The sequence below is a fragment of the Homalodisca vitripennis genome, chromosome 2 (assembly GCF_021130785.1).
Source record: "Homalodisca vitripennis isolate AUS2020 chromosome 2, UT_GWSS_2.1, whole genome shotgun sequence".
Taxonomy (NCBI): Eukaryota; Metazoa; Arthropoda; class Insecta; order Hemiptera; family Cicadellidae; genus Homalodisca; species Homalodisca vitripennis.
The window spans coordinates 18,239,595-18,311,683 of NC_060208.1; the positions used below are offsets into that span (position 1 = coordinate 18,239,595).

Genomic DNA, 72,089 nt, shown 5'->3' on the forward strand with positions numbered 1-72,089 from the left:
TTTCTATCTAGAAATATATTAGGTAATTACTATTTTAGGTCTACATAAATTTTCTTTTTATTTGTCATGAAACAACACCAATGGTCTCGTTTAAGATCAAAGGACCCAAATTGTAAGGTTGCGATAATTAAACAAATCTCTCCGGCCCAAAAACAAAGGTCCGCCCACGCAGCTAGGAACAACCGACTGTGGAGCAGAGAATCGTCTATGTTATGTCTAGGTTATGTGAACATCGGGTGTTTCCGACAACACTCGTATATTCTCGGATATTTACGGCCGTGTTTACGAGCCGCGCCGCCGTTACGCCAACACCCACCGTGTCTGTGGAATGTAGGTAAATGTTTTGGAAGTCAGACAACATATTGAGGCCTGCAGGCTGAGCCTTTGTCATCTGATTTAACTCGACCCCGGAACCAGACTGGGCAGTTAGAGTATAGGCCTACTTTTCACTTCGTGATACGTTGTCATAATCATTAAACTAAATCATCGGAATATCATCGCAGGACGGAATAGTCTAGGTGCTGAAAACCAATACGCACAGTAAAAGCGCAGAAAGTGATCGTTTTTGAAATCCAAAGAGAAATGTCTCAGAATAAAGAAATCGGTCGTAAATCACGCTCGGTTCGGTGGAGGTCGGAATGTAATGGTAAGAAAAGGGTTAAAAATATGACATGATATATTTTGTACATATATTAGTTCCTACGTTTGACACACTTAATACCAACCGTCACACATGCAAAGAAATAATAAATCACTGATAGCTAACCATAAAAAACCTTTAAAAGTAGTGATTTTCAGTGCTTTTATCTAGTTGTCCAACGATGAAATGACTATTATTTCTGTGTCTGTAGGTCGGATTTAAGTATAATATAAAATATCATTTAATATTTTACACCCTTTTAATACCTTGCTATTTTGAATTCAACGGAAAATAGTGTGGCTGACAACCGATTTCTTTTGTAAGAAAAAATACAATGCAAAGTGTAGACTACTAGACTGTATTCATGAGGTGCTCACCAGTGGGTCCCTCCTTGGCTATGTCTCGGTCATGAGGTGATCAGACCAGTTGGCCCTCTCCTTGCCTAAGTCCCTGTCATGAGGTGCTCAGACCTCAGACCACTTGGCCTTGGCTACGTCCCTGCCATGAGGTGCTCACCAGTTGGTCCCTCCTTGGCTATGTCTGGATCATGAGGTGCTCAGACCAGTTGGCCCTCTCCTTGGCTACGTCCCTGTCATGAGATGCTCAGACCACTTGGCCCCCTCCTTGGCTACGTCCTTGCCATGAGGTGCTCACCAGCTGGTCCCTCCTTGGCTACGTCCCCTGCCATGAGGTGCTCACCAGTTGGTCCCTCCTTGGCTATGTCTGGGTCATGAGGTGCTCAGACCAGTTGGCCCTCTCCTTGGCTACGTCCCTGTCATGAGGTGCTCACCAGTTGGCCCTCTCCTTGGCTATGTCTGGGTCATGAGGTGCTCAGACCAGTTGGCCCTCTCCTTGGCTACGTCCCTGTCATGAGGTGCTCACCAGTTGGTCCCTCCTTGGCTATGTCTCGGTCATGAGGTGCTCAGACCAGTTGGCCCTTTCCTTGGCTACGTCCCTGCCATGAGGTGCTCACCAGCTGGTCCCTCCTTGGCTATGGCTACGTCCCTGCCATGAGGTGCTCACCAGTTGGTCCCTCCTTGGCTATGTCTGGGGTCATGAGGTGCTCAGACCAGTTGGCCCTCTCCTTGGCTACGTCCCTGCCATGAGGTGCTCACCAGCTGGTCCCTCCTTGGCTACGTCCCTGCCATGAGGTGCTCACCAGTTGGTCCCTCCTTGGCTATGCCTGGGTCATGAGGTGCTCAGACCAGTTGGCCCTCTCCTTGGCTATGTCTGGGTCACGAGGTGCTCCGAACTCTTGGCCCCCCTCCTTGCTACGTCCCTGTCATGAGGTGGTTAGGCCACTTGGTCCCCTTCTTAGCTACGTCTCTGCCCCTGCGTTGCTTCTGTGCGTACTTTCAGTTGCTTTAAAACTTGTGGGTGTCTAAGGGCCTTTTATTTTGGGTTTCACCTAATTCTCAGGGGGGAGAGGTAGGTACCCTTCTCGTAAATTCTCTTAAATTGGTAGTTTTCGAAAAAATTCTTATAGGAACTTATTTTTCGCCAAGCTTCTGCCTTCACTGCCTCTCCACAGAACATTAGTCAAAAAGGGTGTTTTAGAATGTAAAGAATTATATATTACTCGATCGTTTTATATAGGTATACTTGGGTTAGAGAGAGAAATAATTCACTGTTTAATATTTATTTCCTTTCACAGAAAATCAAATAATATACTAATGATACTCTAAACTGGACGGTAGTATTTCTTTGTAATATATCTCTATCGCAGGGCGATTTACCTGTCAACATAGGTACTCTTATGATGCTGAAAAATACTTTCGATTATTTGCAGGAAATATATTTTAACCAACTAAAACAAAGTTTGTATTTATTTCTTTCTCCAGGATTTATATTTGACAAAACTTGATAATCGGATGACTGATATTAATCACTGTAGTTTGGGAACCAAATTTGTGAACTATTCATTTCCAATTATTAAGATTTAAACGCTGAAGTGTTTATTATATAATGCATTGTAAAAATAAACCATTTGAAAATATACAATGAATTAAATCGTAAAGAAGACAAAAGATCGCCACATTTGAAACTGGGGCAGAAATTAGAACGCTGAAGAAAAAGTTGCTCTGCGCTGTAATATATTAATAACTGCTGTACGACATCAACTGTTAAATGTGCTCTAGCCACGCTATACATTAAAAGCTAAGCGAACTAGGTTTTATTAATATATGATAGCTGGAGTAAGCACTGGTTTGTTTATCCTGGTTCAGCGTAAAGTTATTATGTTACAACTTGTTCATGACCTCGTAAACAAGAATATGTATAAACATGGATACTAGGAGCTGTCTGTAATCTGAAGTAGTTCCATCAGTTGTGTCCACTATAAATAAACCTTGTTCCCACAACTCATCGAATAGATTCTCGTACACAAAAGTTATTATGTTACAACTTGTTCATGACCTCGTAAACAAGAATATGTATAAACATGGAAACTAGGAGCAGTCTGTAATCTGGAGTAGTTCCATCAGTTGTGTCCACTATAAACCTTCTTCCCATAACTCATCGAGTAGATTCTCATACACAAAGTTATTATGTTACAACTTGTTCATGACCTCGTAAACAAGAATATGTATAAACATGGAAACTAGGAACGGTCTGTAATCTGGAGTAGTTCCATCAGTTGTGTCCACTATAAACCTGTTCCCATAACTCATCGAGTAGATTCTCATAAACAAAGTTATTATGTTACAATTTGTTCTTGACCTCGTAAACAAGAATATGTATAAACATGGATACTAGGAGCAGTCTGTAATCTGGAGTAGTTTCACAGTTGTGTCCACTATAAAACTTGTTCCCATAACTCATCGAGTAGATTTTTCATACACAAAGTTATTATGTCACAACTTGTTCATGACCTCGTAAACAAGAATATGTATAAACATGGATACTAGGAGCAGTCTGTAATCTGGAGTAGTTTCACAGTTGTGTCCACTATAAAACTTGTTCCCATAACTCATCGAGTAGATTTTTATACACAAAGTTATTATGTCACAACTTGTTCATGACCTCGTAGACAAGAATATGTATAAACATGGAAACTAGGAACGGTCTGTAAACTGGAGTAGTTCCATCAGTTGTGTCCACTATAAACCTTGTTCCCATAACTCATTGAGTAGATTCTCATACACAAAGTTATTATGATACAACTTGTTCATGACCTCGTAAACAAGAATATGTATAAACATGGAAACTAGGAGCGGTCTGTAATCTGGAGTAGTTCCATCAGTTGTGTCCACTATAAACCTTGTTCCCATAACTCATTGAGTAGATTCTCATACACAAAGTTATTATGTTACAACTTGTTCATGACCTCGTAAACAAGAATATGTATAAACATGGAAACTAGGAGCGGTCTGTTATCTGGAGTAGTTCCATCAGTTGTGTCCACTATAAACCTTCTTCCCATAACTCATCGAGTAGATTCTCATACACAAAGTTATTATGTTACAACTTGTTCATGACCTCGTAGACAAGAATATGTATAAACATGGAAACTAGGAGCGGTCTGTAATCTGGAGTAGTTCCATCAGTTGTGTCCACTATAAATAAACCTTGTTCCCACAACTCATCGAGTAGATTCTCGTACACAAAGTTATTATGTTACAACTTGTTCATGACCTCGTAGACAAGAATATGTATAAACATGGAAACTAGGAGCGGTCTGTTATCTGGAGTAGTTCCATCAGTTGTGTCCACTATAAACCTTGTTCCCACAACTCATCGAGTAGATTCTCGTACACAAAGTTATTATGTTACAACTTGTTCATGACCTCGTAAACAAGAATATGTATAAACATGGAAACTAGGAGCAGTCTGTAATCTGGAGTAGTTCCATCAGTTGTGTCCACTATAAACCTTGTTCCCATAACTCATCGAGTAGATTCTCATACACAAAGTTATTATGTTACAACTTGTTCATGACCTCGTAAACAAGAATATGTATAAACATGGAAACTAGGAACGGTCTGTAATCTGGAGTAGTTCCATCAGTTGTGTCCACTATAAACCTTGTTCCCATAACTCATCGAGTAGATTCTCATACACAAAGTTATTATGTTACAACTTGTTCATGACCTCGTAAACAAGAATATGTATAAACATGGAAACTAGGAACGGTCTGTAATCTGGAGTAGTTCCATCAGTTGTGTCCACTATAAAACGTTGTTCCCATAACTCATTGAGTAGATTCTCATACACAAAGTTATTATGTTAACAACTTATTCTAGACCTCGTAAACAAGAATATGTATAAACATGGAAACTAGGAGCGAGCGGTCTGTTATCTGGAGTAGTAACATCAGTTGTGTCCACTATAAACCTTCTTCCCATAACTCATCGAGTAGATTCTCATACACAAAGTTATTATGTTACAACTTGTTCATGACCTCGTAGACAAGAATATGTATAAACATGGAAACTAGGAACGGTCTGTAATCTGGAGTAGTTCCATCAGTTGTGTCCACTATAAACCTTGTTCCCATAACTCATCGAGTAGATTCTCGTTCACAAAGTTATTATGTTACAACTTGTTCTTGACCTCGTACACAAGAATGTGTTTTCTACCTCATGGAGTAGATTCTCATAGTTATTTACAATAATACTACCAATGTAAACTGATCTTACAAACGTGTTAATTTGGTTACGTTTACGTTTATTACACGTTAAAGGTTCAATTGCCATTCTGGGGTTTGTATTTTAATTACAGTAATAATGTCATATTTAGTTTTCATGTTTAATACTAAATCTTCCATAAAGTGGTTAATTCTTATCCGATTTTGACAAATGAAGCATTTTTGGAGTGGAAACGTTATTTAAAGACTTTTTTGTGTTTTATATAATATTTATCAAAATGGTGGTTAATTAGATATTTCATAAAACAAAAATGTAATAGCCACCATTTTTAAATATTAAAACTGATTTTAAAATATTTTTTCTGATATAATACCTTTTGACAAGGGCCCGTTTACTAGGTTTTATTACAATCGTACAGATAGCAATAAAGATAACATTGTTTTAAATAAAAAACACAAAATGGCATATAGCTGCTAAACACAGTGAAAATTGGAAAATATTTATTCTTCATTTTTAGGTTAGAATCACACGTAGACTCTGAAAATGCATAGGCAGCTCAACCTTTTTTTTGCACCCTGTATAAAAGTTGTTACTTTTAATACTCCCTAAATAAAAAGGAGCAGAGTACAGTAAAGTGTAGAGAATGTAGATAAAAGACATAAACGAGAGATGGAAAGGGAGAGAGCAAGATACTGGACTCTGCACTTGCGAATTCTATTGATTGGCCCTTGTTACTGACCTCAGTGAAAAGTGTTGTCTTAGCTCTCACCCTTTCCACTCTCACTGTCAGGTGTGATAACGACCGAGACGCCATTACACTACTGGTCTACTGCCAGCCAGAGCTGCAGACTTCAATAGAATATAATATTCTTTATATAGTGTAACAATGTGACTACATTTATCAGATCGTATTGTCGTCACAATTATAATAACTAGAATCAAACCAAGCAATTCTTCAAATTTTGTGAATTCTCAGAAATCGTAGTGGAATATTATTTAGCCATAATTTTGCTTCAAATGTATTTAACTTATATTAAGACCATGTCCTCTTTGTACTGTTGTTCTTTATATCATTAAAACAGACAAAAAACAAAATATATCCTTTTTGTATTTACTATTTTATTATTCCCTCTTGTTTGTGACTAACCCAAAATATAAGAATTGTAATATAAGCATAAATAGAACAACTTACTCTTTGGCCAACAGTGAATGTTATAAAATATGAAAGATTATATTATTAATAATAAAGCTAATTTATTGTCAATGTTTCTTGTGCGTGACAATAAATCACACCATTTCTTTCAAACAATAAAATATCTACTATTTTAAGTCATATTGTTGTACTTCTTTATATTTACAAGAATGGTAGATGCTGACTATTTGTACATGTGGGTAAATAATTGTATTTAAGTCACAAGTTTATTTTTAACATACAGTACGTTTTGTTTTTTTAAGACTAAAATATTTACTTATTTTACTATTTAAATAAATATTTCGTTTATTTACTATTTACACACAGAATGCACCTTTAACTGTTGAACAGAATATGTTTTAAGTAGTTAACAAAATATTTCAGATAAGAGGTTTGAAGAACGTTTAAAGGCTCAAGCTACAAATGAAAATATTCAGTTAGTAAGAAAACACTTTTAAGATTGTTGGCCTATTGTTTCCACCACAGATAGTTTATACAGCGTTTTAAGCACAATGTTTGGTTCAATGGAGTTGTAATTTTAAAGTGTTAAGCAGGATATATTTGATGGCATTCATGAAGGACAGAATAAATCGTTGTTGAGAGTCAAGACACGGTTAGGTGACCAGAAATCAGCAAAGATATTATCGAGAGAGTAGTCCAATGCCCAAAATGCAAGGTCTTAAAAACCTATCCACATGAATTATAATTAGAATAAAACAGGTAATTAACACATTCTTGAAGCTCTATTCTTATTGGAAATGAGATATTAAACAAAAACAAACACTAGAATAATATAGATTTTTTTATTTTTTTTGAGGCCTTTCGTACTCAATGAGAACATGACGTGGGTCTGAAGATGTTCTCATTGAGTACGAAAGGCCTCACAAAAATTAAAAACATATATTATTGGGGTGTTTGTTTTAAATTAATAGGTAATTAAAATTTAAATTATATGAGATGATTAAATTGTAATGGAAATTAAAACTCAGTTAATAAAGTAACTAAATAAAGAGTTTTAATAACATGTGTGTGATTCGTCAGACGATCTCACACATCATCATCTTGTACTTTCCATAATATATTATCAAATCATATCTCTTATGGATCTGGTTGCATCGTGTGGTACAGTGATCAGCTGTTGGTGTAAATATAGACAGAGGGAAATTTCAAAATCAGACGAAACAATTTTTTGTGTTAACCATAATACGTAAAATGACCGTTCAAATGTAAAACGAGGCGTTTAACGATATGTTCAAGCACTTTTGCGGAACTTTTTCCTACTTATTTTGCTCTTGCGCACCAAAAGTGCGTAAGAGGTTCAGTGAATTTCCTGAAGAAAATATATATCTTGTGCACAATGAAGCCGTGGATCTCATCTTTGTTCAATCGGAACCCATTCGACTATCCTTCGATTTTGACCTCCAGCAAGAAACGAGACCAAAGGTGAGGAACGATACTAGAAATAAAGTGGAGTTGTCTCAACAATCCGTGGATTTGAAGGGAAATGCGCCCCTAACTTCACGATTGCAAACTTACAATGAGCTGTCGTTGGTGCACGAGGGTAACGTGACTATGTCCTTCGTATGTCGAGGAGCTAGACATTCTGTGAGACAGTTGTAGGACATTAGTTGCAAAATCAGAATGAAGAATTTAATGTAAAAATGTTCAATTCGATGGACCAAACATATGTGACAAATACGTTTGAATTAAAATAGAATGATATAAACGCAAGAAAAATTATACCTGGCTTGTTTAAAAACTTTGTTTTGCAAAGCATATAGATAATTCCAATTTATTTTTGATTGCTTTAATTTGATTCATGTGATTGCTGTTTTTGCTTTGATTGATTGTTTATTGCTTTATTTTGGGTATTGTTGTACATTAAAGTTTTAACACACAATTTACTAAAATTACATATTTTGTTCTGCCTAAACATTACTCATTTGAGCTAGTTGTAACATTCTTCATAATGTGATTATTTACAAGAGCGAGACATTTAGAGAAATTTATCATCAGAGATCCGTATATAAATTCTACGTATTAAATTATACAAATTAACAGATTTTACAGTTGTTAATTAAGGAGACTCAAATGTAGAAACGTAAATAGGTCTTAACTAGAATGGAATTAATAGCAAGGTTTCCAATGTCCTCAAAACGACCTGTTCTATTAAAAGAAAATTGAAGCAAGCAAAAAGTTCCATGCTTCGAGTCTGTTTGGCTCACTAAAATTAAAATAAATAATAGCTGCTGTAAACATTAGCGTTAGAATTTTTCATCCTAAGACCTACAATACTTGTTAGCTTATATGTTTAACAATTTACTCTTATCACGTCATCAATTTTGAGAATACTTCTACTTTTTATTATATGATTACCTTTTCGTTACCAATTCCAAAATGCCAGCGAAGATTAAAGAACATTGACTTTCAACATAGGTATAAAGAAAAAATAAAAACACAACACCACATAAATGTCAATAGACGTGAGGGTAAGTTACCCATCCTTATACGTGTATAATATTGTTATCAGCTGGTTTACAAAACTATCGAAGTTTACGATGCTGAACGGGAGCTACTAAATCGAGCCACACCGCGACTGCAGTTACAGCACCCATAACCCGCGCTGATAGCACTGCACCACGTGCTGATGCATCTTAAGTGAGGCATTCCGTCGCTTGTGTGCTGCTGCCCGTACCCCACGTCTGCAGTTACAGCGCCAATAACCCGCGCTGATAGCACTGCACCACGTGCTGATGCATCTTAAGTGAGGCATTCCGTCGCTTGTGTGCTGCTGCCCGTACCCCACGTCTGCAGTTACAGCGCCAATAACCCGCGCTGATAGCACTGTACCACGTGCTGATGCATCTTAAGTGAGGCATTCCGTCGCTTGTGTGCTGCTGCCCGTACCCCACGTCTGCAGTTACAGCGCCAATAACCCGCGCTGATAGAACTGTACCACGTGCTGATGCATGCATCTTAAGTGAGGCATTCCGTCGCTTGTGTGCTGCTGCCCGTACCCCACGTCTGCAGTTACAGCGCCAATAACCCGCGCTGATGATAGCACTGCACCACGTGCTGATGCATCTTAAGTGTGGCATTCCGTCGCTTGTGTGCTGCTGCCTGGGTGGAACTGGAAAATATGTAATTAATCGAAAAAACCGTGAAAAGTAATTTATGGTGTTGTTAACAGCTATAAAACTTTCCCAGAGGCATGGACACACACACACACACACACACACACACACACACACACACACACACACACACACACACACACACACACATACACACACCAATTATTATTCTGCTCAAAAGCATCTTAAAGTGGTAGATAAATGTAAATTTCAACTTTCACAAAGTTTTCCTATTACATTGAGATCTTATTATTAATAAATACGGAACAGCGCCTTTTTCTGTAAGATTAGGTAACAATTGATTATTTTGCCAATTTAAAAGAGCATAAAGATTTATTCTGTTTTTGAACAGAGCTTATCAAAATTATTAAATCAGACACTTTATACAAACTTGCTAATAAGAGCCTTCTTTATAATAAAACGGCTGGATCATATTTTTTACAAAAATTAAATTAAATAGCACATTTTATAGACACAAATTACCTAAACTCAGGTTTTATTGATAAGAAACAGTATAAGAAAAACCCGATAGTAATGCTGCTCTTAATATGTTATTTGATTACGAGCCATTTTAAATATAAAAGAATTTCTTGCAGTTGAGATTAAGCAATATTTTTAATCTGGAAGGAATAAACTTGTAAAAGTATAAATAGGATTATAACTCTGTTTATTATTAAAATTGTGTGTAAATTGCAGAAACTTGCACCTTACAAGCCTTTCCTTGATTGTGTTCATTTACATAATATGTACTAATCTGTGATCGAGGATTATTTAAGGGTAACCTGGGCAAACTCTTCAAATCTCAAAAGAACAGACCTTGTTGGCCTAAAGTGATCATGTATAACTATGTTTAAATCATAATTTGATACTCTAAAACGTTTGCTGGATATTTTTGCTGAAATAAAATACTAACGCTTGTTTTTTAAATATAATATTCCATTAACATTTGAAGGAACAGAGCTTTCAAAGATAAGGAATTACCTTAAAGTTATTTTCTTCTTTCTACTTTCTGTTTTACTTTGTATCAGACAATGAGGAATCCATAGAATCACATGGTCTGTTTTTCCTTTCATATCTCTATGTATTCAGGGTTCTACAATTTAGTACGATAAATGAAACGCCCCCAACGAATGCGTGTATGAAAGAAACACATATTATGTGTAATCTGAAGGAGGTGTTTGGAAGAACTACTAAATTGTTAAACCAATTTATTTTGTTGCTTGACCTACATTATGTAAATTATAATTGAGTTTTCCCACGGGCTTGTGCCAAGTTGAGAATTGTCTTAAAATTTCTGAAATTATTCAGGCTATTTCATTCCTTTGTAGTATCACCTGATCAAATAAAGTATATAGAATAAGATGATGGTGGAAAATATGCTAGTAAGTATACTGGAAAGATTTTCAGTACTTGCACCAAAATGTAATGCCTAACATCCGTCTTTCTTATATCTATATGGTGATTCCTGTAGTTTTATAAACACACGTCGGTTGTTATAGATCCTTTTGTTGTCTTAGTAATTAATAACTAAATGACAGAAAATTATCCGACATCACCTTATTTCATATCATTTTTTTGTTGTGCACGTTTTAATTCTTTCTACTCAGTGAAAATATCCAAACAAAGGGCTACGTCTAGTTGAATACTAACTTTACAATCACATTAATTAATGATTACAGATTACTCGTTTATTAGATACTCACTCGATTTAATAAATTAGTTATCCAACTAGCAGTAAGGAATGTGCTGTAGAGGTCCTCAAAATGTAGCCCACCCCCACCCCCCCCTCGGTTGACTTGATTCCAGATCAGTCAAATTTGGTAATTTAAGTCTGCAAAAGCCTATGGAGATAATGTTTACCCTGAAAGTTTGCTTTTTTACAAATTCTCGTAGAAGAAAAAATATAATTCACACTCAAAAGCTCGCGAACAATATAAGACTACAAGAACTTTTAAACGCGTGGTTTACAGTTTAATAATTGCTCTACTATGTGCATATTTTAAATTATGGAAACATTAATTCATTGTGCTTGATATTACAGTTACAAAACAGTTTTAATATTTATATTCATATTATTCTCTATTTGTTTGGGTTTTTACAGTTCGGAGCAGAATTTCTCAAAACGATTTACACGCATGCATCTGTTTTTAAAAACATGGATTTGCATTGTAAACTTTTGTGTTTCAGAAAAAAAGTGTGGTACATTTCCATTTTTGTTTTATATTATTTGACATACAAAATCAAATGATTTTAACAGTATCTGTTTTAATTTTCAAAATTTAAAGTTCTGTCCCTATTTAGTCCATAAAAATGGTAATAGACAGGTTCTTCCGTTTCTATTAATGTAGAATAGCTATTCTTGGAAAAGCGCTGGGTTTCGTAAAGTAATTTTCAAGTAGTTTCAATTTTTAAAAGACATTTTGAATATAATACAACTCAAACATGTTAAACAATTCGATGTTATATTATAATCCTCCATAAAATCGGTGGTTCTGAGTTGACAACATTGTAGCTAATTTTTAAAGTAGAAATTTAACATGTATTGATAACGCTTGATATATTTTTTCAACTTATAGACCCAAAAGCCTTATAAGTTAGTACCAAAAATCTAGTTAGTACTAAAAAATGGTTCGTGATTATTTAAAATAAAACACACAAGTTATTAAAACCTCATTTATTAATGATGTAATTCATCTCATGCGTCGAACAAACTCATATCTTAAAAGCAAGGTAAAATTCGCACATAACAACGCGTATTTAAAACAGATGAAGGTTAAAACTAAGTTAAAACAATGTTGGGCCATGCACATAATGCCTAATCATCCAGCGGGTAAGGGTTTTCAGGATGTTTTTCGTATCCCTTGAAGAATCCGACCAAACTGAACTTTCTTCCATGTTCGCCCTGATCCAGGGCGTTCAGTTCGGCCATCTCTTGGCTGCTGAGCTCGAAGTCGAACACCTGGAATCATCCCAAATTTCATTAGACGTAACGTTAGAGATGGACTTCAAAGAAACTCATCAAAATCAAATTTCCTAAGCTTTTCATTGCGCTCTACAGACATTGAAAGAGGTCCTGCTGTTATGGTTGCAGGTACTATATTGGAGGAAGTCTATTATTCAAAGTTCCATGGAATACACCTTGATCGAGGGTTGACATGAAAAATGTTTGTGCTAAATTATCATCAGGAGTATATCATTGGCAACTTATTGCCCGAGTCAGGTACTGATTACGGCGTACTACGGCTTAATTTATCCACACCTTTCGTATGGAATCGTTTTGTGGGGAGCCTTTGCAAACAACCGTTTTATGAGGGTTTTCAAATTACAAAAAAAAAGCAATTCACACTATCGCTAATTTGAACTTCAGGGTGTCTTGCAGGATAGCGTTTAAAAATTTGCAACTATTTACTTTGCCATGTCTCTATATCTTAGAAACAACCTTATATTGTTTGTCTAAATATGCCTTAACCAGAGGACGAGACATACATGAATATGAGACAAGAGGCAGAGATAACTACCGTTAGGGAATGCGCAGGACGGTGGTTTATGCTTTAACAGGCAGGTGTTCATTTTATAAACAGATTGCCAAACCCGGTTAAAAATGCTTCAACACCCAAGGTGTTAAAAACTCGTATCAAACTCTGCCTGGCGTCAAACGCTTTTAGAGTGTTGATGAGTTTCTGGCATTCTGGCTAACTGGGAGACCACGCGATGAGGAAACTGACTCCAGCGCCGAAAGTGGTCGTAATTGGCATGGAATGAATGTGGTATGAATTTTGTAAGATTGAATGTGACCTTGATGTGGGATGAATAAAAAATGTTAGATATGAAAATTGACGTTTGCTATGCAATGTTTGTTGTTAACTGCAATTAAAAGATTTAATTTGATTTGGACGTCATGTATTGAATATTGTGCGCGTGCAATCATCGACTTACAAGTTAGCTCCTACATTAGAGCTATTCCAACTTTCTTTACAAGCCTTGCTGATATAAAGCAATGAACACAAAACTCAAGGATAGAAGACCTTCACGCTGATAGTCTTGAGTTTACTGATAGAAGACCTTCACGCTGATTGTCCTGAGTTTACTGATAGAAGACCTTCACACTGATAGTCCTGAGTTTACTGATAGAAGACCTTCACACTGATTGTCCTGAGTTTACTGATAGAAGACCTTCACACTGATAGTCTTGAGTTTACTGATAGAAGACCTTCACACTGATAGTCTGAGTTTACTGATAGAAGACCTTCACGCTGATAGTCCTGAGTTTACTGATAGAAGACCCACGCTGATAGTCCTGAGTTTACTGATAGAAGACTCACGCTAATAGTCCTGAGTTTACTGATAGAAGACCTTCACACTGATAGTCTTGAGTTTACTGATAGAAGGCCACGCTGATAGTCCTGAGTTTACTGATAAAAGACCTTCACGCTGATAGTCCTGAGTTTACTGATATAAGGACCTTCACGCTGATATTCCTGAGTTGACTGATGACCTTCACGCTGATAGTCTGAGTACTGGTAGAAGACCTTCACGCTGATAGTCCTGAGTTTACTGATAGAAGTCACACTGATAGTCTTGAGTTTACTGATACGCTGATAGTCTGAGTTTACTGATAGAAGACCCTCACGCTAATAGTCCTGAGTTTACTGACTAAGTTTACTGGTAGAAGACACTGATTGTCCTGAGTTTACTGGTAGAAGCTGATAGTCTTGAGTTTACTGATCACGCTGATAGTCCTGAGTTTACTGATAGAACGCTGATAGTCCTGAGTTTACTGATAGAAGACCTTCACACTGATAGTCCTGATAGAAGATCACGCTGATAGTCCTGAGTTTACTGATAGACCTTCACACTGATACTGAGTTTACTGATAGAAGGCCACGCTGATACTGAGTTTACTGATAGACCTTCACGCTGATAGTCCTGAGTTTACTGATAGAAGGCCACGCTGATAGTCCTGAGTTTACTGATAAAAGACCTTCACACTGATAGTCCTGAGTTTACTGATAGAAGACCTTCACACTGATAGTCTTGAGTTTACTGATAGAAGACCACGCTGATAGTCCTGAGTTTACTGATAGAAGACCTTCACGCTGATAGTCCTGAGTTTACTCCATAGTTGAAAGTGGCAAATGGGATTCTTGTTAACAACAGTGGGACAAGTGTACAGTTGCTACTAATTGAATCAAATATCAAAGAATTTTAAACGGAAAAGCTTTTATGCTGATTATTACAAAATACATCATACCGTTAACCATGTGTAGATTATATTTGAATAGTTGAGTTGCAAAAGGAAAACATTCCAAAAAAACGTGTAAATAAACTAAAATGTTACCAAAGTCCCATGTTTGAGTTCAAGAATGAAAATATTATATCACTTCTAGTTGGTTAAACACGCTCCTGAAAAAAATAAAACGTTCCAGGAATGTTAACCTTCGAAATCAGCACTAGTTTTAGCATTACTTTAACGAAACATTTATTGTCTTTGAAATATGTAGAGATGCAACTATATTAATGTTATAATCATGTTAGATACACACTGTGATGCTGTAAACGAACATATAAGGATGATAGGCGAACCTGCGGTCTATTAAAAATTTAGGTTAGGCAAACATTTAGGAATAAACTCATTTTAAAGGACACATTGATATACTAAAAGTGGCGATACATCGGCTGATCGTTAAAGCTAAAAATTAGTGATATGTCGTAAACTGATCTCTTTTCTAGTTAAAAAGCTTAATCACAACAAGACATCAGTTAGCTGTATCAAATTTGGTTACATTTCGTAGAAAGATAAATTAATGTAATTAAAATTCTTTTTATTTTTTCAGGCAACGTTAGGATTATATAGCACTTTCTTACGCTTAACCTAAGTCAATAAATACAAGTGTAAAACCATTTATAAGCCTTAAAAAATCGAATTTAATAAAGTCAACAGCATTTCAGGAATAATTAAAAGGTTGTTCAGATATACATTAAAAAACTAACAAAAAAATACGTAGTAAATCAAAAATTCTCTTTTCCGTTTTTATTTCGTATAAAATTAATATAATACTAAAATAATATTGATAAACTGATAGTCAATAGTTTAAATACTTCTTCAACTTAAATTTATTTCTGTTTTCCAATAATAATATTCACTTTAGAATAATAATATTGAAAATATAAATATATTTTGCCATTACATAGGTGTTTCTATTTTCGCCATTGGCATTGTAATTGATTATCTTAAACATTTTAAACAGAAAACGGTCCTAACGAACTTTTAAATTTATATAGAGATAACACGTAAAATTATAGAGCCGCAGCTTATGACACCGGTACCATGTGGTGAAAGTCAGACAATAATGACATGTTCTGAAGGATACGTTATCAATTATTGACGTGTTACATTATAGTAACTACTAACGTTTAAAAGACTGTACCACTAATTTGCTTACTCTTCGCTAAATTTTTAAAATCTCTTCTTTAACTCTTTAAAAATACATAAGGAAATACATAAGGTGTTCATTCATATAAATAAAAAAATAATAAATAAAAACTCGATTGAGGTTTTTTAATAATTTTTCGTTAGTTATACCTCAATAATTATTGAGTTTTAACTAACGAAGTCTTGCACGCAATGAGCTTTAAACTACTTTCTAGAAACTAAACCAATAGGCTAACTTTAGATGAGTTTGTTTTGTACGTTCACAATTAGGTAAGTGACAAATATACTTTTATTTATTTGGCCTGATATTTTTCTGAAGGTTTTTTATAGCCTACAGTGGGGCTTTAATGTTTCAATATTTGAATTGTTTAGTAATATTTCTCCGAAGTTTGAACCGGAACAAAATCATGATAATAATTTTATTTTTTGTTGATTATAATTCAAGTTTTATGCCCCTAAATTATATTAGAGAATATCTTATTTAGAATTATATATGACTAATGCATAAACGGCAAACGTAAGCGATAAAGAATATATGTTTTTCTATTAATTTTTTGCTGTTTTTTTCGAGAGTATTTTAATTGTACAGACTTATGATTTAATGAAACAAATAATAACTGTTTACTAAACCCAAAATTGTTTTTCAGTAATAAAATCTCGGAAAAATATTTAAATAATATGTAATAGCATTTTTAGAAGTTAAACATTAAATTTAATTACATGATAATATACATATATATATATATATATTTTTTTTTTTTTTCTTGTGTGCGTGTGTATGTCACTGAACTCCTAAACGACTGGGCCGATTTTGACGAAACGTTTGTGTTAAAGGGGATTTGAGAATGGTTTAGATTCACAATTCGGTCCAATTGTCTATTTAATTTATTTTGTATTTATAAATTTTTGTTGATTTTGGGTTGTTTCACATTGGATCCGACAGACGGCGCTACGACACTTGATACAAAGTGAACTGTAATTTATCAGCTGTTAACACTTCCAGCTGATGTCCATCAAAGAAGCAGAAAATCTTTTTATAAAATAATATATATTATTGTAAAGCGCTTGATCAGTAGTGTAATACAGATTGCAAAGACAAAGTTATTATTTAATTTTTAATTTAGATTGCGCCAATGATCAATAAATCAACCATCTATTGCAATGGAAATGCTTTTATTTTTGGGAAAAAGCTGTTAATAGAAATTATCTTATTGTACAAAGCTGTGAATGTTTGCACATAAGATAATAGATCTGGTTAACTCCTTTCACCATTCTGTATGGCATTGTTATTGTAGCTAAAGAAAAGCAAATGTGGATAACACACTCTTGCCCTTATACTAGAAGCATATACATACCCCTTATACATATTTCTTGATAGGTTAAAATAACAAAATCACTTCAGCACCAAAAATTAATCTAAGTTGGATTCCGAAACCAACATATGAGACCATTTTCTTGGTCAGTGCAACAGCATAATTCAATTAATTGTGGAACCGTAAATAAATTAGACCGGGAGTCAATTTAAACGAAAGACTCATATTGCCCGCATCAACTTTTTAGTTGTAAGAAATACTTTCGTCATTAGGACAAAAAGGCAAACTTTTATTGTTACTGAACTCGTCGGAGCAATTCAATAAATTATCATGGAATGTTGGAGGGAAATTCGAATCTTATAAAAACTGTTTCAATTTACGATTTTGATCCCAAAACACTGTTCTTTAAACTTAAATCTAAAATGATGGGGAGACTGGAATTAGCTTTGAATGATTATCGGTTATCTCAAGAGTGTTTAGTATGTCCCAGAAAAAGAATGTCCTGTTTTTCCAGTGTCCTGTTTTTCAACAGCAAATTGCATGCAAAGTCAATTTTATTTATTGGAAGGCAAGAAGCGTTGGCTGGATATTGGAGCTTACGTTGATGTTCTCCACCATGTGTTCAGTGGTGCTGCTTTTGGGGATGACCACAACCCCGAGCTGCAGAAGATGTCTGAGCAATATCTGGGCCCTGGTCTTCTTGTGGACCCGCGACAAGCGGTCTACCAAGGGGTCATCCAGAGGAGACTTCATCCTGATTCTGGAACAGAGGATAATAACTAGGTTGTAATTTAAACCTATAACACAGGGGTATAAAATGTCTTGAAATACATGATTTAAACCCTTAGCAGATAAAATTTACAAACTTTGCAGTGTTATCATAACTACATCTTAATGGAATAACCACCACATACCTACTTTGAGGGGGGGGGGGCCCATTAGGACTGGGGCATAGAGTTTTAAATTTGTTTATTATTAGACTATAGTGTCATAATATATAATAAAGCCGCCATTTTGTATAGGATATACATTTTAGGAATAATTCTATCAGAAAACAGAGCACTTTGAATAGGTACTGATAATGCTCTGTACTTTAGTAATGACTTATAAAACTTATATCATATTCAAAATGGCGGCCGTTTATAGATTCAATATTAATCACATTTCAACAGTCGCCATTTAGTAAGGAATAAAACTTAGAGAGTGACGTTTGCGGAAGTTAGATTCTAATAATAAATACTTTTAAATATAAATTCTCCCTTTTATTTATTTTATCATGAACATACATAGATTTTGATGAACATATTTTCAGTGGATTCCCCATGGGCGATTTATGGTGAAAACGCTTTGCTTTATATCAATACATCAAACCATTCTCCCACTATACATACTGCACGGGTGGTAAGTATATGCCTAAGCCGGAATAAGAATTTTTGAAAAATACAACATCCTCCTGACACAATTTTCAACTTTTCTCTTACAGTTTGTGCTATCATGAAACAAATTACGAACTTATATGTTTGGCAAAATTGGAGTAACCCGGAGTTTTCGGTTAAAATAATTTCGACACAGCCCTTTTATATACAGTTTTTTAAGAAAAGAAAAATGAAAATTACCTTTTTTCATTTTGAAATTATTACAGTATATGCATGAGAGAAACCTAAAGATTACAAGTTATATTTATAAAATATTTCATTTCCTTGGGAAAAATATATTAAAATATACGTAATTTTCTTGAATTATATATATCTCTTTAAAAATATTAGTTCTTTAATAACGAACAAGTCTATCCCTCAAGATTTATCTAATTTACATACTATTTTGTATTTTTATCTTCAGTTATTTTTATTTGGTTCTGATTAAAAAATGCCTAAATGTCCTACTTTAAATATTTGTATTTCTTAGTCAAATGCAAAAAAAAACTTTTTGTTTCTTTGGGGAAGTCAAACGTGTATGAGTTTCAAATTCAAAACAAATATGTTCAAACCAAACCCATCTTTTCGATAAAATAAAAACTTTGATTTTATTTCAAATTGACAAAAATTCACCCTTAACCCATTAATGGTGCTAGTTGTTGTTTATATATTATTTATAAAAGAATAAAAAACATACAATTAACCATATATTTTACTAATCCAATATTTTGTGCAAAATCAACAATACTTTATAAAAACCATTACCTAATCTAATCGACGCCGTCAAAACCCACTGATTCAATTTTATTCTTAAGAGGGAAGGAGTTATTTATTTTCACACTTTATATTATAATATAAAAGAGCTGTTTCCACTCAATGATCAAGAGACCTACTGAACTGAATAGCGTGAAATTTAGCACAAGCATTTACATATCAGATTTGCACCCAGAACGTTTTTCTACCAAGCTCAGCAGTATATCCGATTTGTCCCAAAATATATAAGTAATTACTTTTTGTTACTTCACTTGGATCAAAATATGTTATATTGATCTTAAATTTTGAACTGAAACTCTCTTTCCTGAACTTAATTTTAAAAATTCAAAAAATGATTTGTCATACTAATCAATTTAAACTAGCTTGAGGTCATAGAAAAATCTTACATCCCCCTATTCCAAAACTTTGGTTCTGATATGTCCAAGTATTTTTCACGAAATACAGTCGAATGCATGTTGTATTTAACTTTCACCAACAAGCACAGCAAAACAAAATACTGTGAAGGATCAATAAATTGGACTTGATTATCGGTAAAAATATGAATTTTCTAAACCACAGTCAAAAATATGGGTTTCATGTACATTTTAAGTCATTAAATGAAACCGGCAAACGAATTTATTCGTTTAAAAACTGTCATAATTCATCCACAAACCAAAATATTAGTACAAATACTTAATAAATAAAATATTTTTACTAAATATCCTGTCTTTATAGCAATATGCAAAAACATTTTAGAAACTTATTTTTCTAAAATATTGGAGATCAATTTTATAAAAGACTATATTTTACTGTCTGGTGGAATGGGATGGAATTTAAACTTTGATTACAATAATTGTAAGAATATTTTAGTTTTTATGAAATGATGAATACATATATTCAGAACACGTATTAAATTCTTAAAAGATGATTACTAAATGTGTGATTATCTCATTACAATTGTACTTCTATCTCGTAAATTTCGTTTTTGGTCTACAAAGTAAAACCATTTTCATATAATGAGAACTATTTATTTGATTAAATCTTTATTTTGTTCCGCGTTTATAGCATTATGGCCTAAATGATATCCGTATATACATTGTCTAATAAAACATGTAGTACAACTTGAACTAAAACAATTAGTACACAAACAACGTCCCTGTGTAGACTTCCATTACCCACTGGTGTGTGTAAACGGCAAAATACAATGGGTAGCCTATATGTACACCGGAAGAAAGTTTCTACTATTGAAGGAAACAGGATTTTTCCGGACATTTGCCATCGTTCAGTGATACAAAAAATCAGTAACACTACGTTTCGAGATCTGCAATCTGACCTCTTCTTCAGGTAAATAACTAACCAAACACATAATTACAAAGTAGGTTAAAAATAAACAAATCATACAATAGCGTTGTTACACGCGTCAGAATCACAAACACCATGTTGTGTGTCAACTAACTGCAAACTGTTGCAGTTAGTTATGTGTATAACTCTAAAACATGCACTTAATAATATAAAAAATCAATAAAATAAAAAATATAAAAAATAAAAATATAAAAAATCAATAAAATAAAAATATAAAAAAACTAAACACAACGCTCATTATTACAACTGAACTACATAATACAGGTCACAATAGGTCTGCATTCGTCGACCAACCGCCTACGACTGTGTGTGGTCGGTCGAAGGTGGTTGGTCGACGAATGCAGTGGTTGATGAGAAGATAGTTGTAGTCTATCAGTGCGTCATAGCCAGGGAAGTTTATTAGCAGAGATTAGTCTCCTACACTGGCTGGGATGGTACTCGAAGAGAGAGCTAAGCTCTCAATATTAGCAACAGATTGCGATGTAAACCAGTTACAGCTGAAATCTCTTGTCTATCTATGTCAGAAGAGACGAAACAGTTTCAGGTTGCTTAGGAATAGTGGGTACCATATTTGCACTTTGACTCCCTTGGGAAACCTTGCGTCGAGCAAAGGAACATATACTCCGCCTAGTGAAGCTGTTTCAAAATTGCTTCGTCTCCTCAGACACAGAAAGACACAAGATTTCATCTGTCACTGTGCTACAGCGTACTCAGTTTGTACACTGAGAGTTATGCTCTCTTCGAGTATCAACCCAGCCAGTGTAAGAGCCTAAACTCTGCTACTCCAAAGGTTACTTGAGGATTATGTATAGTGTCCATTAAAGAGAGAGAGAATCCTCAGTAAACGTTTGAACACTACTCACTCGCTATTCTTCCTGGCCTCTCTGAAGAAATTCATCATGGCTGGAGACCCCAGGGCGGCGTAGGCCGTGAAGACGACACTATTATCCTTTGCCCACTGGCGCAACTCCTGCTGTTGGAAGTAAAGGTGACATTCCGCCTGGATGTTGGCAGGCGGGATTGATGCTTTCTCCATCAAACGGTCTACTTGACGGAGAGAGAAGTTGGACAAGCCAATGTGCTTTGCACAGCCTTTGTCCACTTGCTTCTCCATTGCCTGGAAGACAAGGGAATATTAAATGTATTCGAGTATTTGAAGTTTTAAAATGGCAACGTCTGTTATAAATTCTAAAAAGTTATTTACCTGGATAATTTATAAAAATCCCAATCTATCCTTAGTTTACTGGTGCAAGAATATCGTTATTTCGATATGTTCTGTGATAACTAGGCCAGAGTATCGTTTTTTTACTTGTTCAAAATGCATAAGAAAGAACTAATTAAGAGGGAAAAGAATAAAGACAGGATTCAAGAATTCGTCTTGAATCCTTTAATATTACAGAAGGAATTATGGAAAAAGAGTGAATACGTGGGCATTGACCTTGATGCAGAAGAACCAGTTAATGATCGAATTTGATTCAGGTTTAACAAGTGTGTAGCAGTGTGCTGCACCTTAGATTGTATCCTAAGTCTTCAGGGGATTTTTATAAAATAATACCTTTCAAAACGATTCTAAATATCCTTATTAATTTAAATTTCTATCCTTACAATTTTTGCCTTGATTCGAGCTGTAACTGTTGTACAATTAAACTGTCCGAAATTTTGATAAATACAACTTTTAAAATACATTTTGAAAAATATTTCGAACGTTTTGAAATTTGTATCTTGGGCGAGATTCTAGCGTGATCGGTCTGGAAGTCCAGCTAGATGTCGAACTATTCATACTTAACTCTATTCCTGTACCTGCCAGATTTTAACATGATCAGTCTGGAAGTCTAGTTCGATGCTACCGTCCTTGTCGCGGGGATAGAGCACGTCTCCAGGTTTGTACCCAACAGGATTCTGGATTAGGTAAAGGTCTACGTAGTCTAGCTGCAGATTTTTCAAAGATCTTTGCAAGTATTCATCTACCAGTTCCTGGCGCATGGCGATGTTGGGCAGCTGAAACACATAAATAAACACATTTAAGAAGCTCGTTTGAATTATCAATAGTTAATGAATAGCAATTAAATTATTGCCAAGTTATGAGGGACCCCCCCCCCCCGGCTGCGCTGTAGAGGAAGCGCTGCGGGTTCGTAGGCACATCGAGAAAACGCCCTGGGCAGTTGGCAACTTGTGCATTTAAACGAACGGCCGCGGTGTATCAATAAATCCTGCTCAATTAAAATGACGCTAAAAATAAATATTTTAAATAATAGTTAACGTAATTACATGACTTTAAAAATTTCACAACGAAGCAAATTTATAATTTTTAACTTCCCGGTAAGAAGAATAAAAGTTAAGGTGGTAACTTAATAATAAATTTTGTTATATAACACTAAAATTCTAAAATTTTAAACTAGAATGGTATAAAAGTCACATTGTCTCATCAATTGTGTACCCGATGAGACAATGAGACTACCACTTCACCTATTTATAGGTGTCTCTGATGTCGAAACGATGTGATGTTTAAGGCGATTACTTAAAATTCACGTGTATTTTTGCACATTTTGAAGTGTGAATTGAAAGACATTAATAAAAACGAATATTGAGAAGTGTTAAAGCATAAACTGTGCTGTTTATAAAACTCTCGAATACACAAAATTCCTTTTTGAGTGATCTCTCTCAGTGATTGCCATTCATAGAAGGGGAAGGGGTCAGTCACTATCATTTAACTCGATTTTGTCTACACGAGTGTAGGAATTTCACGTATCAAGTATCAAGTCATTCTCGAGATAGAGTATGAACAAACAGAAAAACATACAGAACAGAAATGTTACATTGAGCCCCCTGACTACTCAGACCGCTAACCCTAAGCCAAATGATATGTTCTGCTCTCTGATCCGAATATTAGAACGCTAATGTTAGAACAGAAATGTTACATTGAGCCCCCTGACTACTCAGACCGCTAACCCTAAGACAAAATGATATGTTCTGCTCTCTGATCCGAATATTAGAACGCTAATGTTAGAACAGAAATGTTACATTGAGCCCCCTGACTACTCAGACCGCTAACCCTAAGACAAATGATATGTTCTGATCTCTGATCCGAATATTAGAACGCTAATGTTAGAACAGAAATGTTACATTGAGCCCCCTGACTACTCAGACCGCTAACCCTAAGACAAATGATATGTTCTGATCTCTGATCCGAATATTAGAACGCTAATGTTAGAACAGAAATGTTACATTGAGCCCCCTGACTACTCAGACCGCTAACCCTAAGCCAAATGATATGTTCTGTTCTCTGATCCGAATATTAGAACGCTAATGTTAGAACAGAAATGTTACATTGAGCCCCCTGACTACTCAGACCGCTAACCCTAAGCCAAATGATATGTTCTGTTCTCTGATCCGAATATTAGAACGCTAATGTTAGAACAGAAATGTTACATTGAGCCCCCTGACTACTCAGACCGCTAACCCTAAGCCAAATGATATGTTCTGCTCTCTGATCCGAATATTAGAACGCTAATGTTAGAACAGAAATGTTACATTGAGCCCCCTGACTACTCAGACCGCTAACCCTAAGCCAAATGATATGTTCTGCTCTCTGATCCGAATATTAGAACGCTAATGTTAGAACAGAAATGTTACATTGAGCCCCCTGACTACTCAGACCGCTAACCCTAAGCCAAATGATATGTTCTGCTCTCTGATCCGAATATTAGAACGCTAATGTTAGAACAGAAATGTTACATTGAGCCCCCTGACTACTCAGACCGCTAACCCTAAGCCAAATGATATGTTCTGTTCTCTGATCCGAATATTAGAACGCTAATGTTAGAACAGAAATGTTACATTGAGCCCCCTGACTACTCAGACCGCTAACCCTAAGCCAAATGATATGTTCTGATCTCTGATCCGAATATTAGAACGCTAATGTTAGAACAGAAATGTTACATTGAGCCCCCTGACTACTCAGACCGCTAACCCTAAGCCAAATGATATGTTCTGCTCTCTGATCCGAATATTAGAACGCTAATGTTAGAACAGAAATGTTACATTGAGCCCCCTGACTACTCAGACCGCTAACCCTAAGCCAAATGATATGTTCTGCTCTCTGATCCGAATATTAGAACGCTAATGTTAGAACAGAAATGTTACATTGAGCCCCCTGACTACTCAGACCGCTAACCCTAAGCCAAATGATATGTTCTGCTCTCTGATCCGAATATTAGAACGCTAATGTTAGAACAGAAATGTTACATTGAGCCCCCTGACTACTCAGACCGCTAACCCTAAGCCAAATGATATGTTCTGCTCTCTGATCCGAATATTAGAACGCTAATGTTAGAACAGAAATGTTACATTGAGCCCCCTGACTACTCAGACCGCTAACCCTAAGCCAAATGATATGTTCTGCTCTCTGATCCGAATATTAGAACGCTAATGTTAGAACAGAAATGTTACATTGAGCCCCCTGACTACTCAGACCGCTAACCCTAAGCCAAATGATATGTTCTGCTCTCTGATCCGAATATTAGAACGCTAATGTTAGAACAGAAATGTTACATTGAGCCCCCTGACTACTCAGACCGCTAACCCTAAGCCAAATGATATGTTCTGCTCTCTGATCCGAATATTAGAACGCTAATGTTAGAACAGAAATGTTACATTGAGCCCCCTGACTACTCAGACCGCTAACCCTAAGCCAAATGATATGTTCTGCTCTCTGATCCGAATATTAGAACGCTAATGTTAGAACAGAAATGTTACATTGAGCCCCCTGACTACTCAGACCGCTAACCCTAAGCCAAATGATATGTTCTGCTCTCTGATCCGAATATTAGAACGCTAATGTTAGAACAGAAATGTTACATTGAGCCCCCTGACTACTCAGACCGCTAACCCTAAGCCAAATGATATGTTCTGCTCTCTGATCCGAATATTAGAACGCTAATGTTAGAACAGAAATGTTACATTGAGTCCCCTGACTACTCAGACCGCTAACCCTAAGCCAAATGATATGTTCTGTTCTCTGATCCGAATATTAGAACGCTAATGTTAGAACAGAAATGTTACATTGAGCCCCCTGACTACTCAGACCGCTAACCCTAAGCCAAATGATATGTTCTGCTCTCTGATCCGAACATTAGAACGCTAATGTTTTCCAATAAGCTTTATTGATCATAAGTTACTCTACTTCTCTTACGTTAAGAAAGCGATATATTTTAATGGAACCCTATTTTTGGCTGAGCATCAGCGAAACATCACTCGAGGGGCTGGAAAAGTTGCATTTTAGCCCGTCTGTCTGTCCGCACGCTATGTAAAGATAAACTTACCTATAGGCTTATTCATTTATTAAACCTACGGCAATGCCTTTTGTACAACGTAAAGATGCAATGATATAGTAAACTAACTGAATAAACTAAAATTAAATTAAGTAAGTAGTTTAAAAAAAGACTGAAGCAATGTGCAATTACAAGAAGTAATATAAGAAAGGGATACAAAAATCTCAGGAATTAAATATGTAATAAGCAATTTAAATAAAAATAACTATTTATTGACTTATAACTATTACCTATTACTAACGTACTGTAGGTTATTACTATTACGTGTTTTTATAAACTAATAGTAGTTACCCACGGCTTCGTATGCAGTTTAATTTTGATAAAAACAGGGACACTGTCAACATATTATTTTTACATGGCATTCCAAATAATTCTGAGATAAGTGGTAATCACTAAAAGATATCCATCCCTTGATTCATTGTAGATTTTAAAAAAGGGACCCTGAAGTCGGAGAGTGAAACTGTTTTTTATAAGTTCCTTCAAAATTTCGCGAATTCCTCTCCAATATTTCAAAATATTTTGTTGAATAGCTCCATTGATATCAGTAACAATATAACTATTTCAGGCCATTTCGGAGTCTGTAGCTTTTTAGTCAATACCTATGATAATAAATTAATGTATAATGCAGTTGATTAAATATCAATTATGAACCCAGACAAAGAAATGCTTCTGGACGTAACATATCATTTCTAAAGTGTGGCTAGCTTTGATAGATGAATGACAACAAACATTTACTATCTGTTGATTAAGTCCATAAATATAATAAATCATGACGTGTGTAGTTTTCAAGACCAGTGGGGCGTAGCTCGGAGGAATTTTCGAAATAGGAATATATATATAATTTTAAAGAAGCTCAATTTCTGCTAGATTACAAATTTGCCAATAACAGTACATAATACGACATAGTGTATGTATGAATGAAATGGACATACATGGTCTTGTTATACTCGTATTTACAAATATCGAGTCCTCTTGTATTTCCAATACATGGAACCACGAAGAACACTTTAAATAACACAAACGTAATAACTAATCACAAAATAACAATCCGGATGTCTGTGAGTTTGTGAATTCCACCAGCACAAACAGTACTGACGTTGATTAAATTCTTTCTTTTCAGTCCAACTAATTACTTTGAATTCACATTCCAGAGCTCGTAATGTGACCTTTCGACCCTCAACTTCGGTCTTCCAGATAACATTATGGTACTAACCCTTATGTGGAGCTGCATATACAAGCAGTTCTTTAGGAATGTCCGTCTGTCAAACTTGACATGTAATAAGCGTGAAGCGACGGCGACGTTTTGAAAATATGTACTTCCAGTAAATTGGATAACAATTGCTATTTGCTTAATCTTCTAGATGCATGAGTAAAATACATATATTTCACCGTAAAATTGTATATGATTGTACTTTGCTTGTTTACCAATTATACTTCTTGTTGCCGTCATGGTTATCCATAACGCAAATTGTAAACATTTCGCTAAACGCCCAGTTAAATAATCCCATAGAGTATCATGCACCATCATCGAAATCTACCTCGGTTATATAGAGATGAAGCTCCACACAATATTTTTAGTCTGAAATAAATAATTAGTTTAAATAAATAAAACATTCGCCACTTTTATCTAATGGTGTCTGTATGTGTGTACTCAATCACTTAAAACCTACTAAAACGATTGTACTGAAGTTTTACATGGACATTCTTAGGGTTCCTGGTTAACACATAGAACCCTATTTCCTATTTAACACAAAAATTCCTATTTCGAAAATCTCTCCTAGCTACACCCCACTGGTCTTGAAACCCCCTTAACACACCATGATCCATTAATTTATGGACTTGGCTTAATCAGCATATAGTTACTAGACTGTTGTCAATAATTATCTTTTAATATAGTGTACTGTTTTGGGTATTTGTTAAGAAGCTAATTATTGCTCAACATTGAAAAGTAGTGAATTAAAAATTGATAATTCACGAGTATTTGTTTATTGGGACATCCGACAGAATAATGGTACGACAAATTCAAAAGTGCTCTTAAAGTTATTGGGTGTAGCCCAATGGCCTTCAGAATTTCCATAGCAACTGTACAATTTTCGAACTATTTCAACGTGGAATTTTGCATAGAGATTCCATGATCACTTTGGTGAATTGTGATCAATAAGAAAGTAAAAAGATCTCCAACGTCAGGAGGTCCGCCCCACTTGCATTTACGTTTAGATCCAATGATTCGGAACTTTTTTCGGGATTGGGAATCTTAAAATAAACATAATTGAGTGGTAGCGAGGACCAGTCTCTTGAGGGGATGAACAATCTTACTTCTGTCTGTCTGACTGTTCGCACGATATCTCGAAAACGAACTGACCTAAAGTCTTGACATTTTTGCATGAAACTTCATTTCTAAGCAACATCGAGTTCGATGATGGTGCAAATTGATTGTGGTGCAAAGATGATTTGTTGGAGCGATAATGATAAAGTATTCATAAAGCTAATCATTAAAGTAGTCATTTTTACTATATATCGAAATAATTCAATTAGTAACTAAATACATTAATTTATTATTTATTTGAATAGTAAAAATTATATTTTATTGTCTTATGTAAAACACTCACAGTAATAAAAATTTTTGCAACATAGCTTATTTTGCAACCAATGTAAAGATGAAGATTCAATTCAATTATTGTCATTTATTGTCATTATTTAACTATTATACAAAATTGTATAATATGCGGCACTAATCCTACTTTTCAGCCATTAATCATGTATAAAACATCTGAAATTAAAATATACAAATATTTCAAATAAAAAATAATAATGCGTTCAATAAATTTAACAATTACACACACACACACACACACACACACACACACACACACACACACACACACACACACACACACACACACACACACACACACACACACACACACACACACACACACACACACACACACATATATATTTAAAAATCTTTTATATTAACTGAGTCGCACACTCTTCAGGTCTGACAACGTTGGAGGAACGTCCAGGAACTCGCCCACTAATAAAATGTTCTTGCTAATAAATATTCTTTAAAAGCCTTTTTGAATTTTGATTGATTTGTGATAGATTTGATTTTTTCTGGTTAACAATTAATAAAGCTGACACCCATCTGAGATAGCAGACGAGCTCCTTAAAGGATTCTCTATACGACTCTCGGGAAGTTACGCTATTAATTATGCGAACAGATTTTTTAAACTATAAGTTATCTCTGAAAATACGAATGTGGACAAGTACCCCAGAGTGTGATTCCATTGACGATAGAAGCAGTAAGGTAGGAGAGAACGACAAAACTAATTTCCCATAATTATCCCAATTTTTAGAGGGCTACAGAATCTTTTTACTTTGACCAGATTAAATCTTGAAATGTGTACAACAGTTTGCTTTCATAAATATTCTACGATCCTTTTTACACTCATATTCCTCATGAGAATTCTGAGATTTAACACAAAGGACTCTAATATCGATATCTCACCTTGGTAGTTATGAAGAAGTCTTCCCTTTTCAGTCCTCCAATGTCCATCCACTCCCTGATAGCCTGACCAATAGCCTCTTCATTTTCGTAGGCGTAGGCACTGTCCAGGTGTCTGTAGCCGATCTCCAGGCCCCGGAGGATAGTCTCCTTCCTCGGCAACCCCTTCTCTTGCTGAAAATTGTCAAATGTTAGCCGACATACCTCAGCACATTTAAATTAATGTGTACTTTGCCGCGGAGGATCGTCTCTCTCCTCGGCAACCCCTTCTCTTACTGAAAATTGGCAAATGTTAGCCGACATACCTCGACACATTTAAATGAATGTGTACTTTGCCGCGGAGGATCGTCTCTTTCACGGCAACCCTTTCTCTTGCTGAAAAGTAAAATTGGCAAATGTTAGCCGACATACTTTGACACATTTAAATGAATGTGTACTTTGCCGCGGAGGATCGTCTCTCTCCTCGGCAACCCCTTTCTCTTGCTGAAAATTAGTGAAATTTGCTGATAAACGTGTTAGCCTATATACTTTGACACATTTAAATGAATGTGTACTTTACTCCGGAGGATCGTCTCTTTTCTCGGGTGTTGAAGGAAAGGGTGTTGTGCAAGAAAACTCACTCAATTTCCCTTCTCTTGCTGAAAATTAGTGAAATTTGCTGATAAACGTGTTAGCCGGCATACTTTGACACATTTAAATGAATGTGTACTTTACTCCGGAGGATCGTCTCCTTCCTTGGCAACCCCTTCTTTTGCTGAAAATTGGCAAGTGTTAGCCGACAAATCTTGACACATTTACATGAATGTGTACTTTGGAGCTCAATCCAACAATTACTTAGTTGGCGTAACAATAGTTTTGTGATTAAAGTTATAAAAGTTCAAGTCAGTACATAAGGTATAAACGTAAAACTACATTGTTAAGCTTGCAGTTCCTAACATAGTAAGAAGAGAAAAAAATTGGGAAGTATGTATGATAGGAACAGGTATATGCCATTGCAAGGTTGATTAGAAAGATAAATTTAAATTGAAAACTTGTGTGTAAAAGAAAACTAATGTAATACACAGATTTAAAATTTAAATAATTAATTAATAGTAATTATAAAGGTTAAATACCAAAATGTTAAACTGACACATTTAAGACTGTGGTATGTTGACAAATTTTAATTTTTTATATGTTAAGAGAACGGTGTAGTTGTCTATTCCTTATAAGCTAACAAATAGACTATAACCAATATATTTTTATTATACATTGATGCTTATATCCCTTGTAATCTAAGACCCCACGCACTAGTGAAATATCCTGCGTACAACATTCTACACATAAAGTAACTATGGTGGGAAGGGTTGAATCCATGTGAATGTTGAGTTAAGCTCCAATTCACATTTCTCTTAGTGCAGCGTCTGGAACCTGACGCTGTTACATAGAAAACTGGGTTGCTCCACCGTACTTAGAGATCGTGTCTATCACATCGTAAAGTACTCAATTGTTCACCTGGTGAGACAATGAGAATACCTCTTCACCTAGATTACACTATAACCTGTGGTCTAGGTATCTTTGATGTCGAAACGATGTAACGAGTTCATTGTGAGCTTCTTCTTGGCCGACTTTTTTTATCCCTTCAGACGAACATGACTCCAGGAGTCAAGTCTGCGACATCGTCAGATTCCAGATAGTGAGTTGGAGCTTTACCTCAACATTTATAAAACCCTGTTTCAGAGCATTACGAAAATACACGGTTTCACGCAAGTCAAAGACATGGTCACAACTACAGTAAATATTATTTTTTATTATTTTTTTATTTTTATAAATAAAAATAAAAAAAAATAATAAAAAATATTAGAGCTTACTACGCCCTCTATGAATCTAACCTCCGGTACGGGATTGCGGCGTGGGGGGCACTACAACAAGCAACTTGCAGCGGCTCCTTGTCCACCAAAAAAGAGCAATCAGGGTTCTAAAGGGTCTCCAGCCTAAAGAATCCTGTTGTCAAGCCTTTGCAGAGTTGAAAATATTCACTGTAGTGAATCTTTACATTCTGGAAGCAGTCTCTTTTCTACACTTCAAGTCACCCGAAGCAGCAAGAACTGGTGCCCAAATTCACAGCTGCAACACCAGACAAGCCTCTAGCTACCAACTCCCTGTACACAGACTGACAGCCACAGAAAGGAAACCGACCTACGCTGGAGCTAAGTTATGGAATGCCCTTCCAGAGGACCTGAAGAAGACCAGCAGGCGGCAGTTTGGACAACTCCTGAAGTGCTGGGTACAAGAACATCCTTTCTACCAACTTGATGAATTTTATCAATGGGCTGACAATGCCGAACCACTGAATTTTAACATGTGTTTCTATGACCCTTGTTCTTATCTCTATGATAATGTACAAAAGAATGTCAATAAACAATAAACAATAATACACAATTTATTCAAACTGTTGACTTCCTTTTTCGTGCCGCCAGATGCTGCAAATAAAGTAGTAGAGGCGTGATATGTTCGTTCCAAGCAATTGTTTTTAGAAAAACTGAAACAACTGACATGTATATCATACTATTGTGCTTAATATTAGAAAAGGAATCTAAGTGAAACATCCTCTTAGTGTTGAAAATCAGTCTATAGGTAATTTTTTGGGAACAGTTTAATACTAAATGAAGAATGGAAGACATACAATGTTTATGGAAATCACCAACATTATCAGACTTTGACGTTCAACATCTCAAATTTTTGAAAGCTTTACTTACATTCCTTTGCTTCTCATCGTTTAAATTTATGAACTTTAAATAAATTATGACATTATGTATTTATGAGGCAATACTCCGTTACTTAGAAGAAATTAAACAAACCAATAAACAAATCAGTAAAATGTAATCAGGGCAACGTCATGCTACTTTTCTATAATATCTCAAAAACAAAATATTTTAAATTTGAGAACTTTAATTTCGAAGATATAGAAAATATACCTACTGTCCCATAACTTAATCGCTTCTTAGTAGAGTTTTACTCAACATTTACAAACGGTTTATTAGTTTTATACGAGAGTTCCCATTCCATTAACTATCTGTCACTTCTGACAAAAATTTTATTATTAACTTGTGTTAATAATACAAATAATACTAATACAAATATTAGGTTACTTAGATTAACGTTCACTGATTGTTTTACAAAATCCCCTGTTCAGTAAGGTTTTGGTATAAACAAGTAGTCATAGTTATCTTTAAATTTCAGTGTAATAAACCTTATTCTGGTTACTAGCTTTTGGAGATCCAAAGGTGGCGTTGGATCTACAATTAGTGAAATGAAATGAAATGAAATGAAAAAATGAAATGAAAAATTCTTTATTTTTTACAGGCAAAGTTAGGGCCGCATGGCCCTTTCTTACACTTAACCTGTTGCAATGTAAAATTTAAAACATTAAATAAATATTACCTAAGAATAAAACAAAACATAATAAAGATAATAAAATAAAGAAATAATTACATTTACACAAAGTAGTGAAATTAATGTAATATTTTAACGTGTAACACATTAATAAATTAACCATCTCTACTATTCTTAAAACATAATATAAATTTATATTTATTTTATTTATATTAGTGGCACTACTCATTAAATTATGGCAAAACTGTATAAAATAAAATTCTCTCATTTTATGTTTATAAAAGATCCAATAAGTGGGTTACATGACTTTTGTTAACAGCTGTGATTTTCACTGCATTAGCTATATTTCCAAGCGATGCCATGAATATATTCTTATCTACGCCAAATGACGATGACTAAATCTTCACAAAAATACTATTCACATTTAATGTATTTCTAGCATATGCTATATTTACATTTTATATCGGATTACGTAAAGTTGGCCAATACTTAAATCTCTTAAAAGCAATATCTTCTGATGGCATTAACTGCCATAAATCCATTAATATACTTTACCATAAATTGTTTTAAATTCTACTGCTTCGAATGAAACACAATAGTGATGTTAAAGGTACAGTGTTATAATAACAAGTTAATTTATTTCAAAATAAAACATCCTTAGAATTTTTTTTAGTTCAATCACAAATATAGATATACATGTGCTAAGCTATGTTCAGAATTTTATATTGAATAGCGTAAAGTTGGTGATTACTTCAATTTCAGCAATATCTTCCGATGCCATAAATTTCATAAAGATACTTTACCAAAAATTGACTGAATATACGAACAGGTAACCAACCAGTAATAGATAACATTTGTGTCATTAATAATTCTTCTTTTTATAATACCTTTAACATAATGTGTCACTTGATAGAGGGTCATATTTAAAAATTTAGACTTACCCCAAAAATACCCTTTTCAAGGGGGGGGGGAGAAGAGTTTAAAAATGTTCATACATAAAAAAACTCCTCAGTTGGTCATATAAGCATCGCTCAAAGTAAATTACTCCATCTCTATTCATAAGAAAGTTAATGGGGGGGGGGGGGGGTGTGGACGTTTAAGACACCCGGTATAGTTGAATCGTAGTCATACAAACAAAAATGTAAATTGTGGGAGCTTTAAAAGAAAATAATGAACCAATCATTAGTGTTTCAGACATTGGTTATATTACGATGATTACCTTTAATACCAATAAGAGGTAAGAATTACTTTTAAAATTCTCAAATCTTAATCATTAAAAATAGACATGTACACTACGCAAAGGTATGATATGTATGGTACAGTAAAGAATAAACTAAAACAGACTCACCGATAAAGAGGTCAAATTGTACTTGGGAGGGGGAAGTCCAGACGCGCGTGCCTTAGCGACGACGGCCTCTACTTTAGAGGACTTGGTGGGCGAAGTGGGTCCGTCTGGATAGTCTACCATAACCTTGACAATACACAGGAAATTATCGTGTTTGTTATGTTGGGATTTAGTTAGAATTATTGGTTAAAAGACACAATTCACTGCAGCCTGTCAGGGTTATTGGTAATCACCAGAGAGATGGGAAATATTAAGTGTGAGAGAGGGTAAGCAGGAGAGAGTGGGACAGGAAAATGGGAGAGATAGAGACAGGAAAGCAGAAGAGTTGGATAGTAAATTGGGAGAGGGATATAAAAGTGGGGGAGAAGGACACTAAAGAGAGAAAGGTTAGGACATGGGAAGAAAGGAGCTGAAAAGCGGGAGGGAGGGAAGATGAAAGAGGGAGAGATAGATGCAGTAAAGCAGGCGAAAGGGAAAGAGACAGTAGAATGTAACGAGACACTTTAAAGTGGGAGTGAGGGACAGGAAAGTGGAAGAGATAGACACAGGAAAGCGGGAGAGAAGGATAGTAAAGTGCAAGAGGGATATAAAAGTGTGAGAAATGGACAGTAAAGTGATAGAGAGGGTTAGGAAAGGGGAAGAAAGAGGCGGAAAATGGGAGAGAAGGGCATAAAAGAGGGAGAGATGGGCATAAAAGAGGGAGAGAGAAATGGTGAAGCTGGAGAGATGGATAACAAAGTAGAAGAAACATAAAGGACCTGAGTGAGGGATAGTTAATCGGGAGACGGTAATGTAATATATTACTACATATTACTTACTTGCAGTGTGCCCAAACCGATGACAGGCATCTGCATGGTGCCTGATTTAAGAACGGAATTGACGGTAAGTCTGGCGGCCATTTTGTTTTTAGGGATGGAGGATCCGGAATAAGTTCAGTAAGTAGGAGATACCTGCAATCAGAGACTCACTTGAATTACGAGACCTGCCAATATATCTTATATGTACTTAATTTACACGTACAACATACATATATTACATGTATTATAGATCTATGTTAGGTAATCAATGTAAATGACCTCATAAATGTCAATTGTAAAAGTGAAACACTTTTTTACGAATTTATTCAAAATATACTATAGAACTCTTTAAATTACGAGCAAGTACGCAACAAAATACTTGTCATTTCTATTATTTCGCTTTTTTTCTTTCAATGCAGTGTACATACAAATAAAACAATTAAATATTTTGAGTTTGTTCAAAACTAAAGTAGAGAATATTCTATTTAAAATGGCGTTTACTTATCTGTATATGCCTGCAATTTCGATAAATAAAATTTTTTATTTTAGTAATTTTTCACAATTTTCCAAAAGTTTGGGTTTTTATCCACTACTTAAGTACACTCGTTTTATACAAAAGAAGGGGAATTTTTCAAAATTATCAACTTATATAATAAAATAATGGTTGATTTACGTTTAATATACACAAACCCTTTTGATATACACCGATAGTATACAATATCATTTACATTTTTTTTAAACTTAATTAAAATTGGATATACATTTTCTCTCTAGGCTTTCAAATTAAAAATAATCTATTTAAAAAATACAAAATGAACAAGCCCTATTTAAACATTTTGAAAAAGTAAACTACGAGTAAAAATATGTAACGCTCTAAATACGAGTCAAGAATGGTAGGAATCTCTGAATGTATAATCTCCAAAAAGTTTGATCTCATTTTCTCCTCTTTGTTGTAGAACGAACGATTACAAAGTCGATGCATACCTCCTTACAAAAGCGATATTGGTAAAGTTTGTTGATAGAAAAATACATTGTAGGTATGTCTTTTTATACATCAATCTTGTATAGTTACACCGGAGAGGGGATATTTATTAAATGTTTAATTTTTTTAAATAAAGTAACTGACATTTAAGGTAACAAATAATCTGTTGTAAATTAACAAAAATATTACTGCGGGACGATTAAGATTATCTGAACAATGGCTCGGATATTAACTGCAAGACATTGGCCTCCATTATGCGTGGATGTTACGGGTATGGTCGAGGTTAACTTTAGGGCAGAGCATAAATCTGGAATAATCATATAAAATCAGTTGCACATTCACATGGAGAGTCACATTGAGAAATAGGTTTTACTTTTCTTTAATATACAGATTGGAAGCTTCCATTCGTAGAGAGCAGTAGTTATCACAGGCCGGAAACCGTTAGAGGCAAGAATATTCCTCGTGCCAGAATTTCCAAGAGTACGAGAACTTACAGACGCTGAAAATGTATAGAGTCTGGAAGCTTTTATATACCTAGATTTCTCATAGAGATTATAAACTTCTAAATGTAGTACATTTGATGTGCTCAAAGCTTCTAGAGGCCTGCAGATCTACACATTGCGAACTGCTAGATGCCGGAATTTTCAGAGTTCAGGTCTAGGCCTAAGTCTTGATCTTCAGTTTCTTAGATCAGAAGCTTCAAACTTGAAGTTTTACAAGGTCGGAGTTTCAATAAACTTGGATTTACCACAGACGATATTTTCAGCAAACCAGTGAAAATGTCTTAGAGAAAAGGAAACGCTAGGATGCAGTGATATTAAAAAGATTGGGACTTTCCAGTAGTCGATAGTTACAGGAAGCCAGGGGTACCTAGAGGTTAACGAAGGATATAGTCAAAGTGTCTTTGAGAAAAGGAAATGCTAGGATGCAGTGATATTAAAAAGATTGGGACTTTCCAGTAGTCGATAATTCCAGGAAGCCAGGTGTACCTAGAGGTTAACGAAGGATATAGTCAAAGTGTCTTTGATAAAAGGAAATGCTAGGATGCAGTGATATTAAAAAGATTGGGCTTTCCAGTAGTCGATAGTTACAGGAAGCCAGGTGTACCTAGAGGTTAACGAAGGATATAGTCAAAGTGTCTTTGAGAAAAGGAAATGCTAGGATGCAGTGATATTAAAAAGATTGGGACTTTCCAGTAGTCGATAGTTACAGGAAGCCAGGTGTACCCAGAGGTTAACGAAGGATATAGTCAAAGTGTCTTTGAGAAAAGGAAATGCTAGGATGCAGTGATATTAAAAAGATTGGGACTTTCCAGTAGTCGATAGTTACAGGAAGCCAGGGGTACCTAGAGGTTAACGAAGGATATAGTCAAAGTGTCTTTGAGAAAAGGAAATGCTAGGATGCAGTGATATTAAAAAGATTGGGACTTTCCAGTAGTCGATAATTCCAGGAAGCCAGGTGTACCTAGAGGTTAACGAAGGATATAGTCAAAGTGTCTTTGATAAAAGGAAATGCTAGGATGCAGTGATATTAAAAAGATTGGGCTTTCCAGTAGTCGATAGTTACAGGAAGCCAGGTGTACCTAGAGGTTAACGAAGGATATAGTCAAAGTGTCTTTGAGAAAAGGAAATGCTAGGATGCAGTGATATTAAAAAGATTGGGACTTTCCAGTAGTCGATAGTTACAGGAAGCCAGGTGTACCTAGAGGTTAACGAAGGATATAGTCAAAGTGTCTTTGAGAAAAGGAAATGCTAGGATGCAGTGATATTAAAAAGATTGGGACTTTCCAGTAGTCGATAGTTCCAGGAAGCCAGGGGTACCAAGAGGTTAACGAAGGATATAGATACAAAAATATGAGCCTGGAAGTATCCAGAAACTAGGAGCTCTCAGTAGATGATGGTTCCTAGTGGGTGGGAACTCTCAGATTGTGGGAGCTCCTAGAAACTCACAGTTTCTAAATTCCGGGTGCTTTCAAAGGTAAAAAGCTCCAGATGAAAGCTTTTAGAGGCCGGAAGCTTTATTAATATGCCGGAAATCTCCGTACAAAAAAGCTCCTAGGAAATGGAAATTCGATGTAGTGAAAGGTAGAGTGCAAAGACACCTAAATGTCTGATAGCACCTTTTGACCAATTTTCTCACTAGATTAAAAACTGGATGATAACATTCACAAGGTATGAAGAATTATGCCAAACCATGCTGAGGTTTAATGATTTAGCTAAATTCATTATTCACAGATGAAACAAAAACAAGCATACTGCAAAGAAAACTTTACATCCCTCCAGTACATCCTTTACATCCTTCTACCAAAAGAAGGATTGTCTCAGCCTATCAAGTGATAGGCTGCAATGACGATGAACGGAATTCCATGATTGGACATGCACCGTAATAGAACTCATTCTTGTAAATATTAAGTCTGCAGGTCGGCTAACGCTCAGCCAATTATCCTCGACCATTAATAAAAGATAGCAATACTAGTATGTTCTAATTATAATAATTAATGAGTTAATTTAAATTTTTGCAACAGGGGTTAATATTAAACCCTCAACAGTTAATCCATAAGTTAACATTAAGAGGGTACTTAAGAGTGGTTCACTAATCATACGAAATAGAAGGTAGCATTGAACCTTGCGGAATAACGGGAGGAAAGCTCTTAAGAAAGGAATAAACAATGAGGCTGTCATCCTGACTTTTGACAGTTCACTTTCCTTTTTCTGCTTTGTATACTTGACGGAAGCCACCCGGTTTTAATATAAAAGACATTTAAGTGTTTCTGTAAACAATAACTGATGATGCCTTAACCGGCGAAAGCGCTTTTAAAATAAATTAAAATTGTGGAAGAAATAAAAATGTCTTTTATATTAAAAGTTCACTATCGGAGCAATCCTACGTTTTTACGTCACCAGTGAGCGACTCCGTAACATCCTTGATAACAAAGATCCAGGGAATTCACGTGACGTTAACATGACGTAACGCCAATTCCGATACATTCTAACACCAAAATCTTGAAATTCAGTTCTGATCACACTGGTTGTAGGTAACGAGTGTGTTCTAAGTGGTTTCTACGCAAACGAGGCGACTTTAATTACGTTCTTCTTTTAAAATAATGAAATAGATCGAATTACTTTGGTCATGGGTAGTCGGTTATAACTTTTTTCCCCCGTAAATGACACAGGCATTGAAATGAAATGAAAAATGTCTTTATTGAATACAAGGAAAAACATTCAATTGGCGAGGTTAGGACTATTAAGTCCTCTCTTACACCTAACCATACATTTATTACACTATTATAATAAATGTATGGTCTTGTTTTACACTAATGTGTAAAACAAGAGCCACAATATAGTAATGTACTGTTTTACATTCAAAAATGATAATCTATATTTATATAAAATAATAAAATGAAAAGAAGGTTTTTCATGAAACGAAAAATAAATAAATAAAATAAAAACTACAATTAAATTAACAGACATTCACCCATCACCATTCATACAAAGCCATCGTCCCAAACCCTATGCCACGATATCGTCAACCCGACGAGGCCTGAAACAGATGGTCCTTAAGCACCCCCCCCCCCCCCCCCCCCCCCCCGAAACCGCTCCCGACTACGAATACCTCTGATATGATTCGGGAGATTATTCCAGAGTCGTAAAGCAGAGACTGTGAATAATTTACTGTAAGTAGAAGATCTATGAACAGGAATAGACAACAAAGAGGTTCTACGTCGAGTATTCCAATTGCTTGTTTCAAAGAAAAGTTTTCAGACAAATGAGAAGGGGGAATAATCGTTATACAAAATAGAATGTAACATGTTAAGAATGTGGAACTGACGGAGTAGATTCAATTTTAGCAGATGTAACTGATTGATGAAGGGTGTTTATATGGTCATATCGTCTAAGGTTGAAAATAAAGCGAACACAATAATTTTGAGCACATTGTAATCGTCCGAAAGCTCAACCGCCATGTCATTTATAACTACGCTATAGTAATTGAAATCCATGTCAGGCATTGACATATGTCATTTGATTATGTTCCTATGGATGAACACTAAGACCACCATGAATACACCTGTTGTAACAGACTGTACCGATAAAACATATACGTACAGTCCCAGCACAGAGTAAGTACATTACAGTAGTGATTGCGTCATGCAGTTGTCCTACTATTACGTTCTATCATTGTTAGTGCATTTCAGTAGGCATTAGCTTCAAAATTCAATGAGAGGTGGGGAATTTGAAAGCAATTTAGATTTTTTCAGAAATTCGAGTTCCAAGAATATTAAAAGTTAATTTGAAATACAACATTAAAAATGCCAAAAACAGGTATTTGTTACTAGAGCGAAATACAGCCTACAAAAAATAACGCTACCAATACAGTTGAAAATAAAATGGGCAGCAATTAAAAGTAAGCCGGCAACTCTATCTCTAGGGTTTGGTGAAAAATGAAATAATGGTAGTGGTACATGTCTCTAATATAATTCGACAAGGTACGGTTACGCCACACCACGTTTCGCGTAGCCTAACTAGCTTCGCTGATGGAACATGCAAAATTCACGTCTAAATTTCTTTTCACTTGGATATATGCGTTACAATAAATCATACGTTGAAAATTCATACGATTGTACTCAGTTTTTACAAATTTATTTTAATCTGTGATTTTCTTGTTGCCATCATGGGTAACCGTAAGACCAATGCAAAAATTGTTAACTAATCGTTAATATTTGGCATACACCACCATTTAATAAGTTTATGTAAATACATTCCTCATTTATATATATATATATATATATATATATATATATATACATAGGAAGCTCATGCAAAATTTCAAGTCTATGGGTGAGTTCATTTTCGACAGACGGACAGACACAAAAATAAACGAAAACTTTGCAGCCCCACGATTGATAGGCTTCGCTAAAGCTCGGCCAATAAAATCCTGAAACAACACTCCATTCTTAGAGAATAAAACACTTTGATATTAAAAGAAATTCCCATAAGGCAGATTATTGATACTTTGGACGCGATCTGTGGAACACAAAGAAGTAGATGTTTTTAAATGGATATACAGAGGTTTATAAGATACATCAAAATAAAGTACCGTGACTTAATTTGTTTAGTTTTTTGTCCTATCACATGAGGAGCTGGAAAACGTCATTTTAGTCTATCTGTCTTCCACACCTTATTGAGATACCTTCCCCAAGAACATACAAAATAATTCTGACTCTGAATGCAACATTTTTGGAAACAGAAAATGTAATGAGTCCAGTGAGTCAGCAATAAGAAATATAAGTATTGTGTACAACACTGATTGGCTGAGCGTAAGCGAAGAAAACACGATTTTTGTCTGTCTGTTCAGAACAGGCCATCTTGAGAACGTACTAAACATTCTTGAAAAAATTGTTACACGAAGCTTCAATTCTATATACGATCGCGTAGGTCAGACTCCATTAGGAATTAGGCTGAGCACGGTTAGCGAAGATAGAAAAAAAATCACGATTTTTGTCTGCCTGTTCGGACGGCATCATGAGAACGTTACTAAACATATCTTGAAATTTTAACACGAAGCATCAAGCTTCATTTCTATTATACGATCGCGTAGTCACTCCTCTAAATTAAAGGCCCTGAGCGTTAGCGAAGAAAACACGATTTTTAGTTCTGTCTGTTCGAACTGCATCTTGAGAACGTTCTTAACTACACATTTCTTTGAAATTTTTACACGCAAGCTTCATTTTTTATATACTCGATCGCGTTAGGTCACTCCTTTAGAATTCGAGGCATGGAGCGTTAACGTTTGCGTATAAAGAAAACCAACGATTTTTGAATGTCTGTTCGAACGGCAATCTTGACGAAACGTCCTAAACATAATTGAAATTTTACAACGAGAGCTTCATTTCTTATATACGATCGCGTAGGTCACTCCTTTAGAATTAGGCCTGAAGCGTTAGGCGAAGGGGGGATAAACACGATTTTTTGAGTCCTGTCATGTTCGAAACGCATCTTGAGAACGTACTAAACATTCTTGAAAACTTTTAACACGAAGCCTTCTTTTCTATATACGATCGCGTAGGTCTAACTCCTTATAATTAGGCCTGAGCGATAGCGAAGGGAAAACACGATTTTTGTCTGTCTGTTCAGGACGAGCATCTTTGAGAACGTACTAAACATACTTTCGAAATTTTACCACGAGGCTTCATTTCTAATATACGATATCGGCATAGGTCTCTGACCCTTATAATTAGGCTGAGGCGTTAGCGAAAGAAAGAATACACGATTTTCTGTCTGGCTTGTTACAGATGACGGTCATCTTGAGAGCATCGTACTAAACATACTTGGAATATTTTACACGAAGCTTCATTTTATATAACGATCGCGTAGGGTCACACTCCTTAATTAATTAGGCTGAGCGATTAGCGAAGTAGCGATATGAATAAACACTATTTTGTCCTGCCTGTTCGGTACGGCAATCTTGAAGAGACGCTAACTAAACATTCTTGAAAAAAATTTTTACCACAGAAGCTTTAATTTCTAATTAACGATCGCGTAGGCTCACTCCCTTAGAATAATTAGGCCTGAGCGTTGTTAGCGAAGGAAAACACGATTTTTGTCTGTCTGGTTCCGACACGGCATCTTGAGAACGTACTTAAACATTCTTGAAATTTTACACGAAGCCTTCATTTCTATATACGAATCGCCGTAGGTCACTCCTTAGAATTAGGCTGAGCGTTTAGCGAAGGGAAATACACCGGATTTATGTCTGCCTGTCTCGGTCGGCCATCCTTGAGAACGTACTAAACATACTTGAAATTTTACACGACAGCTTCATTTTCTATATACATCGCGTAGGTCACTCCCTTATAATTAGGCTGAGCGTTGCGAAGGGAAACACGATTTTTGTCTGTCTGTTCGAAACGGCATCTTGAGAAACGTACTATAACATACTTGAATAATTTTACTCAGATGCTTCATTTCTATTATACGATCGCCGCTAGGTCACTCCTTATGAATTAGGCTGAGCTAGTTAGCGAAGATAAAATCGATGTTTTGTCTGTCTGTTCGAACGGAACAGCTTAGAGAACGTACTATAACATTCTGAAATTTTTAACACGATGCTTCATTTCTATATACGATCGCGTTAGGTCTACTCCTTATAATTAGGCTGAGCGATTTAGCGAAGGGAATAACACGATTTTTGTCTGTTCTGTTCGGTCGGCATTCTGGGAGTACGTACTAAACATACTTGCAATATTTTACACCGAAGCTTCATTTCTATATACGATCGCGTATAGGTCACTCCTTATAATTAGGCTGAGCTCCGTTACGTTAGCGAAAGGAAGGGAAAGAAAAACCGATTTCTTTGGTCTGTCTTTTCGGAAGGCATCTTGAGTAAAGAGTACTAAACTTACTTGAAATTTTTACCTACCGAAACGCTTCCATTTCTATATACGATCGCGTTGGTCACTCCTTATAATTAGGCTGAGCGTTAGCGAAGAATACAACGATTTTTGTCTGTCTGTTCGAACGGCATCTTGAGAACGTACTAAACATTCTTGAAATTTTACACGAAGCTTCATTTCTATATACGATCGCGTAGGTCACTCCTTAGAATTAGGCTGAGCGTTAGCGAAGAAAACACGATTTTTGTCTGTCTGTTCGAACGGCATCTTGAGAACGTACTAAACATTCTTGAAATTTTACACGAAGCTTCATTTCTATATACGATCGCGTAGGTCACTCCTTAGAATTAGGCTGAGCGTTAGCGAAATTTTTCATATTAACCTTATAAGTAACCACGATTCAACGAGAAAACCGCAGAATTCAGAAACTTGTAAACAACCTGAGTACCATCAGTGTAATAGTCACATATGTAGCTTAACTATCCGCTAAATATCTTGGGAAAGACTAAACTAATAAACTTTCAATTTGGTAGTAAACTTCATTTCTACATAGACATGAAAGAGTTATATAAAGGTGCATCTCCATCCTTGGAATGTGACTGGGCGTTGTTGAAGCCTATCATTCAGAAAGCTGGCACAGTAAATTCTGTTTTGTTTTTTTACCGGAGGGATGAAACATCATCCGGTATATCCGTCCGCAGGACGTTCAAATAATGAAATTAGACTTGAAAATGCGTGAGCAATCTAAAGAAAGCAATCGCGTTCAAGTTAAGTAACACTAAAAAATTTCAAAAACGACATTGTAAATATTCTATGGTAGTATTGCTAAAATGTTTTGGAGATTACCAGGTGCTCTCTATAAGTATATCTCTTGAGCAATCTAAAGAAAGCAATCGTGTTCAAATTTAGTAACACTAAAAAATTTCAAAAACGACATTGTAAATATTCTATGGTAGTATTGCTAAAATGTTTTGGAGATTACCAGGTGCTCTCTATAAGTATATCTCTTGAGCAATCTAAAGAAAGCAATCGTGTTCAAATTTAAGTAACACTAAAAAATTTCAAAAGTGACATTGTAAATATTCTATGGTAGTATTGCTAAAGTGTTTTGGAGATTACCAGGTGCTCTCTATAAGTATATCTCTTGAGCAATCTAAAGAAAGCAATCGTGTTCAAATTTAGTAACACTAAAAAATTTCAAAAACGACATTGTAAATATTCTATGGTAGTATTGCTAAAATGTTTTGCAGATTACCAGGTGCTCTCTATAAGTATATCTCTTGAGCAATCTAAAGAAAGCAATCGTGTTCAAATTAAGTAACACTAAAAAATTTCAAAAGTGACATTGTAAATATTCTATGGTAGTATTGCTAAAGTGTTTTGGAGATTACCAGATGCTCTCTATAAGTATATCTCTTGAGCAATCTAAAGAAAGCAATCGTGTTCAAATTTAGTAACACTAAAAAATTTCAAAAACGACATTGTAAATATTCTATGGTAGTATTGCTAAAATGTTTTGCAGATTACCAGGTGCTCTCTATAAGTATATCTCTTGAGCAATCTAAAGAAAGCAATCGTGTTCAAATTTAGTAACACTAAAAAATTTCAAAAACGACATTGTAAATATTCTATGGTAGTATTGCTAAAATGTTTTGGAGATTACCAGGTGCTCTCTATAGGTATATCTCTTGAGCAATCTAAAGAAAGCAATCGTGTTCAAATTTAGTAACACTAAAAAATTTCAAAAATGACATTGTAAATATTCTATGGTAGTATTGCTAAAATGTGTTGGAGATTACCAGGTGCTCTCTATAAGTATATCTCTTGAGCAATCTAAAGAAAGCAATCGTGTTCAAATTAAGTAACACTAAAAAATTTCAAAAGTGACATTGTAAATATTCTATGGTAGTATTGCTAAAATGTGTTGGAGATTACCAGGTGCTCTCTATAAATATATCTCTTGAGCAATCTAAAGAAAGCAATCGTGTTCAAATTAAGTGACACTAAAAATATTTCAAAAATGACATTGTAAATATTCTATGGTAGTATTGCTAAAATGTTTTGGAGATTACCAGGTGCTCTCTATAAATATATCTCTTGAGCAATTTAAAGAAAGCAATCGTGTTCAAATTAAGTAGCACTAAAAAATTTCAAAAACGACATTGTAAATATTCTATGGTAGTATTGCTAAAATGTGTTGGAGATTACCAGGTGCTCTCTATAAATATATCTCTTGAGCAATTTAAAGAAAGCAATCGTGTTCAAATTAAGTATCACTAAAAAAATTCAAAAGTGACATTGTAAATATTCTATGGTAGTATTGCTAAAATGTGTTGGAGATTACCAGGTGCTCTCTATAAATATATCTCTTGAGCAATTTAAAGAAAGCAATCGTGTTCAAATTAAGTAACACTAACAAATTTCAAAAACGACATTGTAAATATTCTATGGTAGTATTGCTAAAATGTTTTGGAGATTACCAGGTGCTCTCTATAAGTATATCTCTTGACGTACGAGTATACCTGATTACGACTCATCATTCGATACCGTAGTGTTTAACTTGTTTATGCCACAAAAAATTGGATTCCACTGGAATAAAATCAGATACGGGTTATGGGAGATTGTATAAAAAGAAAGGGGAACTGAACCACAAGTTTATGATACAATAAAGCCGCACCAACAGCGATAACATCGCGGTTATGTTACGACGCATACTGACTCGTGCAGTTGCATCTTAAGCGGTGCATTGCTGCTGCATCGTCAGATGCTGGGGCGAGATCCAGAACTTAACTTAGCTTTTACAGTAGGTGTCAATCCCAGATTTTTTCACCCATTAAAACACTAATATTTCAGGTTTATTCTAGTTTGATCATTTTGTCAATTCCAAAATGTACGTGAAACAACAAACTCTAGTGAAGGATGGAACTGTTTTTCAATGTTGGGGTCATGAAGGCACTGCACATTCTACATTATCACTTGTGACACAATTACATGCGTTGAAAATGTTTTCCAGAGGGGTGATTTCCATTAAGAATTTACTGATGTTTAAAACATACATCGATACAGTAAAAAGTATCAATATTTTTTATTGACCGTACCATCAACATTCTTTCCACTCTACCCTGATGGCTTTAGTAACCTTGGAATGCCTTTTAATGGCTTTAAATTTTCTTCATAAAAATATATAAAAAGACGTGAAAAATTGAAAGGCAGATTGCATTGCTCATTTTGCAATGGTTTCTAATATAAATTGGTACCTTTACAGTTATTACACAGTAAATTCAGAAAAAGGTAAAGCTGTCAATTTTTATTAACGCTGTTTACCTCTATCGAATATTTACACAATTTTCTCGTGACAAAACAATTGCTTTCATCCTCAGCCATGCATCTGAAAATTATTTTAGAATATTACAGTTTTAGTGCCTAGATTAGTTTAAGCCTAGTAAATACAACCGATCGAAATAATATTTCACACGCAATAACAATTTTGTAGACACCATAGTATGAAACCCATTATTTGGCAAAATCTCTCTACTAGTGATAAAATTTAAATTGTTGATGAAAAAGAATTTTAGCCACAAAGTGGAACACCACTGTTACTCTATTTTGATGAAGATTAGCAAATAAAAGCTAATGGATTCGATAGAAATACCCAAAGAGAAGTTTCAAGGTTTTATAATACGATAATACGAGGTTTTGTATTGACCATTTATTAATTTGATGCATCTATTGGTAAACATCATAAATAAATAATTTAATATAATATACTAGATAGTATATTATTAAAAAATAATTAATGCTTGAGAAACGCATGTTTTAATAATCAGCTGTCTTGAAATAAACAAAAGTTTAGTTATATTATTTCTTTTTTACTCCATGGCCTATAGTCTATTTCAAATCCACAAAGCACTTCTGAAATTTAATAAATAAACCTTGATTAATACCATATATGTAAATAAAATTCGCAGTTTTAATGCCTGAAATCACCTTAAAACAAGAAATTATTTCAGTAATATAGAATAGATGAACTTAAAATTATTATGGTTACATTTACAAACTTTCCTGTAAATGGGCCTAATCCTTGAATAAGGATAGTAAAAAACGATGGTAGAATAGAATATGTTTTTTATTAAAATAATGTTTTTTATTGTTTTGAACATTCTGTATATATCACTTGTTTAACATAGAGGGACAACTATTTTAATGTATTACTGGAGAAATATATTTAACAATAAGGTTGAAAATTAAAAGAGTGATAATCTGAGTATCCAAAGAAATGGTTTTTTTTACGTGTGAATAAAAGTTTTACATAGAGAAGTTAGACTTACGCTATTTGGAACCAGAAATAAAACAAATTGTGCTGGAAATAAATTTTTATATTTTTAGACTTTGAATAAAATATAAATATACATAACGAAGTTTTAAGAAGTTCTTGTTGGACAATAATAACGGTTTGACTGTTCTTTAGAATTAAAACAATAAAGGTAGGAACATTACAAATTAATTGCAACAAGAACTGTTTACCAAAAGTAGGTTTTTATGAAGTTAAAGCGATTATTTACTTTATATTATATTTTATGTTTACAACCACGTAAATTATTAAATTTAAAAATCTAGTATTTTTAAATTATATTTATAAATCTAGTATCTAGTAAACTAACGCTTTTTAAGTAGAAGTTTGTATTAAAAAATGCAAATACTTATTGTTGAAATATTGCTTTATCTCTAAAAACGGAGCAGCAAGCAACATTTATAAAATTTCATTTCTAATATTCTCCTTAAAATTGGAAACATCATCTTGCTCAAGGAGGTATATTTAGTACGTCTTGTTATCAATCGCCAATCAAAGAATATCTAGAGTGATAAAAATATTATGCACACGAAAGGGAAATTTCATGCAGATTTCATTTAAAAATCGTTTCAATATATAGGTACTAATAAAATAGCTATGACGGTTTTGATTAATTTGAACATTTTGACCAAAAAAGTGATTTGAGCGCAGCGAGTGAATGACCAACAAATAATCAACTTTACAACATTTATTTGTTGGTGTTTTTATCACACACAACTTTGTATTTGCTGTGTCTCTTATAGCACCCAAAATCTCTTCAGTGCGCATAACATTAGTAGCACACTAAGAACATATATGACAGTAACATAGACAGTAAAATAAAATCTGTTTCTATTAAATTATTGCGTTTTCTTTTTACTGAGTAACTGAGTACTAGTTTAATATCAAAGTTATTTGTGTTAAATTGAAATTTAAAACGAATCGTACAAATTTATCACAGCGAAAATATTTTCTTGAACACTTTATTGAAATAATTGATGAATATTATTTTGTTTTCTTATGTATAAAATAAAAAAATAACTTATGTATAAAATTAAAACTTAAACAAGTTCATGATATGGAATAATATTCCTTTATACATAATAAATTTTATTTCATGGAACTTACTTTAATTTTTAATAATGTTTTGTGGATAAACAAACCATTACAATACAATAGTTTATTTTAAAAAGGCCGGATTTTATTGTACAAAGGTTTATGACCAAGCCAAATCCAATAAAATATTAGTCAAATATAAATCAATTCGTCAATGAAAGATATATAGATATAAATAATCTAATATAACATTGGTATGATATTAAGGTTTAATGAATGCTTGAACGCTTCAGAAACACGTGTGTGTCTTCTTCTTCATAGTATATATTTGTAGCAATAAAATTTAAGAATAAATAATGGTGTATTTTATTTTATATTGGTAAAGTGATGTAATATTCTATTTTAATATTCTACCCATAGTAGTCAGAGAAAATCTGATTATGAACTATGTTCTAAACCTGGTTTGATTATTCATATTCTGAATTTGCTAAGCAAACCACAGGAACTAGTGTTGATACCTCGTTAAGACGGGACTGTTCCTGCGGGAGCTGGCAATCTCAGCACAGCCAACCACAGATATGCTTATTATTAACTGTAATAATTGTGTGGAGAGCTACCTGATTTTCTTTTATCTGGACCGGCTCTATTAAATAGAGTATAAAAAATCGCTAATGTGCTATATACAGGGTGTTCACATAAGGTTGTCACAAACTGATGTGGGTGATGCGTTGACGGATTTTGTTAGAAAAAGTACGTTGGAATTGTTATAAAAATTAAAAATAGTTGGTATCTTTAAAACTTTTTTTAACCAATGTAACACATCTGATGTCTATGAAAAGACAACATTTTTGTTGCTCTCGGCTTGTGCATTTAAAGTGGCCGTGTTCGCTTATGCAGGTAAAACATCACTCTATACATAAATTCAATAAAATATTAACAGCAATAATTAATAAGGATAAAATCCAATTTTATATAAGTCAGAGGTGAAAATGAATACATATTTGTTGTTGAAATTAATAAATTTCAGTTTTCATAGAGAAAGCCTTTAAGTCCAGGGTAGAGAAACGGCGCAATGGACAACATTTTAAATAGGCTATCTAATAATAAAACTCTCTAAAACGTTTAAAATCGGGTTTTTTTCCAAAAATAATTTTTTCATTACACTTTAACTTTGCATTGATTTAAATAATGTGTAATTTGTTGTATCAACATAAAACAATTAACATCACCAAAAATTGAGGTTATAAGAGTGTCTGAATCGAGTTTATACAAAGCTTTAAAGCCGTGTAAGAAATTTAATTTAAGTGGTAAACTTTTAATTTCATTAATTTATATGGCTATATTATAATGGAAGTCTAAAATTATAAATAAAACCTTATCTGTTATGTATCAATAAATTGCATGGTATAGGCTTTGAGTTTGAATAACTTCTAACCCAGAAGTTTGATACAATTATTTTTATAAGTCTGCTATATGGAACCCTAAATAATAATAATAATAACAACAACAAAGTATGCCTTTTTTACTAAATATTTTCATTAAAGAATTAAATAGTTTTAATAAAGTTTGGTTTGTTTATTTAAATTCTACAAACTAGTAACGAAGTGGTTTAGAGCTGCAGTTACCATTAAAAAGTTCCAATACTAAAAGAAAATTCTATTTATTAAAATAGTGATAAAATTTATTCCATTTGAAGGAACTAGGCTCGTTAAAGAAATAAAAATAAGGAAACTACTATTTCAACAAATAAGTGTCAGTATTCAAAATTAACTACTACTTTAGGATAAATTAATATTGATTTCAGTAATAGTACAGTTAATACAACCAAAAAAATATTTTTGCTGTATAAATAAACATAAATCCTAGTTAATAAAATGTATGTGACGAAACGATGATGGCTATTTTACATCGTAAGAAACTAAAAACATGTCAATAGTATTTGATTTCGCTTTTAATGGAGTTTTTTTCTAAAGATAACATGTTTTTTCTATAATTAAAATTATAAATATTAAAATGTTTAGCCATTTTGAATGCAGCCTTTTAGAAATTGTCTAGTTTATAATAAAACCTAGTTATTCCTAATTTAAACTATGACTAAGATAGTCTTTTAACTCTACTCACTTAAATACAACATTAAAATCAAAATTATACAAAGTGTAATTATATATTCAATGTTTTACATGATTTTCTGATTTTATTTCATAAGTACTTTATATAAAATAAATACATATTAGTGCATCAAATAGCATTAAAATATCGCCAGGAGTAATTATATGAAAGGTGTTTTAAATTACCTTTGTTTTAACTAAAAAAATGTATATGGTTTTAGATCAACTAGAATAAATTTAACTAAAATTATGAATTAAAAAATTTTAAATGCGCTGTCGAAAGTGAACTGTGTGAAAGGAAAAAATTCACGTAAAATAATTTTATGATTCCAAATTGAATTACGAAAAAGTAAACATGTGCCACATATACCTACTTTATCAAAGATACAGTTCGAATTGTTTTTTTAATCACAAATGGACACTGCACACTAGAAAGAAATTTTATTTGACTAAAAATTGAAAAAAACCGAGAGTAGTTATAAGGACCCGAATTGCTTTACATTTATATTATCTTTAGACATATTTTATTTCCTTTAAAGAGGTAAGGCATACTAACAGTATCTGTTAAACAGAACGAATCGGAACTGGGACTGACTAAAAATTAACCATATTGCAAGAACACGTGAAAAGTGGTTTGTAACGATTAAAACATTTAGTATTTTAATACAATTTTATTTAAATCGTTATAACGAAGTAATATAATGTAATTTTCTTGAAATATAATTATAATTCCTAATCTTCAACCGAAATAATCCTTGTGATAATCAACGTGACGAGCAATAAGTGTCTTAAATTATTGTAATATTAATAATTTTTTAATTTATTTCAGTTTAATTAGTTTATATTGTTGTAAAAGTCATTAATAAATTTAAAATTTTCGTGAATACATATTTCTGATTATATAAAAATTTGAATGGAAGGAACTTACCGGTGGGAGATCCTTCTTGGTGCAGGCTATCGGACCGACTGACTGAGGCTTGCCGGATCTTGTAGCGGCCAACATGTAGGAACACGTAGTCCAACATGTACGTTCTACACAACACACAATGGTCGCAACCATCAGGACGCTCTTGGACCTCTTGTAGCGGCCAACGTGTAGGAACACGTAGTCCTACATGTACGTTCTACACAACACAACTATCTTGCAACCATCAGGACTTCTTCTTGCAGTGTGCATGATCTAACGGGAACTTCATATATGCAGGCTACGGACTGCACACTTTGTTATTAATCAAATAATGTTATATTTTTTACTTTAACATGACTAGGGTTACATCCATAACGGAATAAAAGTAATTTTACCTGTTTTTAACGTCGTTTTAAGTTTAGTTTGGTGTATATTACATAATAAATTGTATCGAAAAATTTGCTGCTTGCTAATTTTATTCGATTGAAAGTAGAAACAGAAAAAATGTAAAGGAAATATTTTTAGGCAGATGGGGAAAGTTTTACCACATTACAAATTTCTAAATCCCCACACTGTTTTTGAACACGTTACCACGACCTGCCCCAGGCAGTAATTTTTGTGTCGGACAAGCACGAGCCTCACAGTTATCCAAACTTCGAATCTAGGTGAACAAAAAAGTTTAAAAAGGTTACAAATCTTTTTATAGATAGTTAGGGACGTTAAATTGCTACGAACTTGGGATTATTGAATCTCTTTACAAGTTTAAATACAAACTATCAAACTGATAGTTTATAACATATAAAATATGTCTTTTCCATTAAAACCTACTCACTTCCACCAAGGATACAAAGCAGAAAATACAAAGCAGAAAAAGTTTAAATACGTCCAGAAACTTCAACTTGTTTAGGCTATGCTTTTTGGTTATTACATTACTGATCATTTGAGTTATTTTGTATACAAAAAGACATCACGTTTCGCGCTATTTTTTTTATTTTAAGTATATCTTGACCAGGGGCGCACCTAAAGGGGGGGGGGCGAACGAACCCTGCCCCCCCAAATGCTTTTTATTTCAAAATAGTCGATTTACTATCAAGTTTACTCTATGTTTTAAAGACAATTTATAGAAACAAATCGAAAATATCGGTCAAATTAATTAAATATATGGTTGCGCTGTATTAAAATAATGCATACTCGCAACAGACTACATTTAACAGGCTTTTTAAATCCAAACAATCTATTTTTCTTTCTATAATTACGTAGGTTTTTCGTGAACTTTTACGATATTGTAATAGTTATGCTGCTGTTTGGATTGGAAAATTCCAACAAATGACAGATCATTATAATCGGTACAGCCATTCTTGAGTTATAAATTGTGTAACTAATCCGACTTTGTGTTATGAATATAGATACATTTAAGCTTTAATTGATTTTGTGTTTCTACTAAAATGCAATATCTGTAACTCTTGGGGAAAACCACTAATTTATAATATCTGTAACTACTGATTTCTAAGTAAGTTCGTATATGTGGAGAATCATATAATGGAAGTAAATAACGAATAATGAACATTCTCAGCCATCAAACGATTTTTAGAGTAACGAAATGTAACATAAACGTAGCTGTGAGGCAAGAACTTATAAAATTCAACTTTTGCGTGGTATGAAAATTGAATATTTAATGTAATATTGAATCTCTAGACTTAGCGGAAAATAAAGAAGACTTAGTGAAGTATATTTTACCACCCAAGTTCACTCTGTGAGCCCCCCTCTCCCCCCTCAAGTTGCAATGAGCGAGGTAAGCTCTTAGACCCGTAAATATTCCTTGCTTTAGCCGAGTCGTAATTTTATAAAGTGTTTCATTTTAACAATCCTACCACGGGGATGATAACTTTGCGGTAATTGAATTCTTTCCGTACCACTTTACTTAAAAATAAACACAACGGGAAATTGTGTTCACAAAAGAATGTCACAAACTTCTGTGGGTGATAGTAAACATCATTTCAAGCAAATCATGTCCTATAAATATAGGTCGAGAAATTTCTCGTTTAACCGGTAGCAGCCATTTTATATTTTTTATTAAAAAATTAATATCTATAAAACTATCTAATCTAAGGAAACCAAATTTAGCACATACGTATGAATAGATAAAAGGGAAAAAATAGTTGTGTTATTTTCTTTACTATTAACAAAATGGCATCTGTTAAAATATCAGTCAAAGTCAAATAACAAAAAGAAAAAAACCGGATAGTTATAACACATTTACTTGATAGAAACCATTTGAGCAATTTTATTTCAATTCCAACGGTACTTGTTTCAATGAAATCCGTCAATGCATGAGCGAGCACGACCACTTTAAAGGTGCCCAAACCGGGAACAGGAAACATTTAGTAATTTCATAGGCATTAGTTGTTTGTCATAGATTAAACATGTTTTAGAGATAGCAACTATTTTTTCAATTTTTTATAACAATTCCAACGGTACTTTTTCATACAATATATATTATATTGTATGAACGTATATTCTTGATGTAGGTATATAATATATTCTTGATTGTTAAACAAGGCAAAATCAACTATGAAACAAAAACACTAAGCCCGGGATAAATTACAACGCCCATAATAAATATACATTTTTGATAGATTTTGTTTTTTGTGGCAACAAAGCAAACTCAACATTGGCGTCGGTAATATTATTCACTCAGAACAGAAGTGCTCATATACGTACAAAGCCTACGAAACTGCGTGCGACGCCAAGGGTAACTGCTAGTTATGAAGTAAAATAGTACTTCTGCACATTGAAAATAAGTTCAGTTGTTTAAAGGAAAACAAAGTGCAGTAGACACTGACTATTACAAAATAATTGAAATACTATATGAACAATTTCTATAAAATTCAAGCAGCCCTTACTCTAATAACGTCATCTGAATAATGAACAAATGGATTGAAATAGAATACAGTCATTAAGGACCAAACATGTCCTTCCTTCTGCATTTCCTTCTTTGAAATAAATAACTCTTAGTAAAAAGGTCACAGAGACTTCAAATTTACTTTGAAACGTGTTAAAACATTCCGCAAATTCCAACTAGGAAATTTGTTACCTTTCAGTAGTTTCCAAATTCCCCCTACTAAATTTGTTCTTGGAACTTTAACGACAGCCAAAGTGGAGTGATGGAGTGATATACACCATTATCGATCTCAGTGTTGCCAGTAGGCCTATACAGGGTGTAAATAAAATTAAGTCCTGATACACCGGGATATATTCCAAACGGATTGAGATATCGCTGTAAAATCTTCACTATACCTATTAAAATACTTTAATGAACTGTTTGGAGGATAAATATAGTCCCCCTCCTCTTCAAACGAGGGTAGAGGGGGGGGACTTTAAATTTTCAAATCGCAAACCCTATCTTGTGACATGTCATTTAAAAGTAAATTCAAAATAAACATAATGACATGAACGTCTCCACGACGATCCTCGCATAAGTTACGGGCAAAAAAACCCCTTACGTCTAAGGGTGTAAATTAAGTTCTGATAAGCCGCAATGAATTCCAAGCGGATTGAGATATCAATCTATAACCTTCACCAGACTTATTAAAACACTTAGCAATTTTTCAAAGGGATATGGAAGGGGGTAACTTTAATATTTCAAATTGCAACCCCTATCTTATGGCATGTCATATTAAAGGTCTATTCAATAGACACACTATGAAACTAAGAAAACACCTCTAAACCGTTCCTAGCAAAAGTTATGGGCAAATAACGCAAAAAAATAAAAATCTGTAGGGACTATGCCAATGTCTTGCGTATATCAACACAATGCATGCGTGATACCTGTTAGTAAGACTTTGAGGGGACCAGCTTATTTCGTTAGGTAGCATCTCATGTTTCTGGTGTCCATAGTTTTGGTAAGAGGTGTGTTTTTTCTTGATAGCATTACAATGTAAAGGATTATTTGCCCATAACTTTTGCTAGGATCGTAGTAGAGATGTTTTGTTCATGACATTGTGTTCTGAAGGAAACAGGATTTTTCCAGACATTTGCCATCGTTCAGTGAAACAATAAATCAGTAACACTACGTTTCGAGATCTGCAATCTGATCTCTTCTTCAGGTAAAGAACTAACCTAATACATAATATTACAAACTCGGTTAAAATAAACAAATCTTACCAAAGCGTTGTGGCACGCCTAAGTCAGGAATCACAACCTACATGTTGTTTGTCAACTTCACTAACTCTATAAACATGCACTTAATAAAAAAAACTATACAAAACACTAATCATTAAAACAGAACTACGGAATACAGGTCACAATACGTCTTCATTCGTCTACTAACCACCTACGACTGACTGACTTTAACCGAGTTTGTAATATTATGTATTAGGTTAGTTCTTTACCTGAAGAAGAGATCAGATTGCAGATCTCGAAACGTAGTGTTACTGATTTATTGTTTCACTGAACGATGGCAAATGTCCGGAAAAATCCTGTTTCCTTCACAATCCTTCCATCGTCAAAAATAACCTTCAAACAAAGGACATTGTGCTCCTTTTAAATTTACCTTTAAAATGGCATGCCACAAGATATGGGTTGTAATTTAGACATTTGAAAAAGGGGAGTAAATATTATTATCCTTCAAAAATTCCAAAAACGTATTGTAATGTGTGTGGTGAAGATTTTACATCGATATCTCAATCCGTTTGGAATATATCCAGGCGTATCAGGACTTAATTTACACCCTGAATAAATGACTGTTCATGCAAATTTAGAAGGTCAGTTCATTTTCAAGATGTATTGCGGACAGACAAGCAGACCGAAATTGAAGTATTTTCAATCTATCGAGTGATAGGCTTCGCTAACGCTCAGCCAATAATACACAAATATCCTGAAAAGATCGGAGTGAACCGTAATAATAAAATATTTGAACTTCCCTCAATTATTCTTGTTAAGACTCCACTATAAACATAGCAAATCCCCTTAATGTTCCAATGCACCTGGCCCAACCCCATTCCGGTTATTACGGGATGAATCATACATTACAATACATATTTTTAGAAAAAAGTACAAACCACTTAGTTACCATAATCCTGGATTGTGTTGAGATCTAAAGTATGTACACTTGCGTTGGTTAATTCCACGAACACATAACTAACAAAGAATTGTATTGTAAGAAATGTTACGTTCATTGACGTAAGAAAAATAAAATATAGAAATTCATTATAAACTAGCTGTTACCCGCGGCTTCGCACACATCTTTAGAAAAGTCCTTATATTACTTAGTAAAAGCAATTATGCGCGATTAGCCGCGGGTAACAGCTAGGTCGTCAATACATTCGTAGTATTTTATAACGAAAACTCTTGATTTTCAATAAAATACCAATTACAACCAGATACCCACGGCTTCGCACGCGATTTCCTGCAGAAACATTGGGACATAGGAGGCATATTTCTTTTGAACGTCCTTATTGCCCTTCTGAGATAAATAGTCACTGAAAGATACTCCAAGCTCATGAACTATTTAAGATTTAAATTTTAAAACAGTCTCAATATGCACTTGTGAAATAACTGGAATTTTTCTCTAATATTCTATGATTTTTGTATACAATTGAACTATATTAGCCCAGCGTGGACAGGAGTCAAAAGTCAAATTCCTTGCACACATACGATGTAAATGATGGGCTCAATGTAATTTTGAAACGAAAATAGGCATATATTAGGTACATATTATTACAGTATAATGATAATGAGCTCCAGATGTTAAACGAAATTTCGTATGGTTTTTATTTTATTGAAACAAAATTTGCTGATTCTCTTAAGCTTACTTTATGCTTTCAAACTATAAATGTAAAGAAATTTAAAATCGTAATTAAATTATATGAAAGATATTTGTTTGTCGCATTATATATGTTTACAAAGAACAGCTGATTAAATTTGAACAGGCTCTTTCACTTAATAACATATGTTTGCTGCAATGCATTTCTTACGGGTATTTCCGTAACTTTTAGAGACCAGTGGGGCGGAATCCTGAATCGGGAACGGGATAAAATGTATCCTATGTCCTTTTCCCAGTCCTTAGCTACCTCCCTACCAATTTTCAGCCAAATCGGTTCAGCCGTTCTTGAGTTATAAATAGTGTAACTAACACGACTTTCTTTTATATATATAGATAAAGAAATTCATGTTTCTATAACTTTATCTTGAATGCAAACTTAATTTTTATTTAGATTTTTACTACAGATCATAAAAAATGTTTTAAAAAGCGTACATTTGTTGGGAGTTTTTTGTGTAACATAAAAGCTAGGATTTAGGACTATAAAATAAATGGATATAATAATTGTCTGAGCGTTAGCAAAGTATATCACTAGAGGGGCTGAATAAATTGCACGTCTATACGTATGCAGGTTCGCCCGATATTTTGAAAACAAACGGACCCATATATTTGAAATTTGGCCTGAAGCTTCATTTCTACATGAGAAAAACGTAGATCAATGATGGTGCATTTCACTCTCATGGATTTTTCTGGGCGTTAGTGAATATCGTTACTTTGGTCTTATTAATACCCAAAATAAGTAAATTTGTAAAGAAACTCAATACACCCATAATAAGATACGTAAGCATGTAACATATAAACACATGTGGACTACATATCCTAACATATGCAACCGCATTTTATGGTACCTTGCTGTGTGGACTTATTATTTAAACGCTGATACTAAACCCAATTTAATCTCGAGAAAGATTTCATCTGTAGACTTCGAAGTTTGCATGAAACTTAATTTCTACATAGAAAAGAATGATTTCTATGATGGTGTTTGTCTAATTATGGCACTTGGCTGAGCGTCACTGAAGCTTATCTCTTAATAGACTGATGTAATTTATCTTATGCTTGCCAGGGAATGTAAAAATTTATTTTCTTTAAGACGTGTCTGTCTTTCTGTCCACTGGATCTCCTGAAAATGTAATTAGCTATTAATAGACTTGAAATTTTGCACGCAATTTCAGCGAAGCCTTTTACGCGACACGTGGTGTGGCGTACCCCTATCATGTATTATACTGCGAGTGTCACCACTATATTCTGGTTTAAAAAATATGTTATAACGATATAATATGTTATATGTCTAAATTATTTTAGTAAAACTGGTAATTAAGCCTGATTTCGTTTAAAACTGCTTTGAAATGTGCTTAATGTAGCCTACAAGATAACATTAATCTACCATTTTTGTGGCTCTTTGTACAAAAAGCTTTTAAGAGCCGGCTGAAGTGCAGAACTTTGGGTTTTTCCTCATAAGAACATTGTAAAATCTCATGCACTTTTACGGTGTTATATTTGATTGTAGTGCAATGAGACAAGTCTCATTTTGAAAATCCGATTAATGCATATCCACACGCTTTTTCGAGTTTTAGATATATTTACATGTCATTCAGATAAAATGTACTTTTCTGTATTTCATCGTTTAAATATTAAAAAAAGTATACACTTTAAAAACTAATAAGCTCTTCGATACCTTCTGATTATATCTTTAAATACTTTTTTGTCAAGGTTATTTTTTTAAAATATTTTAATTAAGAATGACAAAAATGTTTTGGAGTATTTTCTCAATAACCAATAAAAGTATCGAAAAAATAAAGAGCATTTAGATGCGTATTAAAATGTTACCTTCCATTATTCAACGACACATCGGCAGAGTTTGACGCATTCAGATTTTAATGGGGTTTTTAATTGTAGGAGGAAACTATGATTTTAAAGTTTCTTGCAATTAACACTTCGATTTTAACTGGTTTCTACGGTCGAAAAGAAAATATGACAATGTTTTACAAGGTGTATATAGCACCTTAGAGACTGAATTTGTTATGTCTTACTTAATTATATCAACAATAATTATCCAAAGGATGGATTATTTGACTTGTAAAAATGTCTCAAAGTTTAAATATATAATTTGAATAAACAGTAAACATTCTATGCAAGGGTCCAATAAGTTTGCTTCAACTGTAACTGTTTACTTGCAAACTGTTTATGTTTGCAAGTAAACTCCTTTCATATCTTTTCATATGTGGGTTTCCTTTCCAGGACATACCAATTCCAAGATTGTCGCCGATCATATGTGAGTGGTGAGGAGGGGGTGAAAGGGGGAGAAGCAGTAATCAGTTTACAAAATGGTTGAAAGGGGAATTTTGTGTATGGATTATTAATTGTGAGTATTTTAAGTGTAATACTATTATTGGAATTACTTTAACAACGCTATTACTTTTTTTAAATTTGATTAGATATTTATATTTGTATATGGACATTTTATATTACATAAATAATTAGAAATTTTCATTTCTTTGTTTAACATTTTTAAAGTTTGAATTTGTAATAATTTTATTGTAGTTTTGTTAGTAATAGCTTTGATTGTATTATTTGCATGCTAGATAACTTACTCATCCAATGCCATACATTGAGGTACTGCAATAATAAGCGCTTGAACTGCCATCTAGAGACAAACTCAACAATTAAAACTAAAAATCTGTGTGGTTCGTTCTTATAACATTTAAGGTAGCAAAAAATAAAAAACTATTTTATAAAATAAAAGTTCAACTTCCACCATACATTCATGAATGTAAGTGAAAACCAAATTTAAATTTCTTTTATAATATACTGTACTTTATTCTGAGTAAAATTATACATCACGCTCTCTGTTTTGCGCAGTAACTGATTTGCAGTTAATTTTTTGTTTAACTCCGCGCAAGTGGTTAAAAACCTGTACCAGTTATGGCTAAAATGCATGCCAGTCTAGGGTTAAATTACACATCTTCCATATTTCTATGACAAAAAAATCTGTAACGGTGTTTTAAGTTAAACATTGTTCTTACAACAGCTGGTTAAATAAAAACTGTTCAAAAATAATGGAATAACATTCAAATTAATTTGACCAGAGAGGTGCTGCCATCCATCGGATAAATTTCATAATATTTCCTGTATGTTTTTAACAATGCACAAGCGGAGATGTGAACTTGGCCAATCTATTATTTTCCATTTCAACACGAGGAATAAAATAGAAATGACAGTCATGCCTTCAATTGAGCGGATACACTTTAAATGCTAGAGTGTACTGCGCATTGTATCTTACCTCGGGTTTGCAGGCACTCAGGCCATGCAAAAACTCTTTCAATCTTAAAAATCCATTCATTACATGAATGGTCGAAATGCAAAGTGACCAACCCACACATTTTCAGATTTAACGTTATTTACTGGCTTTTGATGAAAAGATCTGTGTAATATAGAACTAACCTTTAGTAGCTATACTTTTATAAAACATAATTTCTCAGATATTTTCCAAAGCAAACCTATCAGCTGAAGTATCAAAATGGAACAACCCATAGGAAGTATTTTCTAACGCAAGTTTGGAATATTATAAAATTCAAAATGGACCACCTCATATTTAATATTATGTAAGGCAAGTTTGGAATATTATAAAATGCAAAATGGACCAACCTCTACAATTTTTAGTTGATTTCCATTTGCAGAGCTTTATTGATACATCCTAAAAAGAGAAAATGTGCCAACCATACTGCTAAAATGGACCAACCCACACTTTTGAAAATCTAGAAAGAATGCTTTAAAAAAATTAGATTTACCAAAGTTTCAGTAATAAACGGCAATAACTAAAAGTATTACCTCGCAAATATTATACAACATTAAAAAGTATTACAATGCAAATAGCGTACATGTTTTCTAACAAAAATAATGTTTTTTTTTAACTTTACCTTTAAACATATGAAATCTTAGATTATGGGGTTGGTCCACTTTGAATTTCGACCACTCATTTCGGTATTGGAATATTGAAAGTACCTAATACTAAAGTTCACAGAGCTAATAATGTATAAGTGATTTTACAAAAAAAGTATGGGAGTGTAATGTATGTTCTCAACTTTTTGTCGTTGAAGATTGAAGAAGCAGTATTCGAAAGGTCACCTTATATATTTACAAGATAACACTTATAATTCTGGTAAAATAAACAGACAGCTAGAAAATGTTGTAAGACTTTATTATTTGTTTCTTTTATAAAGCTGAAAGTATTAATATAAAAAAAGGTTTTTCGCCGTATTTTTCATTAAGGCAGGTATTAACTTTCCCATTGAGCCTAAGCTCTATAAATTGTCATAGTAATATTTACAGTAAAATGTTAAGTTTTCGTATATAATTGTTAGGATATTCCATACATAATTATGCTAAAATTTCAAAGTTAGCAAAATCATTGTTAATTAATTAAATACTTAATTTGACACTTAATAGAGAGGACAAAATAGATGAATAAGCACAAACTGTTATAGTTTTCTTAAGACATAAAAACTAAATTTGTGATAACACTGATTTTTATCTGAGTGTTGAGTTAAGCTTCAGATGCCTCTTAGTGCACCGTCTGGACTATGATGACGCTGCCATAGTCCTGCCTCCTGGAGTCATGTTCGTCTGAAGAGATCCAAAACAAGTCATCGATGAAGAAGCTCGAAATGAGCTCTTTAGCATAGTTTTTGCATCAGAGACACCTAGACTACATAATGTAGTGTAATATCTCCAATAATGTTTTGCAAATTCCAGACGCTCCAATAATGAGGAAAGTAAACTGGAGCTACACTCAACATTGACATTGAATCAATTGATATATATATATATATATATATATATATATATATATATATATATATATGTGTGTGTGTGTTTTTTTAAAATAATAAAAAATTTAATTGATTAAATTTGTTTGAATACCAAGCATTGTGAGTAGGCCTAAATAAACGGTTATAGCAATAAGTAAACATTAAGTACACTGTTTTACGATTCTTTCTTGTAATAATTATAAATTATAATTATAAATAATTGTAAATTCTTTCTTATTATATAATTAATTCACCACTTAACCGCTGCGATCACAGATTTTTTGTTTATATGTGTTTTTTAACAAAAAATAAAAAAATCTAAAATTAAATTAATGAAATTGTTTTGGAATTAAGTATTGCATTGCAACCTAAGCATTGTGAGTAAATAAACGGTTATATCAATAAGTGAACATCAAGTACATTGTTTGTCGATTTTTTCTTGTAACAAATTATTCTTATTATGTAATATAATTCACCACTTATAACCGCTGCGATCACGGCACGTCGAGCAGTTCGCCGTGCAGGCCACGGTCCAGTTGTCGGGACTCAGCAAATCACCACTATTGACAGCAAGTGCGGTGCAATCGTTCAATAGGGCGGAACGGAAGCTGCCGGGCGAGTCTGGTGCATTTCCGGTAGCGACCAGACCGGAAGAGTCGGACAGGAAATGGCGGTGACCCAGTTCATGTCGCTCACGGCAGTACTTACCGACGGTACTCTCCTCGACAAAACAGGACATTTCTTCCGCTGATTGGACAAATTAATATCGCCCGGTTTATTGGCAGGACTTCAATTCTTGAAGTGCATTCTTGCTCGTGGATGTCGATCATTTATAAATTTAACCAATTATTATAAATGTCTGTCCATTTGTTGAAATCCGTAATACGTAAGAATCGTTTCCAAATTACAACTTAGAAATACTCACATAAGATCCGACTGTAGCAAAATAATCTTGAGTTCTCCACATGAGAACGATGTTAAACCTTATACACTTTTACGCCATTACTTTTTTTCCTTTATTCATCCTTTTTTTCCTTCTTTTCGTCCTTTTTTATTTTATTTTTTCGTAACGTTATGAAAGATGTATCATTTTTAAGATCTCATTAATACGCATCCAAACCCTTTTTAGCTTTTCTTCTAAATTTTATAATTTAAATGATTAAATACGTACAAAATTCTGAGTTTTATTTTGAATAATCAGTAAGAGTATCGAAGAGAGTAAAACAGCGGTTGGATTGCGTGTTAACTATATTTTTAAAACGTGACGTCATCCATAATTCTACGACTTTAAGGTCGAAAAGTGCAATCAGTTTAACATTATTCCTTTGAGCCAAATTCAAAGAGATAAGTAGTATTTTGTTTTTGAGAAGCTGCATACAGTGGAATGAAACGGTGCTGTCTGACCAGAACAACATTCGTAGATAATGACTCTTACAGTGTAGCCTAATTTGATCTGAGAGATTAATTTGTATCCGAGCAAAAAGCTTTATCATAATATAGACTGTAACTCGCGATATGTCAAATAACTCGTAAAATTCCAAAGAATACAAAAATGTCAAAAAATAAAAATTGAAATCTTGACCCAAAATGGACCCCTGACGCCTCTAATTTGATCTGAGAGATTAATTTGTGTCCGAGCAAAAACGCTTTATCATAATATAATAATAATAATAATAATACTTTATTTCCATCATTTATAAGACAAATACAAAACGATTTACATTCTTAGGAAATACACTGACCAAAAACCAGTAGCTGGTCAGCGTAACAAAAACAAAACAATTTACAAAATAAAATAAAAAGGTAAAAAACAATATTCCAGCCAACAAGCTGCTCTCCATGACGTCTGCATCTGGCTAAAACGTCCAGAGGCATATAATGATAAACAGTACATATATATATATATATATATATATATATATATATATATATATATATATATATATATATATATATATACATAAATATACAATACAATAGACAAAGTTACCATTCACTAACCTATAATCACAATAAATCTGATATATTGATTATAAGTTTGGCCAATACTAATTACAAGGAAAAATAACAAAAAGTTGTAATAGTGGTAAAATAAAATAAATTAAGAATTCTGTGTACTATTTGAAAAAATTAAAAATCGAATATTCAGCTCAAAACATTTGTTAATTCACCAATATCAAGATGTGTCAAAAGCCAAGCTTTCAGCATTTTAGAAAAACAATTCAAGACATTATATGATTTTATTTCGCTTGGAATCTGATTAAAAAGCTTCGGTCCTATATACTGAATGGATTTCCTACAAGATTCTTTGTTTACTTATGGTATTCTGAAAATTCTGTCATTTATACTTCTGGTCCTGTGCAACAAATCATTTGTTCCAACATTTCCACTGCGCAAATAAAAAATTCTTAATACTTTATATACATACAAATGTTCTACCGGCAAGATTTTTAACTGAACATACAGGGGGAAAGCACTTTCTCTTCTATTTTTTTTTTCAATATTACACGAATCAAGTAGTTTTTTGTTGTTTTTAATTTATTGATTAAATACTTGTATGCACCTCCCCAGCAATGTACAGCATACTGCAACCTTGATTGTATTAGGGCAAAGTATAATGTTCGCATCAAGTTCGTATCACAAAAATTTCTGAGAAAATAAAAAGTTCTAATCGTAGATCTTAATTTGCGATGCAACTCCACGGTATGATTTTCCCAAGTTAATTTATTATCCATGGTAACGGCGAGATATTTAAAAATGTTTACTTTCTCTACAGATTGACAACTACACAGATCTGGGATACAATTTATTCTGTGGTATTTTAATTGTAATAGGAAATCAAAATCTCTAAATCCAAAGTTGATATATTTGGTTTTTTAACGTTAACCTGCATATCATTTTTAAAGCACCAATTTTTTAAGAGATTTAGGTCACAACATATCCGATCGTATAATACTGCAACCTCCGCTTGAGAATATGACAAAGCAACATCATCCGCAAAAGCACTTACTTTACAGAAAAATTTAGACTGTAACTCTTAAACTGTGCAGTAGTAACATTTAATTTAATAAATAAAATAGTTGGCCATACTACATTTTCATTTAACATTGATCGGAAGTCCAGAACAAAAGATTTTGGTGTTGGACAAAAGTCAGATCAGGCACCTCTGATGGCATCCTGGCTGTTTTCCTGACCTAGGAAGGGCTGTCCTGAGAGGTTCACGAAACGGTTGAACTGACGCAAGGACGCAAGGAAGGCTCTGAGGTTCCTCAGGAGCACAAGATCCTGCCGCATGTCATGCAGAACTCGAATGATCTTAGGGATCATGGGTGGTGGATCGTTCTCCGATTCGGTTTTGCAATTCTTTGCTGGTAGGGCGACCCTTGGAGCGTCTTCTTTCACAGCAACTGCAAAAATAGAGCATGAAATATATTATATTGTTGTTATATATTAATTATTTTTAATACGTTGTTGATATGTTATTATTATTACGTAGTCTGCATTTAAATTATTATTACTATGCTATTAATTCAAATTATTCTTGTACTATAATCATAATTATTTTGAAATTGTTTACTATTGATTATTCTGTTCAGCTTTTTCTACCAATTTGTGCAATCTTTTTATGTAATGGGTTTACCATGAATAAATAAATAAATAGATTCAGGTTAAAATTACCCTCTAAATGAAATCAAACAGCCAGAGTAAAGTAAAGTAAAGGTGTATTATTTTACCAGGCGAAGTTAGGGCTAAGAGGCCCTCTCTAACACTTAACCTGGGGACCAACGGCTTAAAGGTGACTTCCGGTGAACCACCACCAATGGCCGGGCAGGCGGGCTGCTTGCAAGGACAGGATCGCTCAGCGGTCACCCATTCAAGCAGCAGCCACGCTTGACGTTGCTGAGTCGTTATATACAAAACAATACTAGTCCATATAAAAGACGCGAAGCAGTGTAAAGCTTAATCGCGGACTGTAGTAAATTGAACTGGAGGTTTCCCCCTAAGAAGAATGTTAAACCTACATAGAACAGTGTAACACCCCTAGGTTTAATTGTAGATGACTCATTTTAAAGATATAATCAATACGCATTCAAATAATCTTTTGGGTTTTTTGATATTTTTACTATTTTTTTTTTCAGAAAAAAATGTTGTTGTACTTTATCGTTTAAGTAATCAAAGTGTACACTTTAGAAGAATATCTTAAAAGTATTTAGATGTACATGACTCTGTTTAACAATGTTCTTATGGGAAAAAAAACTCAAGGTCATTTAACTATAGCTGGTTCTTAAAGTAAGAACAAAGCAGACGGGTCATAATCGGTGTCGTTATACTGAACCCATTGTGGCTTATAGGAATGATCATGAGGGGTAACTCGCTTCAGTGTCTACTGCGATATTATCTAGAACATTGAATACCCAATAGTCTAGTAGTTTGCTTTGTTGGGATTGGTGCATTCGTATTAAGCCCCTAACCACCATTTAATGCAGTGGAAGTTATATAATTTGAAGCTGAAGGGACCAATAAAAAATAAAATAGGTACTATTATCTTGAATAGCGAATTACGCTGTCCTTATTATCATTGTATAGGGATGTTAAAGAGACCGAGAGAAAAGTTTCAACTATCCAATATTTCAAATAGAAATGTTTGAACGTTCAACGCCCATCAGTTGTTTTATTGCTACTAGCTTCTTCTCAGTAAGCATGAGATGGTCTGTGTGGTAGATTTTCAAAACTTACAAAACCATCCAAAGGTAGCTATGGTGGGGTTGATTCAATATGAATGTTCAGTTTAGTTCCAATTCACCTTCCTCTTAGTGCAGCATTTGAAATCTGGCATTGTCACAGACTTTACTCCTGGAATCTGTTTATTTATCCTTTCAGACGAACATGACTTCAGATTCGAGGAGTCAAGTCTGTGACAGCGTCCGATTCCAGATGCTGCACTAAGAGGAAGGCGTACTAGAGCTAAACTCAACATTCACTTTCAAAAATACTCGTAGAACATAAAGAAATATATTAAATATTATTCTCATGTACTAATAAAAGTGGTCAGGATCAAGGTTGAATATTCTATGAAAGGTTGTGTAGTATTCTCCTTTTAGGCTGACTCGTTTTATAATTATTGAGCATAATTGAAATGAACGATCGTTTAAATTCTTAATGCACAACGTAGGAATCGCCGAGATTTCGCCATCGTATTCACTAGAATCACAAATTAATGAAGAATTCGCCCTCACAAAAACAGAACACGACACACTTTTTTACTATCTTATCTCTTATTGTGTCACATATACGGTTAATAATGACCGCAACTTTACTGGTGATAACTTAGGGCTCCCATACATGTAACGCGATTGGCCTGCGAGCAGTTTAGTATACAGGCGCTGTGTACAGTGTTAGTGGATTATGTCGCCCCAAAAGATTGAGCTGATGGCTTATGCTCAAAGGCATTGCAAGAAGGGAAGAGGAAAAAGAGGGTTGTGCCATAAGGATGGCTAATTAAAGCAGCGGTGTTTGTTGGAGGTGTTTGTTGCCCCACGTGGTCCTAGCAATTATATAACAAACAAACAACCGCAATTTACACCGACACTTTTACACGATAGGACCTTCAGCACTGAGATTGAGTAGCAAAATATTGAAGTTATGTCTTCGACTGTGACCAAATTCAAACTTGACTAAAATCACGAAAACGCCATCCGGCCATCCGGCGGTCTTCAGACCCCATCCGACCTCATACACTTACCGATCGGTCTGAAGTAGTGATGCACAGATCATGAGCGAACCGGCTCACTGATCCGGGTCACGAAATGATCTGAGATCCGTCAGATCATGTGATGAAATGAGCCCGATCATTTGGTGAGGCGACTCCTGATTGAAAGAACCATCGCGTCGCGACCCGTGAGCTGAGAGTCGCCAGCCAGTTTAACATTCTTCAGTATTTCATAATGATCTGAGTGATCTGCTAGACATAGAAGAAAATGTTTAAAATCTGAATTTATTATGGACGACAGTTACACCTCGGTGACTACTATTGTAATTTACTAAAAAAAAGCCTTTGAACTATTAAAACTCATATATTTTACTGTACAGATCATACTAACGATGATTTTTTAATCAGTTACTTTTCATAGACGTCCATTGTACTCTTTGTTCCGCAAAGTATTAGTATATCATATGTTAAAATTGTATGTGATTGTTCGTTTAAATTCTTACGTTCGTTTCTTACGTTCGTTCTAAATGTTACGTAAGGACGAAAAAACAATGAAATTAATTGTTTTACATTATATTTTTAATAATAAAAGAAAAATTGATTATTTTAACTGATATAATTGATTGCCTCAAGAGAAAATAATTTACTAAATTAATTGTTTATTTTTAATTGGTTTATTCGATGATCTGATCATCGCAGACGGAGTGAGTGACGTTAGTGATCGAATGATCTGAAGATCCGGATCATGAACCGGTTCATTTCAGTGATCTGATCCGTATGAGCTGGATCATTCCAAAGACCCGTTCTTCCCATCACTAGTCTGAAGGCTGGCGTTGGCCGGACGTCGATTGATGGGATTCCCCTGGACAAACGTGGACTGTTCAGGCCTGGCCTGCAGGACGATTGTTACGAGTAGGGGGTCTAACGTTGTTTCAACCATACCACGTCCATTTCGTGTCATCTGATAATGTTAAACATCAGATTTTAAATAACAAGATTGAGAGATGATTGATGAGAGGAAATTATAAGGTGAACACTTACATTTTAACAAAATATTCAAATTGTCTTGTAGAGTTATGAAATTAAATTTTCAAACTTAAAGCAATTTAAAATTAATGTTATGCCCATTAGTACTATAAATTTAAAAGTTTATTTTTAACGATGTAAGATTTATAAATACAGGGTGGGCCATAAGTCAGTTGTCACTAGCAATCCTTAGACTTTGTTTTTCCTAGCGTAGTAGTTGTGAACTTGACTAAGTCAAACACTAGCAGTTTGAGGTTATGTTTGTTTATTGTCGATATCTGAGAAAGTATGAATAGGAAATTAACAACAGAACAAAGCGTGTGTTTGTTTTGCAAACATGGTGGAATGTTTTGACAACTGACTTATGGCCCACCCCGTACAACAGGAATTTTTTAATTATTCACTGATAGCTAGGTCACGACCTTTCGATACATGCAATCTGATCTCTTACTCAGGTGGGCAACCAACCTACGATGTAACTAAAATCAAGGTATATGCTTTCTGCCCCAGATTTTGGTGATATGTTAGTTAGTCGTTAAACTGAGGAAGGGGTCAGATCCTAACGTAGTATCTTGCGATAACCGCCGTACCCGCTACACTGCGCCACTGGCATTTCTAGTGGGTATGGGAACACAGATTATCTTCACGTAGTATTAGATAATACTCTCCGTCCAAATGTACGGGGCAACGGGTAGCGTGGAGGAGACCCTGACAAAGGTCGATTTGGAGCCACTCAATATTATGTAACTGTTAGTTTTGAATTATTATTCTAATAATTAACCCTCCAACTGTTGTTCATCAAAATTTTGATAAACATAACCCTTAGCGGATTGTTGTTCGTCAAAATTTTGATGAACAAACATTCCCTTGCATAATTACTCATTGCAGTATATTCCGGCAACGTATCGATTCGATTCATGCACCATTGGATTCGGGAAAAAAGCCTAAGGAGTACTATAGTTTTATTCCTCTTTATATTGTAGTTGCAACGTACCAAGTTCGTAGTTTGGAACGTAAAAGAAGACCGCCATGTTGTCGATGCCGTCTGAGTTCTTGATGTGACGAGTTGTGTTTATTAGTAGGTTTTTTTTTTGTGGTGTGTTTAGTGTGTGGTGAATTGTTAAATATTGCACTAGTGCAAATAAATATATTTTAGAAAAAATAAATTTCTCGAAAATTTTTCGCAAATGTTTTGAGTAATGACAAAATGAAACTTTTTTCGACTCTTCAAAAAAGAGTTATGGAATTTATTTTACTACTGCTGTATAGTTTACTTCATTCTGAGTAATAAAATATGCAATATAACATTTATTTAAGTAAAACTGTATTAGTAAACCTTTAATTAGCAAACTCTTAGATATACACCCTATTTTCACAATTTATGCGCATCGCTGCTTTTTGTTATATAGTCTTATTATAGTTTCATAAATTTGTATAATGCTTATATGTTTCTGAAACTAGAATAAATTTGACACAAAAATGGCTATCTCACTTTTATAGTTTTCTTACTATAACTTGGTTTGCTAGGTATGGTCCCACCCCCAAATAAAAAAAAAATGTAAATTTTGAATTTCATGGAAAAAAATTTTTAGTAAACATTTTTTAAAGGCCAAATTTAAGTACTAATATTATTATATGTTTAATTCTGAACACAAAAATATATACTTCTATATGTATTACTTTTAATTTATATTTTTAATAAATTTTTTTAAAAACCCTTGCACGAGGCTCGAAAACATGCCGCCACTACAGGAAAAAATGACCGCCAGTTGGAGGGTTAAGATGAATTTATGGGCTTCCGAACATCAAAATAACAATTTTAACTAACTATCAATAACAACCATAACCTAAATTGCCTACCATTGGTCTCACAGACACTCTGCAGGTCGATGTTGACACGTTCGATTTCCAAGTACCTCTCCAACAGCTTCGCTCTTCTTTGATTAAGTGCGTCCATGGAATCTATCAAACTTGAAATTCGCATAATACAATCCATTGTGAAATCTTTGAAATCGCCTTTCTTGAACAGTGTATTATATGGTGTTATCCTTAACTGCATAGAACAGTTTTTATATTATAAAAGTCATGAATCAGCTGTTTACACGATAAATAAAAAGTCCCACAGATGTCAAGGAGATACAAATATGAATTTTGGATGTGCTGACCCATTGTAGATCCCCTGATGTGGTGTTGTTCCTGATCAAAGAGTTTTCGCTTAAGCTGGGTCATAGACATTCTGAATCATGGACGTGCTCTGAATGTTCCAACGTTATTGAAAGCTTAAAAAACTTGTCGGTTTCATATAATTACATTTTTCTTCATTCTTTATACTGGCTCATAGCGGCGATTGCTATCATTGCCGAAGAGTAAAAATCTCTTGAGATGCTCTTAAGAAACGTCTTTCACATTACATCACGGATATGTGTGTTGATGAAAAACCCTCACAATATTTAGTTTCGAAATGGAACTTTAAAATGGTATCGAAAGGAAATCCATTTATTGGAATGGCAGAAGCTTTGACATTCGAATGTGAAATCATCGAGAGAGCAATACGTAGAATGACTGGAGACTCTAAATGTCAGGATAATGTAAAATTTACATTCACTGCCATTTACATTCTCTTCATCCTATTGGTTGATGCTAATTCAACTATTAGTAACCCATCTGATGGTTGATTTTGAGGGTGCCAAGTACGAAAAAACTATTAATCCTTCTCGTTTCCCTCCTACTTCGACACTAAAAATTAGTGGACCAGACAACTTCGCGAAAAA

At 34.1% G+C, this 72,089-nt stretch overlaps 2 protein-coding genes across 2 annotated transcripts; both read right to left on the minus strand.

The window, feature by feature from the left end:
- Positions 1-12,211: 12,211 nt before the first annotated feature.
- On the minus strand, positions 12,212-52,129 carry LOC124353622 (dihydrodiol dehydrogenase 3-like). Its single transcript, XM_046803546.1, has 8 exons — positions 51,975-52,129; positions 35,202-35,333; positions 34,387-34,509; positions 29,670-29,840; positions 22,629-22,826; positions 21,692-21,945; positions 17,899-18,058; positions 12,212-12,511 (listed from the first exon to the last, which is right to left on the minus strand). Exons 2-8 carry the CDS (start codon positions 35,280-35,282, stop codon positions 12,368-12,370), a joined length of 1,131 nt encoding a protein of 376 aa, XP_046659502.1. The 5' UTR covers positions 35,283-35,333; positions 51,975-52,129; the 3' UTR covers positions 12,212-12,367.
- Positions 52,130-65,619: 13,490 nt separating this feature from the next.
- LOC124356214 lies at positions 65,620-71,397 on the minus strand. Its single transcript, XM_046807400.1, has 2 exons — positions 71,179-71,397; positions 65,620-65,989 (listed from the first exon to the last, which is right to left on the minus strand). Exons 1-2 carry the CDS (start codon positions 71,375-71,377, stop codon positions 65,739-65,741), a joined length of 450 nt encoding a protein of 149 aa, XP_046663356.1. The 5' UTR covers positions 71,378-71,397; the 3' UTR covers positions 65,620-65,738.
- Positions 71,398-72,089: the final 692 nt, after the last annotated feature.

What these genes read in the sequence shown, in the direction of transcription:
- LOC124353622 (XM_046803546.1), bottom strand. Translation starts at nt 35,282, where the DNA reads ATGGCCGCCAGACTTACCGTCAATTCCGTTCTTAAATCAGGCACCATG. An exon ending in TCGGTTTGGGCACACTGCAA is followed by an intron (nt 34,510 to 35,201) that starts GTAAGTAATATG and finishes TGTATTGTCAAG; the next exon opens with GTTATGGTAGACTATCCAGA. An exon ending in ATCATGTTAAAATCTGGCAG is followed by an intron (nt 21,946 to 22,628) that starts GTACAGGAATAG and finishes CTTGTCTTCCAG; the next exon opens with GCAATGGAGAAGCAAGTGGA.
- LOC124356214 (XM_046807400.1), bottom strand. Translation starts at nt 71,377, where the DNA reads ATGCAGTTAAGGATAACACCATATAATACACTGTTCAAGAAAGGCGAT. An exon ending in GAGTGTCTGTGAGACCAATG is followed by an intron (nt 65,990 to 71,178) that starts GTAGGCAATTTA and finishes CTATTTTTGCAG; the next exon opens with TTGCTGTGAAAGAAGACGCT.